The 72,089-nt window shown below is 38.3% G+C and overlaps 4 protein-coding genes and 1 pseudogene across 4 annotated transcripts; 4 read left to right on the forward strand and 1 right to left on the reverse strand.

The window, feature by feature from the left end:
* The first annotated feature begins 21,610 nt into the window (after positions 1 to 21,610).
* On the forward strand, positions 21,611 to 22,555 carry LOC116907395 (olfactory receptor 145-like). Its single transcript, XM_032910348.1, has one exon. The coding sequence runs from the start codon at positions 21,611 to 21,613 to the stop codon at positions 22,553 to 22,555; it is 945 nt and encodes a 314-aa protein (XP_032766239.1).
* Positions 22,556 to 36,199: 13,644 nt separating this feature from the next.
* On the forward strand, positions 36,200 to 37,144 carry LOC116907740 (olfactory receptor 145-like). Its single transcript, XM_032910877.1, is given in 1 exon segment — positions 36,200 to 37,144. A coding segment is annotated over 1 exon segment (945 nt).
* A 12,056-nt stretch (positions 37,145 to 49,200) lies between these two features.
* On the forward strand, positions 49,201 to 50,136 carry LOC116907673 (olfactory receptor 147-like). The gene has a single exon (XM_032910767.1). The coding sequence runs from the start codon at positions 49,210 to 49,212 to the stop codon at positions 50,134 to 50,136; it is 927 nt and encodes a 308-aa protein (XP_032766658.1). The 5' UTR covers positions 49,201 to 49,209.
* Positions 50,137 to 59,940: 9,804 nt separating this feature from the next.
* LOC116906851 lies at positions 59,941 to 62,113 on the reverse strand (annotated as a pseudogene).
* A 6,074-nt stretch (positions 62,114 to 68,187) lies between these two features.
* LOC116907745 (olfactory receptor 145-like) lies at positions 68,188 to 69,129 on the forward strand. The gene is given in 1 exon segment (XM_032910881.1): positions 68,188 to 69,129. A coding segment is annotated over 1 exon segment (942 nt).
* The last annotated feature ends 2,960 nt before the right edge of the window (positions 69,130 to 72,089 follow it).

Consider the following 72,089-nt stretch of genomic DNA (forward strand, 5'->3'; position numbering starts at 1 on the left):
TAACAACTCAAGGCCTTCCTGAGTCACAAACTGGTTAGAAACCAGCATGTGACATATAAGGAAACCATGTCTTTCAAAACCAATCCACATACCAACCAACCAACCAACCAACCAGCCAACCAGCCAACCAGCTAACCAACAAATAAACCAACCAGTTAAGAATCAACAAAACCAACCAACCAACCATCAAACCAATAAACCAAGAAAGCAACTAAATCATAAACAAAACAAAACAACAACAAATAATAATAAAAAAGAGAAAAATAAAGTGAAATAAATTCTGAAACTTAGGAAAGAAGGAATTTTAAGTAAAAAATATACTTTTATAAATAAGGCTGCTATGAACATAGTGGAGCATGCGTCTTTGTTATATGTTGGGGCATCTTTTGGGTATATGCCCAAGAGAGGTATAGCTGGGTCCTCAGGTAGTTCAATGTCCAATTTTCTGAGGAACCTCCAGATTGATTTCCAGAATGGTTGTACCAGTCTGCAATCCCACCAACAATGGAGGAGTGTTCCTCTTTCTCTGCATCCTCGCCAGCATTTGCTGTCACCTGAGTTTTTGATCTTAGCCATTCTCACTGGTGTGAGGTGAAATCTCAGGGTTGTTTTGATTTGCATTTCCCTTATGACTAAAGATGTTGAACATTTCTTTAGGTGTTTCTCAGCCATTCGGCGTTCCTCAGCTGTGAATTCTTTATTTAGCTCTGAACCCCATTTTTTAATAGGGTTATTTGTCTCCCTGTGGTCTAACTTCTTGAGTTCTTTGTATATTTTAAATATAAGCCCTCTATCAGTTGTAGGATTGGTAAATATCTTTTCCCAATCTGTTGGTTGACGTTTTGCCCTAACCACAGTGTTCTTTACCTTACAGAAGCTTTGCAGTTTTATGAGATCCCATTTGTCGATTCTTGATCTTAGAGCATAAGCCATTGCTGGATGATCAAAATGCAAATGCTTCACTCCTTCTTTAAAAGGGGAACAAGAATACCCTTGGCAGGGAATAAGGAGGCAAAGATTAAAACAGAGGCAGAAGGAACACCCATTCAGAGCCTACCCCACATGTGGCCCATACATATACAGCCACCCAATTAGACAAGATGGATGAAGCAAAGAAGTGCAGGCCAACAGGAGCCGGATGTAGATCTCTCCTGAGAGACACAGCCAGAATACAGCAAATACATAGGCGAATGCCAGCAGAAAACCACTGAGAATGGGACCCCCGTTGAAGGAATCAGAGAAAGAACTGGAAGAGCTTGAAAGGGCTTGAGACCCCATATGAACAACAATGCCAATCAACCAGAGCTTCCAGGGACTAAGCCACTACCCAAAGACTATAAATGGACTGACCCTGGTATGACTCCAACTGCATAGGTAGCAATGAATAGCCTAGTAAGAGCACCAGTGGAAGGGGGAAGCCCTTGGTCCTGCTAAGACTGAACCCCAGTGAACGTGATTGTTGGGGGAGGGCGGTAATGAGGGGAGGATGGGGAGGGAACACCCATATAGAAGGAAAGGGGAGGGGCTTGGGGGATGTTGGCTGGAAACCTTGGGAAGCAGAATAACACTTGAAATGTAAATAAGAAATACTCAGGTTAATAAAGAAAAAAAAGAAAAAAAAAAAGAAAAAATATACTTTAAGTTGATGAATAATAATTGTATATATTTAAGTGACAATGCCTTCAAAAGTGACTTTTATTGTTCATCTGAAAGACAAATCTCACAAATAACTGTGAGAACAAGGACCATAACCATTTGGGAAGAGAACATAAATCTATGCTCACAGAAAAGAAGCAATACTATCCAAACTGTCTTCTGAACACTGAGTTTGAAGATGAAAAAAGAATAAAAAGGAGGATAGAAAGAGAAGGAAGAGAAGGTGGAAGAGGAGGAGGAGGAGGAGGAGGAGGAGGAGGAAAAGGAGGAGAAAAAGCAGCAGTAGCACCACCACCACCACCACCACTATCACTACCACCACCATCACCAACCACCACCATCACCAACCACCACACTTTTAGCACACACAGTGTCCATTACCTCCCAGTTGAGAGCTGAAACAGCACTGCATGCTGATCTCTCATTGGTCAGTTGTGATGTCTACACCAGGTATGAGCTGTGAGGAGTATGAAAAGGCCAGAATGACTTTGGTGGCTGAAGTCTCATGCCTCATTTTCCCTGAATAATTTTGCCTTCACATTATTGTGACATTCTAAGTTTTAATCAACATATTAAATCAGTCTATTGACCAAAATTTTCTGTTTCTTGCTAATGTATTATTTCTTTGTGTAGAAGACATTTGAACACACCTCTTTTAATAAGATTTTGGTGAAAAGATGAAAAGGACCATCCTATGTTGGAGGGATGGGGTTATTCAAAACCTTCCAAAGTCTCGAAAATAGAATAAAAGCCTAAGGAATTTGTTCTATTTTAAAATTTCAAACATTCTTTGTGGAGATGTGATGTGCTAATAATTTATTTTTATAGTTTACATAAAAGAAATGATTAAAACATTAATGAAATTGATTCTTTTTTTGTTAATTTTGGAAAAATCTTATTTTATTAAGTAGACTTAAAATAGTTGTAATTTAGAATTTAAAAATAAAACTTCATATATGATAGAAACATCTTATTTAGTATGTTAAATATGATATATATCACTCTAATGGTAAAAAGAAGTATATACCAAATTTACTTTCTTTTTCTGAATATCTATTTTTGTTCACAGGATCAAAGTTCATATAAATTGGCTATTGAGAAAGGAGACCAGGGTATCAAGGGTGGGATATTGGAATGAAAAGTACATGTTTAGAGAGTCAGTCAAGCAAGAAGGTGGCTAGTGTCCAGAAATGAGGATTTTAACTCAGCACTAATTTAAGTTCCATTTGGCTTTGCAAGGGTTAAACACAGGTTTATGTTAGGGAATTGCTGGTGAGTAGAGCCTTGTAGACAGTGCTCTGCAGGTGTGAAAGCTGGTAGTTGTCAACCTGTAGGTCATCATGCCTTTGTGAATCTTGAAGCTATGTTAGTTACACAATGTAAATTTATTTAGCCTTTGGACATGGGAGATGATGAAGTTTCACATATATGAATCTTCTACTGCCATTCTCTGAATGTCTAGTCTGTGTGTGTGAAAAAATAATTTGACCCAAAGGCAAGGTAACAGAGGACACACATCCTGTATGAAGGCTGAGATGTCGGAATTCTCTCCTAGTTTGTCAAATCCTCAAGTCCAATTGAAGAGTCTGTGCTTTCAGCAAAAGTCTATGAAAAAGTTACTCAGGCAACCATCATTATCATAACCCAGAAACCAGCAAGATATTTACAGCAAAGCAAAGGGAGGGGATATATATCAGATTGTTCACCGGCATGGTAACCAAGACTAGTGATTTTTTGTTAACTAAAAGCAGGAGAGGCTACAGTACAAAAATTATATTCATTAAAACATCAGGAAATGTACAGAGAATCTCTTATAAGCATCAACTGTCAATTAAAAAAGCTGATAATCAATGAAGTGAGGCAGAAAATAGGACATATGAGGGGGGAGGGAGGGAAAGAAGGAGGAAGAGAGAATTACATATATATATATATATATATATATATATATATATATGTGTGTGTGTGTGTGTGGTGGAGAGAGAGAGAGAGAGAGAGAGAGAGAGAGAGAGAGAGAGAGAGAGAGAGAGAGAGAGAATATATATTACAGGAAAGAGTCAGATAGAGATTTAACCTGGAACTCTGAGAAAGGATTGAAGACAAACCAGTCAAAGGTCTGACCTCAGCTTAGAATAAGGAGCGATCAGGATAATTATGGCCTCATAGAATGAGTTTGGCAATGTTCCTTCTGTTTTATTTTGTAGAACAGTTTGAAGAATATTGGCATTAGCTCTTCTTTGAATATCCGGTAGAATTCTGCACTAAAACTTTCTGGACCTGAATTTTTTTTGGTTGGGAAATTTTAATGAGCGCTTCTATGTTCTTAGGGGATTTTGAACTTCATAGATGGGTTATCTGATCTCAGTTCAACTTTGGTAATGGTATTTGTCTAGAAAACCATCCATTTTGTTTAGTCTTTTATTTTTGAGGAGTACAGACTTTTGTAAGACCCAATGATTCCTTGAATTTCCTCAGTGTCTGTTATGCCTCCCTTTTCATTCTTGATTTGTTAATTTGGATACTGTCTCTCTGCTTTTTAATTATTTTGGCTAAGGGCTTGTCTGTCTTGTTGATTTTCTCAAAGAACCAATTCTTGGTTTCATTGATTCTTTGCATTGCTCTCTTTGCTTCTAATTCACTGATTTCATTCCTGAGTTTGATTATTACCTGCCTTCTACTTCTCTTGGGTATGTTTGCTTCTTCTTTTTTTCCCTAGAGCTTTCAGGTGTACTCTCAAATTTCTAGTTTGACAACTTTTCAATTTCTGTATGGATACACTTAGTATCCATAGCTATGCTCTTAGCACTGCTTCCATTGTGTCCCAAAATTTGGATATATAGAGGGGGTGTTGATTCCCATTTTTATATTCTATTTATTTATTTATTTGCACTTTCTCATTATCTTTATTTTTTATTGATTTAAAAAAATACATTTCAAATGTTATTCCCTTTCCCAGTTTCCCTTCCAGAAACCAGATATCTCCACGGCTTCTATGAATTTGCTTCCCCCTTCCACTCCCTCCCTCTTCCCTGCCCTGACATTACCTTACACTGGGGCATGGAGTCCCCTCTCATTGTTGATTGACAAGGCTATCCTCTGCTACATATGCGGCTGGAAACGTAGGTCCATCCCTATGTACTCTTGGGATGGTGGTTTAGTCCCTGGGAGCTCTGGGGGTGCTGGTTGGTTGGTATTGTTCTTCCTATGGGTTGCAAACCTCTTCAGCTCCTTTAGTCCTTTCTCTAACTCCTTCATTGCCCCATTCTCAGTTCAATGGTTGGCTGCAAGCATTGTGTCAATAAAGGAGGCAGAAACTATTTGCTCAGCGAAGGGAAAAAGGTGGGACTTCCAGATTCCAGGAGGAAGGTAAGGGACACAGAGAAGAGGAATTTGGACCAGGTTTAGGAATGGGAGGACACAACGGTCATGTAAGATCTTGCGGGGCTGGAGATGGCGGCCTCCACCACCAGAGGTTAGCTGGAACAGGTTAGCTCATAAGAACCCAGCAATTGTGCTACTGACTAGTTTTAAAATATTAAAACTGTCTAGTGTTTTCCATTCACGGAGCAAAGATGGGCAGAGAAAATGCGCAGCCGCAGCCTGGATGGCTTTCAGAGGCTTGTTGAAGCTAGGCATGAGGGGCTGGGGAAGTGATCATAACTCACAGGAAAAAAAGCCATTGGCAGAGCTGATCTGGGAGCCTAGCTGGGATCATGGGCAGAAGTCCCTAGGAGGTGGAAGCGTATTTTTAAAACTTACATCCTTCCCGAGAGACACATCCAGAGCATGTCCAATACAGAGGTCAATGCTAGCGCAAACCACCGAACTGAGAATAGGACCCCCTTGAGGGGAATTAGAGAAAGTATTGAAAGAGTTGAAGGAGCTTGCAACCCCATAAGAACAATGCCAACCAACCAGAGCTTCCGGAGACTAAACCACTACTGAAAGTCTATATATGGACTGACCCAGGGCTCCAACTGCATATGTAGCAGAGAATAGTCATGTTGGGGTACCAGGGGAAGGGAAAGCCCTTGGTCCTGCCAAGGTTGAACCCCCAGTGCAGGGGAATATGGGGGGCAATATGGGAGATGTATAGGGGGAATACCCGTATGGGGGAGGGGGAAGGGAGGGAATGGAAGCTTATGGACAGGAAACTAGGAAGGTGAATAACCTTTGAAATGTAAGTAATTATTTATCTAATAAAAATATAAGAAAACTTACATGCAAAACATAGATATGTTGTGCTTTCATTTTCATTAAATTTTAGAAAGTTTTGAATTTATTTTTTCCCAGACCCAGTGATCATCGAGTAGAAAGTTGTTCAGTTGCTACCAGTTTTTAGGCTTTCTGTTGTCTACGTTGTTGTTGAAGTCCAGCGTTAATCCATGATGGTCTGATGAGATACAAGGAGTTATTTCAGTTTTCTTCTATGTGTTGAGGCTTGCTTTGTGACCAACTATATGCTCAGTTTTGGAGAAAGTTCTGTGAGGGGCTCAGAGGAAGATATATTCTTTTGTAAGTGGGTTAAATATTCTGTAGCTATCTGTTAGGTTCATTTGATTCATAACTTTGAGCTAGAAGAGTCAAGGACACCAAAAAAGACTTACTGAGTCAATTAACTTGGACCTGTGGTGCCTCAGAGAATTTGAACCACCAACAAAAGATTATGCAGGGCCTGGATCTAGGCCTCCTACACATTTATAGCAAACTTTATAGCACTTAGTCTTTATGTGGATCCCCTAACAATTTGAGCAAGGGCTGTCTCTAACTCTGATGTCTGCAATTTGAACTTCTTCCCCTAACTGGACTGCCTGATTGGGCCTCAGTGGGAGAGGATGTGCTTGGTCCTGCTGAGACTGGATGTCCCAGGGTGGGGTGGTACCAAACGGGGAATTCCACTTCTCTGAGAAGTGGGGGAAGGAAGTAATGGGGGCAGAGATATTTTAAGTGTGGGGCTGGGAAGGGAGGAGAGAGGGTAGTTGCAATCAAGATATAAAATGAATTAAAAAAACCAATGAAAAGAAAACAAAAAGATTCACCCTGGAATGGTGAGGAGATGGATGTAAGAAGACAAGAAGAGAAAACCTGCCATGTGGCAAAACTCAGGTTAGAAGAAAAGGGATAATAAATTAAGAGCTAGTTGGTAAAATAACTGACACTTATTGCCTAAGCACTTATTAAAAAATAATTAGTTTCAGAGTCTTTTTTTTCTCTTCTTTTCTTTCTGGGAATTAAGTAGCCAGGGAACAGAAAAGTCCCTGGTGGAAAAGCTACAGATTAACAAGGAAGTCTGAAATTATTTACATCTTGTCCACTTGGGGACTGAGTTATTTAAAACAAAACAAAATAAAGCAAAACAAACAAAACAACCTAACAAAGAAAACAAACAAACAAACAACAACAACAACAAAAATCAACCAAACAAAAATAATCTAAGTTATAGGACAAGTCTTGGAATTTAAATGATTACTGATATCAATGCAAAAGAGACTGTTTATTCTGTATTGAAAATATCTCTGAGATATGGATTCAGGTTGCTGTAATTATCATATTGCAATGTGGTAACAATTTTTTGAAGGCTTTCATATTAACAGAACAAAAGAAAGTAAGACAATCAATGAACTTTTAAAATACTAGCAGGGTTATCAAGTAGGAGATTAGAGCAGAGTGAGAATGCCTTTGTTATGGTCCTCAGATTCTGTCTGCTGACATTTTAAGGCTTTGTGCGGTGGAAACTAGTGGTTAGTTAGTATATTCCAAAAGGATTTTGCTTGATGGTTATGAGGATGGGAGAGTAGGGTGAAAGAGTAGTGAGTGAGAGACAGCTAACACTAAGCTGTGATTAGGACATCACATTTCCTCACACCAAGGTGCAGGCAACTCTTGTAAGACAGGGCAGAAAGTACCAAGTCCTGAATGGTCATAGTAGAGATGGAATGACACTGTTCCCATTCATGGGACAGAGGCAGGAAGGTGTGGGTTTCACACACACACACACACACACACACACACACATTTTTATTTTATTTCATGTTCCTCTTTCAGGGAATGCTCTCCTTGGTAAATGTTAATGACTCCATGATAATTAGAAACAACATAAGGCCAGGAAATGAGGGTGTGTCTATGTCTCAGCAAAATGGTGAGACCATTAAGACAGCCATTAAGGTTGTAGGAAAGAACTTTGAAAACACGAGTTCAAAAATATATAATTTCCCCACTATGCAAAATACAAAGGTACAATATAGATTGCATAAGGAGTTTCACAGTTCTAAAGGAAGAAAGGCAGAAGCACTATGAGCCAGGTTTTCAGAAAGATACCAAGGAAGGAGATAGAGATTTAGGAATAGTGATCGCAGGGCCAGATGCCACCCAGCAAAGTTTTTGCTTATGCTTACCAAGGCAGGCTGATTCTTGATTTCAAGATCATCTTAGGACAGATGGAATTTAGGTCCAGGCTAAGGAGTGGGAGGAACAGTAATTTCAGGGTGGGGTCCCATCCAGCTTATTGTCTGTGCTAAACAAAGGCTGGAGGGTGTCTGAATTCTTTTGTAATGTTTAAAAAAATATGCTTGCTGTCTCCTAAGAATCAAGAGGCTATGTTCATGTGATGCTGATTCATGGGATAATCAAAGGGGGATCTGGGGTGAATGACTTAAATGACATGCAAATAAAAGATTGGGCCTTTGATCTGCAAGAGATGAGCTATCCAGAGAATTTTTAGAATAGCATGAAAAAGCTGTCTTGCGCAGAACATAGAGCAGTCTGGAAAGCTGTCTGGATTGTCAGCTTGTAACACAGGATATGACTTCCAGTTGTTTGCTTTGACACATACAGACACCCTGTCTCTCAGAACCCCTCTTTAATCTGAGGATCATCCTTGGCAGAAAAGATTGTTTAAGCCATAGGGAGAGGACATCAGCAGGGAAACTGGATCCTTTGGATGTGACAATGAAATACAACAGGGTGCTTTACCAATGGCCTCTATTCCAATGTACAGATTTGATTTTAACCTTTTGAATCCAAAGAAATATTTATTTGTCAGAGTAAGAAAATCTAAATATATTTTTAAAGAATTATTATTTTTATCACACAGTGTTTTTGTTTAGAAACCAAAATCCAGCTTTTTTCTCATAGTTCTTAAATATGCACATTTGGTTACTTAAATAGAGAATCAAAATGTAAACAACATTATAAATAGTACATGATACCTATATTTATAGTAGCAATAATACAATACTGAGAAGTTCAATTATTCAACTCTAATGACATTAATTACATTTGTTTCTCTATAAATGATTGCAGAAGGTTCTGTCACCTATATTTAAGGGACTGCATAGTTCCCATTGGGCCTTTTATATCAATTATCATGAATAGGATGCAAACACAGGCACTGTTATTTCTTTCCGTCCTAATTTATTACCATAGGTCAGTCCTAAGGGACACCCACTGTACATGATGAATTAAGCCACACAAACTTTATAAGTCTCAAGCAAATGGCGTCTGCTCCATAACATGGTGATCCTGCTATCTGCTCTGTAACTTTCTTTCACATCCTCTTTACAAATATTAACTAGCAGTCTGGATCTCTCAGAATATGTCTGTGTGTGAAATATTGATTTTTTTCTGGTAAATGGAAAAGAATCCATGCCTTCCACTCATCAGTTCCGATATGTCCAGAGCTAAAGCCTCCTAAAGGAATGTGGAGACACACACAGGGGTTCAGCATCAAGTTGTCTAAGGGAAGAGAGGCAGGGGGAATTCATCAAGTCTCTATTCATCTCATTCATGTGTCTGCGACAGTACAACTAGTTTACAGACTAGCAAGACACTCAGCAACATGGTCTCCGACTTAGTGTTTCTATTTCTTGCATTTGAATCTTTGCTGTGTAGGCTGTATTCTTAGTCTGGTAGCAAAACAGATTTAGCAGCTCCAGGTGATATTTCAGGAACACAATAGCATCGTTTGTCCCATTCACAGGAACTGATGTGTGCTGTAGGTATAAGAACATTTTGTGTAATATTACTGGGGGCATTTAATATTTAACTTATAATGTAAGCAGCACTCAAATTAACTGTTCCTGTCTCACACATAAAATAATCATTTACAATTTTTGGGAACACACTTTTGTCCTTTACTCATACTCTGTATAGCTCAAAAGGAGTAGAGGAGACTATATAGAGACACTAGAGTATAGTATATGCATATGCTTATGGTACCAATGATCTCTTCTTACCCCATGAATTCTTCTGTATGACATCTAAAAATCCTGCATATGAGCCTAATGACTGTATGGTTTCTTCCTTAGAGGAATTTTCTTTCTTGCTAATCATTATAGGGAAATTGAGATATCTAACAGGACAACAGAAGTATGAATGACAACTAGGAATTACGGAAAGGACATATTCTTTGTATACTAACTCAGTGGGCATTGTTATACAATCACATAGCATATGCCAGGCTACATCAAATCTACTGAAGAACAGTAAAACCCTTGGGCACCTATGGCTCTCACATAATTTCTATTTATGTTTTCTTCAAGTTTGCATCATTTATATATTTTAAATATGTACCTAGTATGCATCAGGGATTTTTTTCTATTTTCTATACTAATCTGTTCCCAATTTGCAATACTCTACAGTCTGTGGAACAATCATGTAACAATTGCACTGATGGATGTCCTGATGAAATTCTAGAAACATCTATTTTATTTAGATGAAGAAACGGAAAGAATCTGAAGGACCTTAACTTTTCTGTGATGTTGTACATGGAGAACTGTTTTTTCACTCATGTATGATGTACACATTTGTCATAACTTCACTTCAAGTTGTTTTATTGCATTTTTCTTGGATAATCTTGTCTCAGTTATTTTCTGTATTTCTGTCACTTTTTATAAATTTTAAAATGAGTGAATTGTGTATCCTTCGGGCAGTAATACATTGATGTTTTATATTATGGCTCATTCGGAAAAAAAAATCAGTAGTTACTATATTAACAAATGTTCAAGTAACAGATTTATCTCCTAAATACTGAGGTGTTTTATGAGAGCATCTTTACTACTGTCAGGATTGTCGGTTGCTCTAGGCATAAGCACAAGGAAATCTGTTTGAGATGAACTGTGTAAAGCTTACAGCAGAACCACAGCTGCCTAATCCTGTCCTTCTGTCTTACTGTTTTGATTTTTCTGGTTGTCAATAAATGACAAGCTCTACAGCATATGCTATCATCTACCTCTGAGAACCCCAGTGATCCTAGAATCAGTATCATAAAAGAGAGCATATGTGACTCCATGTTTTCTTATCTAATCAAGAGTGACAGGATTGCACAGAAACACACAAACACACACACACACACACACACACACGCACACGCGCGCACGCGCACATGTACATATACACACACATGTGCACACAGTTTACTGTGTATTGTAGTAAATAGAAGAGGGCTCTTTATACTATAAAAGTTATACAAATTGCCATACAAAATGAGTGAAATACTTTGAAATATAGTATGCAGTTCTTACTGTACAAAACCAACCCAAAATATTACAATTAATAGTTAGTGAAACATGGTAAATTCTACTCTACTAATTATAAACAACTTTAGGGTTTATTTTATCATTTGGACATTGGCCTCAGGCAGTCCTGCTCTTTTGTCAAGCATAGCACACAGTTGATGTTAACCTGTGGCTGGCAAGTCTTTGTGTATTGTCTTGCTCAGGCAAAGGTTCGATTATCCTAAGGAGCACCAGGTAAAGACTAAGCATCACCACTGATTCCCACGTCCTCTTACTGTATCTTCATAGTCATTTGCCATAATAAATATTTTCCAAGTCCTATTATATCTTGATATCATGTTCTAAGGGAATCATAAAGGGCAAAGGAAAATTATAAGTATTTTTCAGAACTGGCATAAAGCAATGGAAATTAAATAAATCTCTTGCTATCAAAACAGGTTGTTGGATTTAGAAACAGATCCTTAATTATGTATCCAAATATGTTTTGAGCAGAACCAAAATGATTCTTTTGGGAAAGTAAACCTTCATGCTCAGATGTAGTTGGATAACCAAAGTGAACTCCATTTTTTGTTCATTTTAAATGTTGTTTTGTTTGAGGGAGAGAAAGAATATAAAATTGGGTGGTTAAGGCATAAGGGAAGAACTGGGAAGATTTAGGGAAAAGAATGAATATAATCAAAATATATTTATGAAAGTCTTTAAGTAAAACTATAAAATGATTGTTAGTGAAAAGAAATAACTAAGAAAAACAATTAATGAGAACTTATCTTTTTTTTGACAATTCTTTTTTTTTTAAAGATTTATTTATTTTGTATACAGCATTCTGCCTGCATATACACCTATGTATCAGAAGAGGGCACCAGATCCCATTACAGATGGTTGTGAGCCACCGTGTGGTTGCTGGGAATTGAACTCAGGACCTCTGGAAGAGCAGCCAATGCTCTTAACCTCTGAGCCATCTCTCCAGCCTGAGAACTTATCTTAATTGGGCTATGACTGCCTTAGGGAGTCCTACTCAGCTGTATGTCATGATAAGCAGCTTTTAGGAACCCAGCTGGTTGATTATCTGTAGGTCATGTTCCTCTTGTCATAGTATAATTTTCGGAAGGGGTTCTGGTTTCTCTAACATGAGCCAGACAATGATTCAGTAAGGTGGTTGGATTTTATTAACCCTTACTATTTCAGCCTAGCCTAAGTGTCTCCTGATAGGGAGTCTTTGTAAAGACTTCCTGCCATCCTGCACAACATGGTCTTGAACTGCTGACTCAATCTAAGATATCTACTACACTCTTTTATTTCTTAGCTGGAACTTCATAGTAGTACAAAGCCTTCATCACTTACTCTTCTTTCCTTCCATTTCATTCTTTTTTCTTATTACTTTATTTATTCATTCATTCATTGATTGTGGCCTTTTTATCCTCACATTTCTCTCCCTCACAAGTCCCTCTCCCAACCCCACCTCCTCTTCTCCTGTGAGAGGGAGGACCCATTCTGGCATTTCAAGTCACTGCAGAACTAGGCACAACCTCCCCCACTGAGGCCGGACAAGGCAGCCCCGTTAGCAGAATAGGATCTACAGTCAGGCAAGAGAGCTGGTTTTGGGGGGACTCTCGCGAAATCCAAGCTGCAATTTGCTCCATATGTGCAGGCAGCCTAGGTCCAGGTTATGTGTGCTCTTTGGCTGGTGGTCTCTGGGAGCCCCCAAAAGTCCAAGTTAGTTGACCCTGTTGGTCTTCTTGTGGAGTCCCCATCCTCTCTGGGTCCTTCAATTCTTCCCCAAACGCTCCCACAAGACTTCTAATGTTTGGCTGTGGGTGTCTTCATCTGGTTCAGTCAGCTGCTAGGTGGAGTTTCTCTGAGGACAGTTATGTTAGGCTCCTGTTTGCAAAGCATAATAATGTATCATTAATAATGTCAGGAATTGGCTCTTGCCCGTGACTTGTGTCTCAAGTTGGGCAGGCATTGGTTGGCCATTCCTTCAGTTTTTACTTCATCTCTGTCCCTTTATTTCTTGTAGGCAGGAGAAATATTGAGTTAAGGTTTTGTGGGTGGGTTGGTGCCTTCATCCCTCCACTGGGAGTCCTGCCTCTCTACAAGAGGTGGCCACTTTAAGCTGCATATGCCCTACTGCTAGGAGTCTCAGCTGGAGACACCAGCATAGACTCCCTGAAGCCTCCTCTATCCCAGGTCTCAGGCACATCCGAGAGATTCCCACCCTCTGATGAATGCCATTGATTTCTGTACTCCACACACTTGATCATCATCTCTGTTCCCCTCCTAATCCCCTCTCCTACCCAGGCCCCTCCTCTCTCACCCTCTGATGATTATTTTATTTCTTCTTCTGATGGGATTCAACGATCATCCTTTGAGTCCTCATTGTTATTTAGCTTCATTGGGGAATGTGGATTGTAGTGTGGGTATCTTGTACTTTGTGGCTAATATCCACTGATAAGTGGGTACATACTGAGTATGTCACTTCGTATCTTGGTTTTCTCACTCTGCATGATGTTTTCCAGTTCTGTCCACTTGCCTGCCTATTTCATGATGTCCTTGGTTTTTTTTTTTTTTTTTTTTTATTATTAACTTGAGTATTTCTTATATACATTTCGAGTGTTATTCCCTTTCCCGGTTTCCGGGCAAACATCCCCCTCCCCCCCCTCTTTATGGGGGTGTTCCCCCCCCCCCCCATCCTCCCCCCCACAATCTAGTTCACTGGGGGGTCAGTCTTAGCAGGACCCAGGGCTTCCCCTTCCACTGGTGCTCTTACTAGGCTATTCGTTGCTACCTATGAGGTCAGAGTCCAGGGGTCAGTCCATGTATAGTCTTTGGGTAGTGGTTTAGTCCTGAAGCTCTGTTTGGTTGGCATTGCTGTACATATGGGGTCTCGAAGCTCCTTCAAGCTCTTCCAGTTCTTTCTCTGATTCCTTCAACGGGGTCCTGTTCTCAGTTCAGTGGTTTCCTGCTGGCATACGCCTCTGTATTTGCTGTATTCTAGCTGTGTCTCTCAGGAGCGATATGCATTCATATTTTGATCATCCGTCTTGAGTTTCATTTGTTCTAGGCATCTAGGGTAATTCAAGCATTTGGGCTAATAGCCACTTATCAATGAGTACATACCATGTATTTCTTTCTGTGATTGGGTTAGCTCACTCAGGATGATATTTTCCAGTTCCAACCATTTGCCTACGAATTTCATAAAGTCATTGTTTTTGATAGCTGAGTAATATTCCATTGTGTAGATGTACCACATTTTCTGTATCCATTCTTCTATTGAAGGGCATCTGGGTTCTTTCCAGCTTCTGGCTATTATAAATAAGGCTGCTATGAACATAGTGGAGCACGTGTCTTTTTTATATGTTGGGGCATCTTTTGGGTATATGCCCAGGAGAGGTATAGCTGGATCCTCAGGCAGTTCAATGTCCAATTTTCTGAGGAACCTCCAGACTGATTTCCAGAATGGTGGTAGCAGTCTGCAACCCCACCAACAATGGAGGAGTGTTCCCCTTTCTCCACATCCTCGCCAGCATTTGCTGTCACCTGAGTTTTTGATCTTAGCCATTCTCACTGGTGTGAGGTGAAATCTCAGGGTTGTTTTGATTTGCATTTCCCTTATGGATGTCCTTGTTTTTTAATAGCCGAGTAAATATTCTATTGTGTGAATGAAGCACATGCTCTTTATCCATTATTCATCTGCTGAGGAACATCTGGGTTGTTTCTGATTGCTGGTTATTGTGAATAAACTTGCTTTGATCATAGTTGAGCAAGTGTCCTTTAGGTATGGTGTAACATCTTATGGATATATGCTCAGGAGTATTATAGCTGGCCCTTGAAGTACAACTATTCCCAATTATCTGAGGAATCATCAAATTGATTTCCAGAGTGCTTGTAGAAGTTTGCAGTCCCACTAGCAATGGAGGAACGTTCGCCTTGCTTCACATCCTCACTAGCACGTGTTGTCTTTTGAGCTTTTGGTTTTAGCCATTTTGATGGGTAGAAGGTGGAATCTCTGGAGTAGTTTTGCTTTGCATTTTTCTGATGACTAAGGGCTTGAACATTTCATTGAGTGCTTCTTGGCCATTGGCTATTTCTCTGTTGAGAATTCTTTGTTTAGCTCTGTACCCCATTTTTAATGGCTTACTTGCTGTGTTGGTCTCTAACTTATTTAGTTCTTTATGTATTTTGGATATTAGTCCTCTGCTGGATGTAGTGTTGGTGAAGATCCTTTTCCATCCCATAGTCTGCAGTATTTCCTGTTCTTTCACAGTTTCTCATTTCCAGAATTGCCTCAGTTTGTCTTTTCTTTATTGCTTCTATTTCCACTTTTGGTGCTTAAACAGTTTTATTCTTTTATTTTTACCAGTTTGATTGTATTTTTCTATATTTCTTTATATTTTTTTGTTTTCTCTTTAAGGACCTCTACCTATTTGGTTGTATTTTCCTGTATTGCTTTGCAGGATTTATGTATTTTCTCTTTAAAAGCCTGTATCATTTTCATAAGATTAGATTCAAGGTCATTTTCTTGTGATTCAGCAGGTGCGTTAGCACATCCAGGGCTTGCTGAAGTAGAATAGCTGGTTCTGGTAGTGCCATATTGCCCTGGCTTTTGTTGATTGTTTTCTTACACTGGCCTTTAGCTATTGGAATTGCCTGAGTATTGGCAGGCCTGACAGTCTCTGATGGGAGCAGACTACTGTGTTTACAGGTAGCACAGGTAGTCTAGCATGTCACTAGACCTCTAGGATTTCAGGTTGGTAAAAACCAAGTGTGACAAAATAAAATATAATAAGATGAAACAAAACTTTCATATCAAAGTTAGACACAGAAACCCAAGATGAGGAAAAGAGTTCCAAGAGCAGGCAAAAGACTCAGAAATCCTCTCGTTCTCATAGTTCTCAGAAGTCCAATAAAAATACTAAACCAGTAGCTATAATCTACACTCAGAGGACTTGGTGTGGACCCACGTAGGTTCTGTGCTTGCTGCTTCATTTTCTGGAAGCTCATATGCACCTTGCTTAGTTGATTCAGAAGGCTGTGTTCTTCAGGCGAACTCCAACCCTGTGACTCTTACTATCCTTTTGCCTTTGCTTTCATAGGATTTTATATATTCTGAGGGGAAGGATTTGATGGAGACATCCAATTTAGACTTCTGTATAAAATCTGGTTGTGGGTCTCTGCATCCACTCTCATATGCTACTGGAAGAAACCTCTTTGATTAAGACTAGACAAAGCACCAACCTACGAGCATAGCAAAATATTAACAGGAATATTTATTTATTCATTTATTTATTTTAGACCAGTTTTTCATTTCTTTTCATTATTATTATTATTCTAATTATAATAAATAATTAGGTTTTTACTCTAAGCCTTTGGGCTATGCAGTGTCTGGTTCTTGGTCACCCAAACAGTGTTGAGAATGGGCTCCTTTTTGTGGAGCATGCCTTAAGTCAAATCAAACATTGGTTGGTTATTCCTACAAGTTCTCTGTCACCACTGCCGTAGCATATTTTGAAGGCAGGGCAGGTTGCAGGTCAAATGTTCTGTGGCTAGGTTTGTGTCCATATTTTTCTTCTGGTAACATGCCAAGTATCTTCCCTCATCAAAGGGACCATGAGATTTAGGTTACTCTAAGCACCAGTTCGAATTCTCCATGTTCAATGAGTTGTATGAGTGTCAACCTTAGCAATGGGGACCTGATATCAGTTTGCAAAGAGCAAGCTTCTGACCTAGCATCAGCCTCTGTTGTTTGGGAATCTCCATGGAAACTATTTGGCCAACAACTTAACTGAATACAATGCAGTTTTGTCACTGAAAGCCTTGTCTGGCTACAAGGCATGGCCAGTTGAGATTCCATATACTCCATGACTAGGAGTCCTCACTAGAATCACCCTCATAGATTCCAGAAAGTTTCTACTGAGCTAGATTTCCATACCATCACAGGTGCTCCCCAATTACAGCCAAGTCTCCCTGCCCTTTCTTCCTCTATCCTATCGCTCATGCTCCAGTCCTTAATTACATCCAGTCAAATCACAAAATCTATTCTATTTCCCCTTCCCAAGGATATCCATGTCTCCATCCTAGATCCCTTGCTCTTTGCCTAACCCATCTAATGAGTATAGTTTGCTTATCATTTACTTAATGATTAATAACCACTTAAAAGTGAGTAAATATAATATTTCTCTGGTATGGTCTGGTTGACTCAGGTTTATTTATTTTTAGTTAGTGCCATCATTTACCTACAAATTTCATGATGTCATTTTTATCAGCTATGTAATACTCCATTGTGTAAATATGCTACATCTTCTTTAACCATTCCTGTGTTGAGGGACATATAGGTTGTTTACAGTTTCTGACTTTATGAATAAAGATACAAAGAACACTTTGACTCTAGATTGCTTTTGGTAAGATGATCATTTTTACTATGTTAAGCATACTGATCCATGAGGGTGGGAGGTCTTTCTATCTTCTGATATTTTCTTCAATTTATTTCTTCAAAACTTGAAAATTTTAAAAAGAATTTACTAATGACACAAATGCTTGCTCACACAAAAATAATTTAGAAAACCTTAGCTTACTTTCTGACATAGCTATCCAAAGATCTAGTCCAAAATTCAGTTTGTAGCAGAAATTGAACTTAGTCATTTCCTCACTTCTAAGAGTTAATCAATAGTTTCATATTCATATAAAGAGCCAGAAAGTTGTGAACCATTATTTTTATTAAAGCAACCCATACTTATCTCATTTCTATTTTAGATGACTCTTTTAAATACACAGCCAAACGAAACTGTACAAAAGACTTTTATTATAGTTCTCAACAGAAGCATTCAGATGATGCAACATGTGACTTCACCTTCCCATGCACACATCAATTACTAAACACTACCAGGAAGTGTTGAAAAAAAAAGTTTAGTGAGGGCTACAAGGATGATCATTGTGCATTGTAGAACTCTCACACTTTACTCAAGATATCTCATAGAGTATAAGTGATAAATACTAGGTGGGGCAATCACTGACCTTATGCACACTGTGTGTTAGTAAACATTAATATTTTTTGTTTGTTTGTCTGATACAGGGCTTTTCTTCCTAGTTAGCCCTGGCTCAAATGGAGCTCCCTATGGCTAGCCTTGGACTTAAAGATATGCTTACTCCACCTTCTGAGTGTTAGAATTACAGGCATGCATCTCCATATTAAGCTTTTAATATTATTTCAGTTTTAATATTTATGTAGGAAGGCTGGCATGCCTCCTACTATTGGAGCTCCCATGAGTCATTGCACATATTGTCTGAGGAAGTCGACCTCATTTTGGATCCTGGAGAACAATGGGACTCCTCAAGATCATTGAAAGCTACTAAGATATATGGAGAGTTTCCTATTTAGAACAATGCTATTTGACCCCTACTAAGAGTTAGCACATGTAGCGTATAAGACCTAGAAGGGCCCAGAAAGGATTCCCTCCCTCCCTCTCTCCCTCCCTCCTCCCTTCCTCCCTCCCTCCCTCACTCTCTTCTTTCTTTTACCCTCCCTTCCTCTTTCTTTTACCCTCCCTTCCATCCTCTCCCAGGAAAGGGAGACTTGATTTTCTTTTTTTTTTTTTTTAATCATTCAAGCTTTCTACTTGATTGATTAGAGTTACTCCAAGAAATTTTATATTATTTGAGGTTATTGTAAAAGGTGTTTTTTTATAATTTATAGCTTAGACCATTTGTCACTTGTATATAGGAGAGCCACTGATTTTTTTTTTTTTGAGTTAATCTTGTACCTAGCCATTTTGCTAGTGTTTATCAACTGTAGAAATTCCCTAAGCAGATCTTTTTAGGGTCACTTATGCTTACTCTCATATCATCTGCAAATAAGAATACTTTGACTCTTTTCTTTTGTAACTCCTTGACATTCTTTTTTTTTAATCTTTATTAACTTGAGTATTTCTTATTTACATTTCGATTGCTATTCCCTTTCCAGGTTTCCGGGCCAACATCCCCCTAATCCCTCTCCCTCCCCTTCTCTATGGGTGTTCCCCTCCCCATCCTCCCCCCATTACTGCCCTCCCCCCAACAATCACGTTCACTGGGGGTTCAGTCTTGGCAGGACCAAGGGCTTCCCCTTGCTTTTTCTAGGCTATTCATTGCTACCTATGAGGTTGGAGCCCGGGGTCAGTCCATGTATAGTCTTTGGGTAGTGGCTTAGTCCCTGGAAGCTCTGGTTGCTTGGCATTGTTGTTCATATGGGGTCTCGAGCCTCTTCAAGCTCTTCCAGTCCTTTCTCTGATTCCTTCAACGGGGGTCCTGTTCTCAGTTCATTGGTTGCTGCTGGCATTCGCCTATGTATTTGCTGTATTCTGGCTGTGTCTCTCAGGAGAGATCTACATCCAGTTCCTGTCGGCCTGCACTTCTTTGCTTCATCCATCTTATCTAATTGGGTGGCTGTATATGTATGGGTCACATGTGGGGCAGGCTCTGAATGGGTGTTCCTTCTGCCTCTGTTTTAATCTTTGCCTTCTTATTCCCTCCCAAGGGTATTCTTGTTCCCCTTTTAAAGGAGTGAAGCATTGGCATTTTGGTCATCCGTCTTGAGTTTCATGTGTTCTGTGCATCTACTCCTTGACATTCTTTAGTTGCCTTATTGCTCTAGCTAGAACTTTAAGTAATGTATTGAAAAAATATGGAGAGAGTGGACAACCTGGTCTTCTTTCTGATTTTAGTGGGATTGCTTTGAGTTTGTCTCCATGTAATTTGGTGATTATTATTGGTTTGTTTTAATTTTCCTTTATTTTGTTTAGGAGTGTCCTTAGTATCCCTAATTTTTCAGAATTTTTATCAAGTATTCAGAATTTTTATCAAGAAGGGGTGTTGGATTTTTCTGCATCTAATTAGGGAATCTGCTTTTTTCCTATTTCAGTTTGTTTATATGATGAATTATATTTATTGGCTTATGCATACTGGAGCATCATAGCATTCCTGAGATGAAGCCTACTAGATCACGGTAGATAATATTTTTAATGTTCTTAGATTTGGTTTGGAGTACTTTTGCATCAATATTCATGAGGTAAATTGGACTCTAATTCTTTCTTTGTTGAGTCTTTGTATGGTCTGTTTATCAGAGTGATTGTGGCCTCATGAAATGAACTGTCAATGCTCTTTCATCTGTTTCTATTTTTGGGATAATTTGAGGAGTATTGGTATTAGCTCTTTGAAAGTCTGGTAGAATTAATTCTGCCTCCCCTAGCCCAAACTTTTGGTAGGAAGATGTTGAATGACTGTTTCTATTGCATCTATTTCACTAGGGGTATAGGCTTATTTTAAACTGTTTATCTGATCATGATTTAAGTCAGTACATGGTATTGATCAAGAAGATTGTCCCTGAGGGGCTACTTATACTCACATAGATGTCCCTAAACTCTCCTACTTACTGGAAGTGTTGACATTATTCATTTATAAAAAGAGAGAGAGAGAAGGAAAAAATGTGATGAGGGGATAGTGGAAGATAGAGGAGGAATGGAGGTGAAATCAGGGATGAACGTGACCAAAACACACTGAACACATCTGTAAAATTTTTTAAACAATAAAACAAAACAATACTTGCTACTTCCAATAAGCCAATGTCATCATTATTGAACAAATCTGTAAGAACCATAACAACAAAGCCTGATCTCTTGGGAAACACCAGGGAAACACAGTTTTTTCCAATTTTAATTAGATTTCTATAATTGCAGACTCATAAAACTCTCTTGGGTCAATTACCAGACATCTATTATGACATTAATAAATGTACTTACCAACTTCTGATCTTGAGAAGACATTCTGGGCAATACCCCCATCAAAGGTCATGATCTATAACCCATGGCTTTTCTTAATTAGGAAGAATGAGGGCTCTGGATCTCCAGTCCAAAACTAATTTTTCTTATCACTAGAAAGCCAAATGTAGTAACAGTAGAAAAAAACATTATTTTTTTTTCTGGTCTATACACTGTACAGCTCATCAATTCCATATGCATTTGTTCCTCTGTGAGGACAGAGGAGAAAGGTCAATAGGTCACTTCTGTGGTCTGTGTACACAAAGGTAAGTATTGAATGCATGCACGTGGTTATTTTATTATGTTTTTCAAAACCACTTCTGACAGAGTCAGTGAAACTCTGATGTGCCTGTAGTTTTTCTTTTGATTTTATCCTTGTACCTGTAGTGGGAGGTGAAATTTCAAGGTAGAAGAAGAACAGAGATGCTACAGACAAGAATGGCCATTGGTGCACTGAATATTATTCCTAAAGAAAGGGCTTTCCATAAATTTATGGTTATTTCTGTACCTTAGCCCCCCCATAGAATGTAGAAAACAGAGTCAAGAGCTTGATTTTTATCTTTCTTTTCTTTATCTTATTTTCATTTTAAAAGGGTAGGTTGGAGAGGGCTTGGATTTTGTTGTAATGTTATTTCTTTTACTCTTCTCACAGATATGACCCGGGAAAGAATGGCTTTAGGAAATGATTCTTCAGTGAAAGAATTTATCCTGCTGGGCTTGACACAGCAGCCAGAGCTTCAGCTACCTCTTTTTTTCCTCTTCTTGGGGATCTATGTATGTTCTGTGGTGGGGAACTTGGGCTTGCTTGTTCTGATTGTTTTGAATCCTCACCTGCACACCCCCATGTACTACTTTCTCTTCAATCTTTCCTTTGTTGATTTCTGTTACTCCACTGTCATAACCCCCAAAATGCTAGTGAGTTTTGTGAAGCAGAACATCATCTCTCATGCTGAGTGCATGACTCAGCTCTTTTTCTTCTGCTTCTTTGTTATTAATGAATGCTACATTTTGACAGCAATGGCCTATGACAGATATGCTGCCATCTGTAAGCCCCTGCTTTACCAGGTCACCATGTCCCATCAGGTCTGCCTGTTGATGACAGTAGGTGTGTATGTATTGGGGTTTGTGGAAGCCATAGCGCATACTGGCAGCATGGTACACCTGACCTTCTGTGATGGCAACATCATTGATCATTACATGTGTGAAATAAATGCTCTTCTAAAGCTCTCCTGCACAAGTACTTCCATCAATGAGCTGGTGGTTTTTATTGTTGTGGGTTTTAATGTAACAATGCCCACCCTGACTATCTTTATTTCTTACACCTTGATCCTTTCCAATATCCATAGCATCCATTCTGCAGAAGGTAGGTCAAAAGCCTTCAGTACGTGTGGCTCCCATATAATAGCTGTTTCTCTTTTCTTTGGAGCTGCAGCGTTCATGTATCTTAAGCCTTCTAGTGCATCTGAGGATGAAGATAAAGTATCTACCATTTTTTATACCATTATGGGCCCAATGCTGAATCCTTTTATCTATAGTATAAGGAATAAGGATGTCCACATTGCTCTGAGAAAAACGTTGAAGAAAAGTATGTTTATTTAAGTAGAATCTGTATTTGTTATGATAGTAAAAATCTGAGTTTGATTTTTAACTAGAGAGAGGACTGGAGAGATAGCTTAATGACTGTGGATTTGCTTATAAGCACAAGACCCTGGATTTATATCATAGCCTTTCTAATCAGCAATAGCAAAAAAAAAAAAATTAAAATAAGATCAGAACTTAAAAAGTATAATGAGAACAATTTCGATTCAAATATAGCTAATGTTATGCAAAATTAAGTTAATTATCTGGGAAAATTCAGATAAAGCATGATTAATCCATTACCCTTTCCAGTACAGAGAATAGTTTATCCTGTAATTTCCCAAAGCCATTTATATCTTTTCTCAGTATTGAAAACTGAATAAACATTTTTTTTGTGGCTAGCCTTAGAAATGACAAGGATTTAAGTACAAAACTCTGGATGATATTAAACTCAGAATTGGTAAGATTCTGAGATTTTTTTAAAATGGACACATTTACTTTCTATTTTTGTCAGTGTGTCTTTGGAGAGTCAGCTTCTGTTTCATGCTAGGATCTTCCACCAAGCTACATCATAAGCACAATTGTGAAGTCTTTGATTAGAATACTCTAGAAGTTTTATGTTGCTGTGTCACTGAGATACTGATTTCAGAAGTCTTTGAAAAAGTAACTCAATAATTCAGTTAATAATATTCTGGGAAGAGCTTTAGGAAATTTCATTTTAAAGGTTTATAGTTTTTTCAAAGACTGAAGTAAGGATAGGAAATGCCCTTTTCACTGTCTTTTCTCTATATCCTTAAGTCAGTTTGGTAAAGAGAAGTTGATGAGTTGTGATTTCAGGAGGGCTGGCCCCAGTTATAGGGGTGCAGGAAAGCCCGAGTGTTGACTAGCTGAGAGATCTCTCAGGCTTACATCCAAGGCTTTTAATTGGCCCACCTAACAACTACTTGCTGGAGTGCATGAAGGGACCAGTTCTACAGATCTAAAACAACAGGACTTCCCTGATACAGGGCAACAATATTATATCTAAGAGGAATTTCCCAAAGGTTCCTGTATTGATAGAATAGCAGAAGCCAGAGGCCTGGTAACAGACTAATGAGTTACTGCAATGTATGTCTGCAAGCAAAGAAGTGTGGACGAAAATGATATACTCACTTTTTTTTCTCTTGAGAAAGGATTGTATTGTGTAGCCCAGTATGGCCATGAAATTATAATCCTCTTGACTTTGTCTCTTAAGTATCTTAAGATTATGGCTTGTACCAGTACTTCATGTTTACAGTTTTTGTGTTGATGATTGCCTGCTGAAAGTTCCAAGAGAACTGCCATTGTTAGTATCTGTATAAGCAACTGATCATAGCTGTTGGTGTCGCTGTCACTGCAATTGATTTGGGGGAGAATCTGTGTTAATATGCACTTGGAGTTAATGCAGGATCACTTCAGGTTAACATATTTGTATGAAAAATATATTTAACATTATAGTTGTTAGATCAATTTAAACTAATATAGAATGCAAATATAATTTGTCACATATAACATATATGAATAAGCATATGGAGAAAATAACCAAGACCATATTTAAAAGTAGCTAAGGAAATGATTTGTTCTATTGGGAATGAATGTAGTATCCTCCCATGACAGAGAAGCACAAACACTCACGAATAACCATCCAGTTTGAGAGGATTTTGTTGGAGAAATAGTATCATAATTACATATTTATTTATTCATTTAATGCAAAGCAATACCCAGGAAATGAAGTCATTATATCTGAGACTCATTCACAATATAGTGTGATATTAAAAGCTTTATTTCTGAAGACAGGATACATTGTTAAGCCATCTGTAAAACAGGAATGTACATGTACATGTATAAATGGATTCTCCTAATAAGAATAAAGTAGAAATTCTAGGCAATAGGCGATTTCGTGCCAGTGTACGTTGACAGCCTCTTTTTGTCTCTTAGAGACATAAAACACAGCATCAGACCTTACTAATCTTGATGGTTCTGTCTCAGTGCAGTTCCCCACTGTCTTAAATTTCTTTGTAGACTAGTGGTTGTCATGAAGAAGCTTTTGCTGATGTCCCATTCCCCATGACAAGGGAATGATTGTAACAGTACTAGGCTCTAAATAATGTGGTTAGTTTAAATAAATTTTCAATGATAAGGTTATCCCTAAACCAATCTGTCTAGTGTCCTTATACAAAAAGAAAGTGGGGACACATATGCATTAAGAATGGACATACACATAGGAAGAACCAGATGAAAACAGCAAAAGCAGTTATCTGTAATCCAAAGAAAGAAGAAACCTCAGAAGACTAGACACAGATGCCACTCTTGATGATGAACTTCTGGAAGCCAGAACTGCAAGAAAATTATCTCCTTTTGTTTAAACCATCAGTATATTGTACTGTTTAAGTTTTTATTTTTTTATGGCAGACAAAAGGAAGTGGCACAGTGGTAAACTTACCAAATTTCTAATCGTTTTTGTATCAGGTATTAAACATACAACTTTACACATGCCACAAGGTGGTTTATTGTTGTGCTATATATAGCCATTCCTCCTTTTAATTTTGTGTATGATACAATTTCTCAATGAGTTACCCATAAAGACCATGATCCCTGCCTGTGGTCCAGGTAGGCCTTGAATGCAGCATGCAGAATTGTTAGGATTATTGGCATGAATCATCAGCTCCAGCTACATTATATTGGTAAGAGTCTATGGTTGTAAGAAAAAAAAAGAAAGTGGAACAAAGGAACAAACAAAACTACCAGTTGTGGTGTATACATTGTATTACATACTGTAGCCCCACAAACGGGAGTCTGAAGCAGAAAGATGATCAGTTCAAGTCCTTTCTTAAAACCACAAACTGAGTTACAAACTAGCACACGATATATAAGGAAACTGTGTCTTTCAAAACCAACAAACCAACCAACCAACCAACAAGTCAACAAAACCACACAAGCAGTCATCAAACCAATAAATCATGTAAACAAATAAATTAGATAAAACAAACAAACAAAAAAACCCCAAAAATCATAAAGAAGAAAAAAGTAAAACTGTCATACAGTCTGAAACCTTGGAAAGATGCAATTTTATTTAAGAAATATAGTTTTAAGTTGATGAATAATAATTGCACATACGTAAGTGTAAGACTTCTAAAGTGACTTGTATTGATTGCCTGAAAGACAAATGGGGAACTGTGACTGGGAGAAGAAGGGAGATAGTCATTTGAGTTGAGAACACAAATCTAGGCTCCCAGAGAAAGAAATGATAGTTTCCAAAAATGGCTTCTGAACAAACATACAGTACAAAGGCTGATGTGTCAAGCTTAGGCTCCACTTTATTACCATGTAACAATCCACAGGCCTGACTGAAGAGTCTGTGCTTTTAGCAAAAGTCTATGAAAAGTTACCAGGCCACTATCATCACTATAATGCACAAACCAGGAAGATATTTAAAGAAAAGCTAAATGAGGGAATACACATTACATTGTTCACCTGTATGAAAGCCAAGATTAGTGATTTTTAAGTTAACTCAAAGCAAGAGAAGCTACAGGGTTTACTTAGAATTCAAAACAATGTAACAATCAGATTCTTTAAAACCCCAGGAAGTGTAGAGAGAATATTTTATAAGCATCATCTGTCAATAAAAAAGTTGATGGCCAATGAACTTAGGCAGGAAATAGGTGGAACATTTATGGGACAGTGGGGAGAATTAAGGGAGTCAGACGCAGGATTTAACATGGAGCTCTGAGAAGGAGATGAAGGTACACCAATCATGAGGCTGAACTTAGGTTAGAATAAGGAAAGATCAGGCTGACCGTGTGGCATCATAGAGTGAGTTTGGCAGTGTTCCTTCTCTTTCTATTTTGTGAAATAGTTTGCGTCGTATTGTTGTAGCTCTTCTTTGAAACTATGTGCTAAAACCATCTGGCCTTGGCTTTCTTGTTGTTGTTGGGAAACTTTTTATTTATTTATTTATTTATTTATTTATTTATTTATTTATTTATTTATTTATTTTTTAAACTTGAGTATTTCTTATTTACATTTCGAGTGTTATTCCCTTTCCCGGTTTATGGGCCAATATCCCCCTAACCCCTCCCCCTCCTCTTCTGTATGGGTGTTCCGCTCCCCATCCTCCCCTCATTGCCGCCCTCCCCCCAACAATCACGTTCAGTCTTAGCAGGACCCAGGGCTTCCCCTTACACTGATGATCTTACTAGGATATTCAATGCTACCTATGAGGTCAGAGTCCAGGGTCAGTCCATGTATAGTCTTTAGGTAGTGGCTTAGTCCCTGGAAGCTCTGGTTGGTTGGCATTATTGTTCATATGGGGTCTCGAGCCCCTTCAAGCTCTTCCAGTTCTTTCTCTGATTCCTTCAACGGGGGTCCTGTTCTCAGTTCAGTGGTTTGCTGCTGGCATTCGCCTCTGTATTTGTTGTATTCTTGCTGTGTCTCTCAGGAGAGATCTACATCCGTCTCCTGTCTGCCTGCACTTCTTTGCTTCATCCATCTTGTCTAATTGGGTGGCTGTATATGTATGGGCCACATGTGGGGCAGGCTCTGAATGGGTGTTCCTTCAGTCTCTGTTTTAATCTTTGCCTCTCTATTCCCTGCCAAGGGTATTCTTGTTCCCCTTTTAAAGAAGGAGTGAAGCATTCACATTTTGATCATCCGTCTTGAGTTTCATGTGTTCTAGGCATCTAGGGTAATTCAAGCATTTGGGCTAATAGCCACTTATCAATGAGTGCATACCATGTGCGTTTCTCTGTGATTGGGTTAGCTCACTCAGGATGATATTTTCCAGTTCCAACCATTTGCCTACAAATTTCCTCCATGTGTACTCATTGGTTGGTGGTTCAGTCCCTAGGAGCTCTGGGGGGATTTGGTTGGGTGACATTGTTCTTCCTATGGTGTTGCAAACTCCTTCAGTATTTTCTTTAACTCCTCCATTGGAGTAACCTTGTTCAGTCCAATTGTTAGCTGCAAGCATCCTCGTCTGTATCAGTAGGGCTCTGGCAGAGCCTCTCAGAAGACATCTATATCTGGCTCCTGTCAGCAAGCACTTCTTGGTATCAGCAATAGTGACTGGGTTTGGTGGATGCTTTTGTGATGCATCCCCAGGTGGGGCAGTCTCTGGATGACTTTCTTTCAGTCTCTGCTCCACTCTTTGTCTCTGTATTTTCTCCTGTGAGTACTTTGCTCTCCATTCTAAGAAGGAATGAAGCATCCACATTTTGGTCTTCCTTTCTTCTTGGGCTTCATATTATCTGTGATTCTTTTCTTAGGTATTCAGAGGTTTTGGGCCAATATTTATTTATCAGTGAGTGAATACCGTGTGCGTTCTTTTGTGACTTGGTTACCTCCCTCAGGATTATATTTTCTAGTTCCATCCATTTGCCTAGGAATTTCATGTAGTCACTGTTTCTAATAGCCAAGTAATACTCCATTGTGTATATGTACCATATTTTCTGTATCCACTCCTCTGTTGAAGGATATCTAGGTTCTTTCCAACTTCTGGCTATTATAAATAAGGCTGCTATGCACATAGTGGGGCATATGTCCTTGTTATATGTTGGAGCATCTTTTGGGTGAATGCCCAAGAGTGGTATAGCTGGGTTCTCAGGTAGTACTATGTCCAATTTTTTTGAGGAACCTCCAGACTGACTTCCAGAGTGGTTGTTACCAGCTTGCATTCCCCACAACAATAGAGGAGTGTTTATATTTCTCTATATCCTTGTCAGCATTTACTGTCACCTGAGTTTTTGATCTTAGCCATTCTTAATGGTATGAGTTGGTATCTCAGGGTTGTTTTGATTTGCATTTCCTTGATGACCAAGGATGTTGGACATTTCTTCATGTGCTTTCCAGACATTTGGTATTCCTCTGTTGAGAACTCTTTTTTTTAGTTCTGTACCCCATTTTTAAATAGGATTGTTTGATTCTCTGGAGTCTAACTTCTTGAGTTCTTTGCATATATTAGATATTAGCCTCTATTGAATGTAGGATTGGTAAAGACCTTTCACCAATTTGTTGGTTGCCATTTTATCCTATTGGCAGTGTCCTTTGCCTTATAGAAGCTTTGCAATTTTATGAGGTCCCATTTGTTGATCTTAGATCTTTGAGCATAAGCCGTTGGTGTTCTGTTCAGAAAGTTTTCCCCTGTGCTTAGGTATTCAAGGCTCTTCTCCACTTTCTCTTCTACTAGTTTCAGTGTATCTGGTTTTATGCAGAGGTCTTTGATCCGCTTAGACTTGAACTTTGTACAAGGAGATAAGAATGGGTCAATTTGCATTCTTCTACATGCTAATCTCCAGTTGAACTAGCACCATTTGTTGAAAATACTGTCTTTTTTCCATTGGATAATTTTAGCTCCTTTGTCAAAGATTAAGTGACCATAAATATATGGGTTCATTTCTGGGTCTTCAATTCTATTCCATTGATATACCTGCCTGTCTCTGTACCAATACCATACAGTTTTTTATCACTGTTGCTCTATAACACTGCTTGAAGTCAAGGATGTTGATTCCCTAAGATGTTCTTTTATTGTTGAGTTAGTTTGACTATCCTGGATTTTTTGTTATTCCAAATGAATTTGCAAATTTCTCTTTCTAACTCTATATAAAGAATTGAGTTGGAATTTTGATGGGGATTGCATTGAATCTGTAGATTGCTTTTGACAAAATGGCTATTTTTATTAGATTAGCATGGAGAACTATGAACTCTATATTACATGACCAATTGCCATGGTCTTTACAGTGGTGGTGTTATGGCCACTTGCTTCAGGACAGGAACCAGGTCCAGAGCAGAATCAAACACCTACCATTCTCAACTATGAGAATTGCCAGGGTTTCTTATTCTGCTCAACATTTCCAGTTTTTCTGTTTTGTGAAATGGCTCTACTTGCCCCACATTGGGTTATCTCCAGGAAACTCACTTGCTTGCCAAAGGCTTTTCTAGATGGCTTCTGCCATGGCAGATAGGCTATAAGAAGAGTTGGAGATAGAATGAGGGTTAATACAACCAAAGCACATTGAAGTTATCAGAAATATGGGGGGGGGGCAACAAACAATAAAGGTTTGTAAGAGCTGAGGTTGTGGTGGATAACTTCAAGCAAAGAGGCAACTAACACTAAAGGTTTTTTGAAAAGCCCTGTAGAAGTCTACTACTGCAGATGTTTCCTAGTACCTCTGTCTTAATTAAAGACATCACTGCCAAGGTGCCTTACTTAGGCTTTACTGCTGTGAACAGACACCATGACCAAGGCAACTCTTATGAGGATAACATTTAATTGTGTGTCTTAGTTAGGATTATACTGCTGTGGACGAATTCCATGACAAAGGCAAGTCTTATAAATGACATTTAATTAAGGCTGGTTTAGAGATTCAGAGGTTCAGTCCATTGTCATCAAGGCGGGGAGCATGTTAGTATCCAGGCAGGCATGATATACGAGGAACTGAGAGTTCTACATCTTGGTCTGAAGGCTAACAAGAGAAGACTGGCTATCAGACAGATAGGACAAGGGTATTCAAAAGCCCATGCCCACAGGGAGGCACCTACTCCAACAAGGCCGCTCCTTCTAATAGTGCCAGTACCTAGGCCAATCATACACTAACCATAACACAAGGCAACTCTCAAAAAGAAAAACATTTAATTGGACTTGACTTACAGTTTCAGAGATTTGGTCCATTGCCATCATGGCAGCAAGCAGGTAGACAGGGTGCTAGAGGAGCCAGAGCCCCATATCTTGATTCATAGGTAACAAGGAGACTGGAATTGGTTCATGCTAGTGTAGTTTGAACATTTAAGACTTCAAAGTTCCACCCAACAGTGAGAAACTTCTAACAAGGTCAAACCTCCTCCAATAAGCCCACAGTTCCTAATTGTGCCACTTCCTATTTGGCTAAGCATTCAAATACATGAGTCTATGGGGGACAAATATGTTTAAACCACCACAGCATATAACAGGATTTTAAAAGAGGTCACCATATCATCGAGGAGACTACATCAAGTAGACATTTTATATAACCAAATAAAACCTCTTGTACCAGGAATGGGTTACAGCTTACATTGTTGGCCAAAAGGGTCCAATAGGTGCCTCACCCCAACATAAGAGGCTATTGCCAAGGCTATGGCTTCCCTCAACAACCTGATATGAAGACCTTATTGATGACACTGCTTATGCCATTGAACATGAAGGATCCAGCTAGTACCTAGCTAGAAGCTTCACTCTACTGACTACTTTTGGGAGCGATGCCCTTGAAGCCCTCCATTGTTGATGTTATTATTATGGTTAGAATTAAGTATGACTGGGTTCATGGAAAATCCCCAGCCAGCTGCAGAAGACTAATACAAATCTGGTGGTCAAGAAAAATAATAATATGATAAAGTCCTGCTGACTAATAGATATGACAAACCTGTGACCTCTCTGACAACCTGTCAACATCAGCCTACTCCCTGACCACACGAATATTGTGTCCTTGGCCTGCGTAAATGTTCCTTACTTCCCCCCTCCCTCTGTTACCCATGTTATGGTATAAATTCAGCCTTGGGGAAAAATAAAGTTGTTGCCTTGATCAGACTCTTGTCTTGGCGTCCCTCTTCACATCCCTTGTCCCCCATTCTCTTCCAGGTACCCCCGGGACCCTTCACTTACAGACTACCATTCATAGTCCTAGAAGATACTTTGTATGTTACTGGAGGAGAAAAATGACTAAAAATGAAAATCAAAAGAGAATTAATAAAACAAAGAGGTTCTTTATCATTTATATGGATCATATATTCATGAATCACCAAGTCCCAATCACTATGGGACTTCAGTGAGTGTTCTGAAGGGCACATTTCAAAATTTCCCTAAAGAATTTTTGGTCCCTTAGTAATTTTAAAGAGTCAGGAATACTTGGGATTCATTTTAGTAGTTTCTGTATTTCTTTATCTAAATAGAAAAATAGAAAAATCAGCAATTTTGAGGACTTCTGTTTTTCTTTATTCTTTTTTCTATGTTTATCTATAGACTTCATTAATCCTGTGCTTTGTTATCTAGAAAATGACCTGTGCTTTTGATATTTTTGACATTTGTTTATGGATTTATTTAGACTTGTTGATACATTTCTCTACTTCAAACCAAGTACTGGACTTTCATGTCCAGTTTTTCAAGATTAAATTTAAAAACCTGAACAAAATTTTACTGTTTCTCACTTCTGCTTGTGGCAACACCACAAGTCAGTTCTCAGGCTAGTAGTATCTTGGAGGCTTTGTTGCTTTTGTTTTCTTGTATTCTTTTTTATGAGAAATCTTACTGATCCTTCCATGCAGTGTCTCATTTAATCACTTATGTATTTATTTTATCATAACGTCTTACATCATAACCTTTTATTCTGGGATCTTCCTTTCTTTTTCTTATTTTTTCTTTGCTACTTTTCTATACTTTCTTCCTTGCTTCCTGACTCTCACCTTGTTCTCTGCTCTGACTTATTGCATCTGCAACTCACACTACTTCCCTCTCTATTGCTAGTAATTTTCACAGTACTTCCTGGCCATATCAGTTTTTCTAACTACTGTAGATATTTTAATTTTGTGCCTCAAAAATACAAACTTTTAATGAGTCACAATGATATTATAAAAGGAAGAGAATTTTGACTATGGAATTTCAGACCTTATTACACTTCACTCTTATAAATTTTCCTGTGAGCACTGTCTGTGCTACATGTATATGAAAACAAACTGAGTACTCTCAGCAATTTTTCAGAAAATCAGTATGACATTCAGGGATGAAAGCTATAATTTTTTCCTAAGCTTAGTAGCTCTGATATGGAGTTCACTTTCGTGGCCCAGGAGATACCCATGGCTCTGCATTCCATAAGAATGTCATCTCTATTCACATTTTGATTTGTAAAGGAAAACATTGCCACGGTATAATCTTTTTCCTGTGAGGCAAATATTCTGTGTAGTATGTATTGTTAGAAACTGGAAAAGGATCCTCGTTTATTGATTCTTTTATACATATTCATAGAGTATCCCTACCTATGCCACATTTAATTGCTTTAGGTGCTTCAGAAGTAGCTCAGAAGAAAATAGCCAAAATCAGTTTGACATTATGGGCGTATTTTAAGATGTGTGAGATCTGTGAAAGAAGACAGCACATAAAAAAGCACATAAGATTTCATCTAGTAATGGAAAGTATGGAGAATCCATAGTATATGAGACATCTTTTTCATACTTTTCATTTGGAGAGTGCCTAATGTGGCAGTAATAAAATGTATGTAGAACTGGAGCACATGTGATTTGGAGGAAGAACATAGAATAATGGAGGAGTCCATGGGGGCGAGAACAGGAGATGGGAAGGAAGACTAGATGGGGAGTTGGTAAAGGAATAACTTACACTAAAGACCTTTTAAAAAGTCATGTGCAAACCTACTATTGTGCAAGATTCCTAAAATATATCCATATATAAATAGAGTTCAAATGAGGTTGCTTTGTAATTGAAAGAGTGTCTTACTCTTAGATACCAGAGGCTAACAAATAAAAACCTAGTACCAATAATGAGCTATCACTTTTAGAGTTGATTTCCAGCAGTCCTCCACAGAGGACTCCTCAATATTACAGTTAATTTTTAATCCCCTTGATTACTCTCAAATGAATAATTAGACCCTAATGCAGAAGACACCACATATTTAAGGCATAACAGAGAAATATATTCAGATCTATATAGAGTTGACTTGTCTAATGTCTCACTCTTTTAAAAATATTCTGCGTCTATGTGCTTTTATGGTCTTATTTTCTTATATTCGTTGGTAACTTCATACAAGAAAAAATGGATTACCTATATATAATCCCAAAGTAATTCTATCATGTAGACTTGAAAAGAAGTTATGAAAATTCTACTTGCATTATATAACCTTATCATAAGCACTCATTTTCCCCAACATGATTTAGACTGGTGAGAAAGTAATTCTTTCCTGATAGTTCTCTTTAACCCTCCTGTGTAATTAAAGAGTTAGCAGTATGTATTATTACTTGACAATCATTCATGTCAAGTAATAAGAAGTTGGGGGATGAATCTGGCATTACCCAGATTTTATACTACTAAAGTTCTATACATGCTATCAAGGGAGAAAAGTAATAATCCCCTTTACCCAGTTGTCAATCATGAGAATTACGTTAACAGCTGATCTGGAAGGACATATGCATAAGTGTTTAGGGAATTACTGCTTTTTGATTGGATTTCATGTGTGCTCCATAGACAGCATTTATTCTTAATATGTTTCTTGGGGCTTTAGACTAGATATGCCCTTTGGAATTACCTATAACTATTTCTTTGCTGCAGATATAGCATTAAACTGACTCCTAATGACTTTCTATTACACCCATAGATTATTGTATTTCTGAAACCTTCCTCAGAGATGCCTCTTTTAGCAGTAAATGGTGATTAATAGAGATATCTACAGCTGGTCAACAGGTAGAGAATAGAAGACTGTGAGTGCCCAGTCCTTTTTTTTTTTTTTCCGGAGCTGGGGACCGAACCCAGGGCCTTGCGCTTGCTAGGCAAGCACTCTACCACTGAGCCAAATCCCCAACCCCGAGTGCCCAGTCCTAAATGGGACCTCCATATCATACCCTGTCTCTCAAGTCTCAGGGATCATTAGACGTAGGCCTGGAAAGACTGTAAGAGCCACAAGTAAAAGATTAGTATATTATAACAATATTTTCAGAACTCAACTGGCTTCATGTTCAAATTAACTCACAGATGTTGCCATGGTACGAATGAGAGCTGGGTAATGTCAAGCCTGTCACAATCCAAGGAGGTGGGGAAAATATGGTCGTGAAGTTCTATCTCTGACTGAGGAAATATTTATAATGGTTACTGGTATAAACATAGCAATCTTTCTTCAAGTATGCACTACCTGAGATGCTATCTACACTAAGTAGTTGGCCTTACACTTACATACATATCAGCAGTGCTTGTGGACTCAGTGGAAGAAAAGAGAAAGGAACAGATAGGTAGATTGATGTTTATATGCAAGTGAGGGCTGGCACAAGTGAAGCGGAGGCCTGTAATTGGACAGTGAAAAAGTGGGTTGGGCACAGAGTTTTGGTAAGTGGAGAGAGAGGAAAAAGAAAGAAGGAGATGCAAGATGGAGACAGAGAAGAATGACCCATGTTCATGTGGCCTTAAATGGCCATAGGTAGTTATGAATATTACTTAAGAGACTGATTTCTATAGGTCAATTTATCTAGGTGGCAGTTTATATCTTTATCAATTGGCTGTGAGTTTATGGATTGAGAATTTAACATATAAATTACATATATTTAACATATAAATGATTGCTAAATTACAGCTTATTGAGTCTTGATTTTAACAGGTTGCTGGGAGTTTAAACTATAACTACCACGGGACGGTTGCTGTGAGTGAGGGCAAAGTCCAGGACAGGGAGCTATGATAGGTCAGCCATTGCTGGACCCTAGTGTGCTGATTTTACCAGGTAGCTTGGACCAGAGAGTGCCTTGCTGGCAGAGAGACAACCAGGAGAGGGCAGCTAGCAATGGGAGCCGAGAGACTGCTGGGGCTAGAGGATAACTAGAGATAACGCGAAGTGGTGCCACAGTAGAATCGGCTGCCACTGAGATGAGAATACCCCGCAGATGCCATATGGCCCTACGGTGCCAGCACTAGTACAGGATAAAAGAAATCATTTTTTAATAATTACCAAAACACAGATAATGTGGTGGGGAGGCAATGATAGGAGAATGGAGGAGGAACTGGACTGGGAGACATCAGGATGAACTTTAGCAAAACATATTGTATAAATACATACAATTCTCAATTAATGAAACAAAATGATATTATATACCCCTAATGAGCAATGTTGTTACTATTGAGCTAACTCATACCATAGCAACAAAACCTGTTCTCTTGGGAAAATACCTTGGAAACATATAAACCTTACAATTTTTAATCAGGTCCCTAAGATTGCAGACTCATAAAACCCTCTTGGGAAGTCATTAGCAGGTGACTTTTAGGACATTAGTAGATGCTATTCACCAACCTTTGTAGTACATAAGGCATTCTGAAAAAGCCATCATCAAAAATCATGTTTCAGAATTCATGATATCTTAGAACCTGGAGGAATGAGGGCTCTGAATTTTGCAGTCTAAAATTAATTTCCCTTCCCATCTAGAACCAAGTCTAGTAAAAATAGAAGATATTTTTCTTTCTATATAGGTAGGATATTAACCCTTACTACTATCCATGCAAACTGTACTTGCCCTTCTATGAGAGTAAGAAGAGTCAGTAAGGTCACTTGTGGCTGCTTATGTACAAAGGTAAGTATTGGATTGGATGCCTGATTTACTTCCCCACAAATTACCTCTGAGCAACATAGTGAGACTTTCATGTACCTTGTCTTTTCTCTTTGGAGATTACCACTGAATCTCAAGTAGGAGGTGGAATTTCAAGGTATAAGTGGCACCAAGATGCTACAGAGGCAGTAGTGGTCATATTTATGGTTATTTCTGTACCACAACTCCTGTAAAATGTAGTAAACAAAGGCACAGAGAATTGTGAACTTGAATTTGTTCTTCTATTTTGGTTCTTAGTCTCATTTTAAGGTGGTAGACTGAAGAGTTATAGGATTTCATTTTAATGTTATAATTTTTACTGTTCTTACAGATATGACCTAGGGAAGAATGGCTTTTGGAAATGGCTCTTTAGTGAAAGAATTTATCCTGCTGGGCTTGACACAGCAGCCGGAGCTCCAGCTGCCTCTCTTCTTCCTCTTCTTGGGAATCTATGTGGTCTCTGTGGTGGGGAACCTGGGCTTGATTGTTCTGATTGTTTTGAATCCTCACCTGCACACCCCCATGTACTACATTCTCTTCAACCTTTCCTTCACAGATTTCTGCTACTCCACTGTCATAACTCCCAGAATGCTGGTGGGTTTTGTGAAGCAGAACATCATCTCTCATGCTGAGTGCCTGACTCAGCTCTTTTTCTTCTGCTTCTTTGTTCTTGATGAATGTTACATTCTGACAGCAATGGCCTATGACAGATATGCTGCCATATGTAAGCCCCTGCTTTACCAGGTCACCATGTCCCATCAGGTCTGCATCTTGATGGCAGTGGGTGTGTATATGATGGGGTTTTTGGAAGCCATTGTGCTTACTGGTAGCATGCTAAACCTGACCTTTTGTGACGGCAACATTCTCAATCACTATGTGTGTGACATACTTCCTCTCCTGAAGCTCTCCTGCACAAGCACTACAATCAATGAGCTGGAAGTTTTTGTTGTTGTCGGTATCAATGTTATAATGCCCACACTGACAATCTTTATTTCTTACACCTTGATCCTTTCCAACATCCTCAGCATCCATTCTGCAGAAGGTAGGTCAAAAGCCTTCAGTACCTGTGGCTCCCATGTCATAGCTGTTTCTCTTTTCTTTGGAGCTTCAGCGTTCATGTATCTTAAACCTTCTAGTACATCTGTGGATAAAGATAAAATATCTACCATCTTTTATACCATTGTGGGCCCAATGCTAAATCCTTTTATTTACAGCATAAGGAATAAAGATGTTCACACTGCCCTACGAAAAACTTTGATGAAAAGGAGTTTTACCTAAGTAGAATCTATATTTGTTATGAAGCTAACATCTTATGGTCTGTGAGGTTTACACTTTCAGAGGACTGATTGGAGTAGCAAGTAATAGGCATAAGATTTGCTTACATTCAGGAGTTTGACCCACAGTGTTTTAAACCAACAATGAGAGGAACTAAAATAAGAAACATTTTATAAAACAACTGTGAAAATAGTGTAGAATCAAAATTATTTCACAAAACAATTAACATGCAAAATTAAGTTAATTATGGATGAAATGTCAGAAGTAAAGACAGTGAAGGATAATTAATCTATCATCCCTTTAGGGTAGAGAGAATAGTTTACTTATAATCGTCCCAAACATCCATATCCTTTTCAGTATTGAAAACTGAACAAACAACTACCAATCAGCCTTGAAAATCATGACGATTTAAGTACAAAAGACTGGAGTGTATTATGTTTAGGAATGGAAAAATCAGGAGAGTTTTTAATGTACATATTTATTTTATTATATTTTAGTTTGTGTATGGGGACATCATATCCCCTACTCTCTTTCATGCTAAGCAAGTGTTCAACCACCGAGCTAAATCTTTTTTTTTTTTTTTGGTTCTTTTTTTTTTTTTTTCGGAGCTGGGGGTCGAACCCAGGGCCTTGCGCTTCCTAGGCAAGCGCTCTACCCCTGAGCTAAATCCCCAACCCCCCCCGAGCTAAATCTTAATTACCACTAAGAGTAGGTACATTTACAAGTTTTATGTGGCTATCTCAGACAATGTCCCCCTACTTCAGTTAGTCAACCTTTGGGAGGATTTATAGAAGATTTCATTTTAAAGGCTCTTTTGCTTCTCAAAATGCTGAAATTAAGAAGGGAAATGAAAGCCCTTTTCTCTGTGGTCTTTTCTTATTGACTTAAAGCAGTTTGGTAAAGAGGAATTAATGAGTCTGTTGTAATTTCAGTGCTCTGAAACAGCAATTTATATCATTAAAGATAATAGATTTTTGGCTCATGGACTTGAGGGCAGGCATGTTAATATAAGGCACTACTTTATCCCCATTGGAAAGAATTTGACTAAATAAGTTTACTATGTGATGGATAAGTTTATGCTTTAAGTTTTACTTACTGTGATCAAGAAATCTATGAAAAAAATGGCCTCTAGCCTACAAGTCCCAATGACTCCAGGACAGATGGAAAGTTCTGTGACATTAAGGGCCATTATTGTACAGTTTTAAGGGGACTGCTGTTTATGACAATAATGGTCACAATGTGAACCACTGCTTCTGCTTCTGTAAATAAATCTTGTTCAAGACAGCCAGGAAACCTGCCAGACACGTTTGCTAAAAGCCGTGATTACATGTATACATCTCTGCACTTAGGCAAAGATATGTACGTACACAAGAAAAATGTAACCTCCTGTTTGCAGTATGTGACAGGACACACATAAATGGGATATAATCATATGTTTTTCTGCCTTTATAAACCCCTGTCTTTTGTGGCTTGCCACTACATCGTGGAAATCCCAAGTCCCAGAAATAGCTCTGCCCAACCAGTGTCTGTCAGACTGGTAACACCCCAGGCCCATAACATTTTGAGGTCCCAATGAGATTTGGCATTCAGCTAGAGCTGCCAGTTTTTCTGATGTGCCTTGGGGGCTAAAATTGAAATCAGAAAGGCCCAGTGCATATGGAAAAACACATTCATGCCTAGAATGTGGAAAAGAGGTATCTAAAATCCTTCAGCTGTGTAGATAAGAATTCTGTTTGTAGCACACATTGGGTGGAATTGAGGAAAAACTTGATCTAGACTTAATTTTTAAGTCAGGGGTTCACCCTGGACACTGCTCACCCTTATTGTTTGGTTCCCTTAGGGCTCCTGGCATGGGGGCCAAGAAAGTGGGGCTTCTGTACTTGAGGGGACCACAGAAAAGCTGAGATGAAACTTGGCTGCTATGTATATGAATAAAGGTGGCCACCAATTTTTTTTTTAATGTTCTCCTCTGACTTCCCGTCTTTGTAAGCTTCTGTTCGGCGGACATATGTTTTTGTTTTTTTTCTCTCATGCTCATAAACTTGTTGCAGTGTTGAGTGGATTGCTTGTTATATTGCTCATGGTTCTGGAGAAAATTAAAATGATGGATCAAAATCTTTGATTCATAAAATATGGATAATTGGATGATTTTTCTTTGTTGTCCCTGCCTCTTGTATGTGTTTCTGTGTTCTTGTTCTTTTCTAGTTACAGGCAGACATGGGCAACTGAACCTTGATGATGCTCTCTCCCAGACCTCCCAGCTCTCTCAGCTTTCTGCACCTTTGTCTGCTGTATACTATTGTAGCAGCCCCACCCAGAGTCTCTTATCTCTGAGCCTACCCTTTTCTCTGATTCCTGGTTCCTGCCTCTGGTCACTGGATTTAATTTTGCAGGGATTCAGGTGTATTTTAGGTATGGATAATGCTAAAATATTGTTTTATGCTGATCTACTTTATTGAAAAGCTGGCTCTGGGGGACTACCCCTATGCAGTCCCAATCATGTTTGTTTAAAAGTTTCCTCTAAAACTCAGTCCTGTGTCAGGTGGGTTACTTAACTTTGTGGCAGGCAGAGAAAAACAAAACGTCACAGGAGAAGATACCGTGTGCTTTAAAACACAGTAGACCATTCCCAAAGGGGATAGTTGCTACTCATCACATACTTTTTCTATTTTGGTTTCGTTTAACTCAGTGAGACTGTTGCTGAAGTATGAGCTGTGTCTTAAGATTTTGAAGAGTATTGTGTAAACTATTTTTAAATTCATTGGGTATGATTAAAATTTTGTAAAATCTGTTATAGGAAGTTAACTTAAACTTTTAACAAAAGTGCTGATAATTAAAAATTTATACATAGGTAATAACCATTTACTACAGCATTTTATATGTAGCATGCATTCGACTCTTGTTTTTGTTAAAAGATATTTTTAAATAACATTTATGCAACCTTACCACATTTTGATAAGGTGACTATGTAGTTAAAACCAATAAGGCAGCAAGAACAGTGCTCTATTTTACATATAATTGGACACAAAACAACCCTTAACCAATACAAGAAGATTGAAATAATCCCATGCACCCTACCAGAACACCATGGCCTAAAGCTGGTCTTCAATAACAGCAAAAGCTACAGAAAATCCACATACATGTGGAAACTGAACATTTCTCTTAAATCAAGAGCAGATAAACTTTCTAAACAGGCTCATATCCCATAAGGAAATAGAAGAAGTCATTAAAAATCTCCCAACCAATAAAAGCCCAGGGACAGATGGATTTAGTTCAGAATTCTACTAGACCTTCAAAGGAGACCTGATACCAGTATTCCTCAAACTATTCTGTACAATAAAAACAGATGGAACACTACTTAATTCATTCTACGAAGCCACAATTACTCTGATACCTAAACCCCACAAGAACCCTACCAAAAAAGAAAACTCCAGGCCAATCTTGCTTATGAATATGGATGCAAAAATACTCGATAAAATTCTCGCAAACCAAGAACACATGAAAACCATCATTCATCACAATCAAGTAGGCTTCATCCCAGGGATGCAAGGTTGGTTCAATATATGAAAATCCAATAACACAATACACCATATAAACAAACTCAAAAAAATTTACATGACCATCTCCTTAGATGCAGAAAGAGCATTTGACAAAATACAAAACCCCTTCATGTTAAAAGAGAGATTGGGAATTCAAGACCCGTATGTAAACATAATAAAAGCAATTTACTGCAAACCAAGAGCCAATATCAAATTAAATGGAGAGATACTTGAAGCAATCCCCCTAAAATCTAGGACAAGACAAGAATGCCCACTCTCCCCATATCTATTTAATATATTACTTGAAGTGCTAATTAGAACAATAAGCCAACAAAAAGAGATAAAGGGGATACAAATTGGCAAAGAAGAATTAAAGGTGTTACTATTTGCAGATGATATGATAGTATACATAAGTGACCCCAAAAATTCTACCAGAGAACTTCTCCAGCTGATAAATAACTTCAGCAAAATGGCTGATATAAAATTAACTCAAATAAATAAGTAGTCTTCCTTTATACAAATGATAAACAGGCTGAGAAAGAAATTAAGGGAAATAATTCTATAGATAGCCACAATAGCCACAGATAATGTAACTATCTTGGGGTAACTGTGACCAAACAAGTGAAAGACCTTTATGGTAAGAACTCCAAGTCTGTCAGGAAAGAAATTGAAAAAGATCTTAGAAAGTGGAGAGATCTCTCATATTCATGGATTGGCAGAATTAACATAATAAAAATGGTCATCCTACCAAAAGCAATCTACAGATTCAATGCTATTCCCATCAAAATCTCAACACAATTCTTAAATGACATGGAAAGAGCAATTCTCAAATTCATCTGGAAAGGTAAAAAAACATAGAATAGCAAAAACAATTCTTAACAATAAAAGAATGGCCGGTGGAATCACCATCCCTGACATCAAGCCCTACTACAGAGCAATAGTGATAAAAACTGAATGATATTGGTACAGAGACAGACAGGTTGATCAATGGAATAGAATGGAAGGTCCAGAAATAAAACCACACACACATGCACACTTCATCTTTGACAAAGAAGCCAAAAATATACAGTGGAAAAAAGAAAGCATCTTCAGTAAATGGTACTGGTCTAACTGGATGTCTGTATATCCAAAATATATAAAGAACTCAGGAAGCTAACCAACAACAAAAAAAAACCCAAACCAAAACAAAACCAAAAAAACCAACCAATCAAAAAATGGGGTATGGAACTAAACTGAGAATCCACAACAGAGGAATACTAAATGGCCGAGAAGCACCTAAAGAAATGTTCAAAGTCCTTTGTGATCAGAGAAATGCAAATCAAAACAACCCTGAGATTCTACCTTATACCAGTCAGAATGGCTAAGATCAAAACCTTGGGTGACAACACATGTTGGCAAGGAAGTAGAGAAAGAAGAACACTTGACCATTGCTTGTGGGATTGCAAACTGGTACAACCACTCTGGAAATCAATTTGGGGGCTCGTCAGAAAATTGGAAATAGATCTACCTAAAGATCCAGAAATACCAATCTTGGCCATATAACCCAAAGATGCCCCTCCATTCCACAGGGGCACATGTTTCACTATGTTCATAGTGGCCTTATTTGTGATAGCCAGAAGCTGGAAACAACCAAGATGTCCCAAGATAGAAGAATGGATACAGAAAATGTGGCTCATTTACACAATGGAATTTTACTAAGCTATGAAGAATGAGGACATCCTGAGTTTTGCAGGCAAATGGATGGAACTAGAAAATGTCATCCTGATTGAGGTAATTCAGACCCAAAGGACATGCATGATACATTCTCTCTAATAAGTGGATATTAGCCAAAAACAAAAGTACATAATACCCAAGATACTATAGTCTATAGAACTCAAAAAGGTCAACAAGCTGAAGGGCCCAAGTGAAAATGCCTCAGTTCCACTTGGGTAGGAGAAGAAAGCAACCACAAGAGGGGAGGGTGGGAGAAACAGGGGAGAGGAAGGGGAATTAGGAAAAAACTGGAGGAGGCTAAGTAGGAGGGCGACCCTACAATCTCAATTAACTTGGACCCCTGAGATCTCTTAGACCTCGGATTACCAACCAGGCAGCATACACCAGCTGAGGTGAGGCCTCCAACACATATACAGCAGAGGACTCCTGGGACTGGGTTCAGTCAGAGAAGTTGAACCTAACCGTAAAGAGACTGGAGGCCTCAGGAAGTTTAGAGGTCTGGGGGGGTGGGTGGGGTGGGGACATCTTTGTGGAGGGCAGGTGTGGGAGGAAGTATGGGATGTGGAACCTTCTATGGGGGGCGGATCAGGAGGGGAATAAAACCTGGAGTGTAAAAATAAATAAATAAACAAACAAATAAATAAAATTAAAAAGTGAAAAGCAAAAAAGAGAAACGATCAAACTTAATAATAATTGGAATACAAGAAGGTGAATGTCCCAGCTCTAAGAACCAGAAAATATTTTCAACAAAATCATAGAAGAAAATTTACACAACCTAAAGAAAGAGATACCTATAAATATATGAGGAGTTTATGGATCACCAATTAGATTGGACCAGAAAAGAAAATCCTCCTGCCACATAATAAAACACAGCATCTAGGGAACAAAGAAAGGATATTAAAGGTGGCAAAGGAAAAATGCCAAGTGGCAAACAAAGGCAGGCTTCTTATAATTAGACTAAACTTCTCAATACAGACTCTAAAACTAGAAGGGACAACTTAGACTACTGTACCCAGCAAAAACTCTCAATCAGCATTGATGGAGAAAACAAAATATTTTAAGGTAAAACAAAATTTAAGCAATATTTATAGATAAACCCAGCCTGACAGAAAATACTAGAAGGAAAATTCCAACCTATGGATGTTAACCAAACCCAAGAAACCACAGGAAATAAGTAATTCTCTGCCAACAGAAGCAAAATAAAAAAGCACATACACCACCACTACTACCACCTTCAAAGTCACAGGAATTACATGTCTTTAGTCTTTAAAATCTCTGAACATCAATGGACTCAACTTCCCCAAACAAAAAGACATAAGACTCACCCTTCTGTTATATAAAAGAAACACACCTCTGCAAAAAAGTAGATATTACTTCAGAGTAAAGAGCTCAAAAACAGTTTTTCAAGGGAATGGATTCCAAGAAGCAAGCTGGAGTCGCCATTCTTATGCGTAATAAAATTGACTTTGAACCAAAATTAATCAAAAGGGATTGGGACAGACACTTTATACACAACAGAGGAAAATCCACCAAGATAACACTGTAATTCTGAACAACTATGCCCCAAATGGCAACCATATTAGTTAAGGAAACATTCTTGAGGCTTAAATTACACATGGAAACCCAAATATTAATAGTGGAAGACTTTAACACCCTACTCTCACCAGTGGACATATTATACAAAAGCTAAACAGAGAAATGATGAAGCTAACCAACATTATGTATCAAATAGATGTAATAGGTATCTACAGAGTCTTTCACCCAAACCTAAACAGTAGCTTCTTTTCAGTACTTCATGGAACCTTCCGCAAATTTGATCAAAAAGTTGGTCACAACACAAGCCCCAACAGATCCAAGAAAATTGAAAATAACTCCTTGTTTATCAGACCACCACGGATTAAATCTGGACTTCAACAACAACAGAAACAACAGAAAGTCTACAAACTCATGGAAACTGACCAACTCTGTACTCAATGATCTGTGGGTCAGGGAAAAATTAAAGAAAGAAATTAAAGACTTTCTAGAATTAAATGAAAGTTAAGGCACAACATAATGAAACTTATGGGACACAATGAAACAGTGTTAAAGTATAGTTTATAGCACTAAGTGGTTTCATCAAGACATCAAAAAGTTCTAGGAATTTAAAAGCACACATGAAATTTCCAGAAAAAGAAGTAAACACATCCAAGGGCTGAAAAAAATCAATTAAAAAGAAAGACAATAATACAATGAATCAATCAAACGAAAAGCTGGTTCTTTGAGAAAATCTACAAGATAGACAAATCCTTAGCTAAAATAATTAAAAGGCAGAGAGACAGTACAGAAATTAACACAATCAGAAATGAGATGGGGAACATAGCAATGAACAATGAGGAAATTCAAAGAATCATGCAGTCTTATTTCAAAAGCCTGAACTCTACAAAATTGGAATATGAAATGGATGATTTTTCTAGATAGATGCAACTTTTCAAAGTTAAATCAAGATCAGAAAAGTTATTTAAATAGTCCTATAATGGGTAAGAAAATAGAAGCAGTCATTAAATGTCTTGCAATCAACAAAAGCCCAGGGACAGATGGTTTTAGCACATAATTCTATCAGACTTTCAAAAAAGTGATAATGCCAACACTCTTCAAACTATTCCACAAAACAGAAACTGAAGAAACATGTCCAAACTCATTGTATAATGCACCAGTCATTCTGATATGTAAACCACATAAAGAGTCAACAAAGAAAGAAAATTTCAAACCCATTTCTCTTATGAACATTGATGTAAAAGTACTCAATAAAATATTCACAGACAGAATCCAAGAACACACCAAAAATCATGATCAATGGGGTTTATCTCAGGGATGCAGGGATGGTTAAATATATGAAAATTCATCAATGTAATACAGCATATAAACAAACTGAAGGAAACGAATCACATAATCATCTCATTAGATGCTGATGAAGCCTTTGACAATATCCAACACACCACCATATTGAAAGTCCTTGGAGAATTTTATATTATAAAAGTAATTTACAGCATCACAGAAGCAAATATAAAATTAAATGGAGAGAAACTTAAGCAATCTATTAAATTCAGAGAAAAGAGAATGGTGCCCACTCTAATACTCTAATACTCAATACTCTTTATTGAGTATTTCTTATTTACATTTCGATTGTTATTCACTTTCCTGGTTTCTGGGCCAACATCCCCCTTTAATGAGAAATCTTGCTGGACACTTTAATGCAATGCCTCCGTTATGTGTTTATCAGAACGTCTCACAACATTACTCTTAATTCAGGAACCTTCTTTTTTTTCATTGTTTCTTCCCCCTTTTTCATGATCTTCTTTCCCTCTCTCCCTTTTCCCCCAGGTTTTCTCCTATTCCCACGCAGTGTCTGTTGTAATTCACCCTTGTCCCCTCTCTCTAGTGTTAGTCATTTTTTTCTGTTCTCCCACGCCATATTAATCTAAGTCCTGAAATGGTTTTGATTATGCATGACAAAAGAGTAAAAAAAAAACACCTCCCAATGCATTACAAAAGGAATAGAAAATTCATTTTGGCATTTGAGTTTTTACTATAATCCACTATTACAAATTTTCCTGTGATCTGAGTCTATGTAACATGTGTGTCAAAGAAAAGCATTGGGATTCTCAGTATTTTCAGAAAATGAGGACGGCATTTGGGGATTTAAGCTATTGCTTCCCTCTTTCCTTCCTTCTTTCCTTTCTGTCTGTATGTCTGTCCTACCTTCTGAGCTCAGGAACTCTGATCTGAAGTCCAATTTGATGAACTTTGAAAATAAGCATTGGCTCTACATGTCTTATGAATGTGATACTTGTACACATTCTTGCCTATAAATAAAAGCATTGACACTCTATAAATATTTTCCTATGAGGAAATGTTCTGTGTTATATTCAGTATGATTTCATAGAGGGCTGGGACGAGATAGTCATTTATCCATTCTTCTCTACATATTTATAGATCATCCCATGGATATGTGAAATTTGATTGCTTTCAGTGCTTTATTAGCTAATTAGCACTGAAGAAAACAGCTAAGGTCCATGTTATGGACCTGGAGAAGAAGTATGTGTGATATCTATGAAAGAAGACATTGTAAAGAAGCACATAAGATTTCATCTTGTGATAGAAAGTATGGAGAATCCATAGTATATTAGATAGGTTTTCATGCTTTTCTTTTTGGAGAGTGCCTAAAGTGGCAGTAATAAAATGTATGTGAAACTGGAACCCCAGAGATGTGAAGGAAGAATGAAGAATAAGGGAGCAGGAAGGGCTAGGTGTGACAGTAGACAGAATGTCCGATTAGAGGTGCGAGTGTGAGGAGGGTTAACTAATGCTAACCTGTGAGGAAAGTCATTTTACTATACAAGCTTCCTGAAATATATTTATGTATAAAAAGAGTTTAAATGGAGTTGCCCTATCATTGGTAGAGAATGTGTTTCTCTTCAACATCATAGGCCAGAAAAACCCAGAACCAGGAATGAGCTATCTTTTGGGACTTGTTTGCTAGTAGTGTCCCATCATCCCCAAACTTGCTGATTAGGTCCTTTTGAAGACGACACCATATAATCCAGTCATAACATTGGCACAATAAGCTTGTATCTACCTACTAGTCTATTGTCTAGAATGTTAAAGAAAAAAATTTCTATGCCCACATATGCTTTGTTCTTGGATTTATATCTTTTGTTAATTTCAAATGAAAACAAATTATGTCCATCTATACATAATTCCAGAGTCCAGACGATCAATTCAAACATGCAGACCCAAAAAGAAGTTAGGATAATTCTACTTGTATTACTTAAACTCATCATAAGCACTCATTGCCCTCAGCATGCTTTGAAGGTTAGTGAGAAACTAAACCTTTTATTGTACCTGTTTCTCAATGATTCTGAATGATTAACAGAGATAGCAGTGTGTCATTTTTTTGAAAGTTGTTCTTAGCTTATGTACAGAGTTGAGAGACTAACCTGGTATTGTTCAAACTTATAATGCTAAAAGTCTATACTTGCTATCAAAGGAGAAACATAATGCTCAGTTTTACTCAAATGTGAGTCATGAAAGCTACAGTAGTGACTGACCTGGAAGGACATACTCACTGTACACTGTTGACTTTAGTGTTATAGGAGTAACCAACAACATTTGGATTGGATTTCAGGCTTGCTCCACAGACAAAATTTACTTCTAGCCTGCTTATTGGAGCCAACTGCTCAGGCTAGATGAGTTTCATAGGTCATAGGAAAATATCTAAGGCTGTTACCTGATATGGATATAGTATTTGATTCCTAATGCTTTTCCATTATACTGATAGACTGGTGCATCTCTCAGGCTTCTTTAGAGATGTCTCTTTTAGCAATAAATTGAAATATACCCAGATATCTATAGATAGTCAAGAGAAGAGTATAAGAGAAGGTCAGTGTCTAGTCCTACAATGGAACTCCACATCAATCACCTTCACTCACATCTCAGGAATCATTTGGGAAGTAGGGGTGGAAAGGTTGTAAGCGCTAGAGATAAAATATCACTACATGAAAACAATGTTTTCAGGATATTCTCATGGAACTCACAGCTGTAACAATTGTAAGCGTTAAGAGCTGGGTAACACCAAGCCTGATAAGATCCAAGAATGGAGGGAGGTCAGATATGGTTATGAATTCAACCTCTAGATGAGGAACTAAGGGCAGTTGATTCATACTTTGAAAACATGGTCAATTTCAGATGCAGTCCTCATCAGCTACTTAAGATATACACATACATAAAGGTAGTAGTTAATAGACTCCGAGTGGTAAAAAATTGAAAAGAACGCATGAATTGGGGAATAAATAATGACAGGAGAATGGGGGAGGAAGTGGGGGGAAGGACATCAGGGATGAACTTCATCAAAATACATTGTATAAGTGTATAAAATTTTAAACTATGAAACAAAACAAAGTTACATACATCTATCTAGATAAGCCAATGTCATTACTATTGAACTAATTTGAAAGTACCATAGCGAAAAATCCTAATCTCTTGGGAAAATACCTGGGAAACATAAGCCTCTCAATTTTTAATCAGGTCCCTAGGAATACAAAAATTGTAAAATCCTCTTGAGTCCTTACCAGGTGGCTCTTGTGACATCAATAGATGACATTTATCAACCTATTATAAAGAGGGCATTGAAGGAAAAGCTGCTACCAAAAATCATGATCCAGAATTCATGACACCTTAGTACCTGGACGAATAAAAGCTCTGGTTTCCTTGGTTCAAAATTAATTTCTCTCACATCCAAAAAGCTAAATCTAGTAACAACAGAAAATATAATTCTGTACTAGTCACCTTCATAGCTCTTCCATACCACTTGTACTTTCCCTCCTGTGAGAGAACAGGAGGGTTATTATAGACAGTCCTCAGGTATAAAAGTACAAAGGTGTGCATTAGATTGGATAGATGCATGATTTTCTTGTCTCTAACTACAACTGAGCAATGCAGTAAGCCTTTGATGTGCCTTATCTTTTCTCTTTTGAGATTAACACTAAGCATGCAGTAGAAGGATGTTCAAGGTAGAAGTAGAATCAGGATGCTATAGAGGCAATGATAATCATTGTTTGTCTTAATATTATTCCTGAGTAAATGGCTTCAATGCATTTATAGTTAGTTCTGTACTATAACTCCTATATAATGTAGTAAAGAAAGGAACAGAGAATTGTGAGCTTGAATTTATCCTTCTATTCTGGTTCTTAGTCTCATATTAATGTAGGTTGAAGGATGCTGGAATTCCATTTTAATGTTACAACTATTACTGTTCCTACAGATATCACCTAGGGAAGAATGGCTTTAGGAAATACATCTTCAGTGAAAGAATTCATCCTGCTGGGCTTGACACAGCAACCTGAACTCCAGCTGCCTATCTTCTTCCTCTTCTTGGGAATCTATGTGGTCTCTGTGGTGGGGAACCTGGGCTTGATTTTTCTGATTGTTTTGAGTCCTCATCTGCAAACCCCCATGTACTACTTTCTTTTCAACCTTTCCTTCACAGATCTCTGCTACTCCACTGTCATAACCCCCAGAATGCTGGTGAGTTTTGTGAAGCAGAACATCATCTCTCATGCTGAGTGCATGACTCAACTCTTTTTCTTTGCCTTTTTTGTTATTGATGAATGCTACATTTTGACAGCAATGGCCTATGACAGATATGCTGCCATTTGTAAGCCCCTGCTTTACCAGGTCACCATGTCTCGCCAGGTCTGCCTCCTGATGACGATGGGTGTATATGTGATGGGCTTTCTGGGTTCCATGGCTCACATAGTTTGCATGCTGAGACTCGACTTCTGTGATGGCAACATCATCAATCACTATGTATGTGATGTACTTCCTCTCCTTAAACTCTCCTGCACAAGCACCTCCATCAATGAGCTGGTAGTTTTTATTGTTGTGGGTGTCAATGTGATAGTGCCTAGCCTGACTCTCTTTGTTTCTTATACCTTGATCCTTTCCAACATCCTCAGCATCCATTCTGCAGAAGGTAGGTCAAAAGCCTTCAGTACCTGTGGCTCCCATGTCATAGCTGTTTCTTTTTTCTTTGGAGCTGCAGCGTTCATGTATCTTAAGCCTTCTAGTGCATCTGTGGATGATGATAAAGTATCTACCATCTTTTATACCATTGTTGGTCCAATGCTGAATCCTTTTATCTACAGTATAAGGAATAAGGATGTCCACCTTGCAATGAGAAAAACGATGAAAAGGAGTTTTACATAAGTAGAATCTATTTGCTATGGAACTAAAGTCTTATGGTCTTTGAGGTTTACATTTTCAAAGGATTGATTGGAGTAGTAGGTAATTGGGTGATAATATATTCAGAAACTGGAAATTCAAAAGATTTATTTAATTATGCATGTCTATTTTATTATTTTGTCATGTGATTTAGGGACATCATAACCCTACTTTCTTTCATGCTGGGCAAGTGTCCTATCACTGAGGAACATCTCAATCACCACTGTAAACAAGTTACATTTACAAGTTTCATGTGTCTCTCTCAGAGACAGTGTCTCAGTAATTTGTAAAGTAAACTAATTTGAAGTAAACTTCTGGGATGAATTGAAGGAGATTTCATTATAAAGGCTCCTTTTGTTTTTCAAAAGACTAAGATAAAGAAGAGAAATGAATGCCTTTTTCTCTCTAGCCTTTTCTCATTGTCTTAAAGCTGTTTGCTAAAAAGTTGAGTGTGTTTTGATTCCAGTCCTCTCCTATAGTAGGTTTTCCCCTCATTGACCTAAGGGCGGGTATGTGAATATAAGGACCTAGTATGTCTTCATTGGAAAGAATTTGACTAACCAAGTTTCCTATGTGATGGATAAGTTTATGTTTTAAGTTTGACTTATGGTGATCAAGAGATCTATGAAACAAAATTGTCTTTAGCCTGAAAGCCACAATAGAGCCAAGACAGATGGAAACCTACTGAATGTTAAGGGATCATTCTTTTACAATTTTAAAGAAACTGCTGTTTATCACAAATATGGGCACAATGTGAATCATTGCTTCTGCTTTTGTAAACAAAGTTTTCTCCAGAAAACCAGGAAAACTGCTGACATAAGTTTTCTAAATTGACTAAGACATGGTTGTACTTAGGCAAAGACACACGTGTGTAAACTAATGCAATCTCCTGATTTCCGGATGTATGTCTGCACATAGATGGGATGCAACTGTATGTTTTAAACTGCCTTTAGAAACCCCTGTCTTTTGTGCCTTTGTGCTACATCACTGAAATCCTGAGTCCCAAAAATAGCCCTGGCCAAACACTATCTGAATAAAAGCTTTCTTCTCTTTGTCAGACTGATGAGAACCCCAGGCCTATAATATTCTGATGTCCCAATGATATATGGGTGTTCAGCCGGAACTGCCAGTTTTTTTGTAATATGCCTTGGGGCACTACCTGCTTCCACTTTGGGGCCTGAGATAGGTTAATGTGTCCCAGTGCTTGTGCAAACCATTAGTAGTTTCTCTATGCCTAGATTATGTGTACTTAACAGCCTTCAGCTGTGTAGTTAAGAACCCTGTTTGTAGCATACCTTTAGTGGATTTGAGGGAAAAGTGGATCTGGACTTAATTTTCAAGTAGGAGGTTCAGCCTGGAGACTGCTTACCTTCATTGCTTTGTTCCATGAGGGCTCCTGCCATGGCTTCTGATAAATTGGGAGGTTCTGTTCTGGAGGGAACCACAGAAAAGATGGGATGAAACTCGGCTACTGTGTATACGAAAGAAGGTGGCCACCAAATATTTGTTCTTTTATGGTGTCCTCTGACTTCACGAATGTTCTGTCTTTATAAGCTTCTGCTTGGTAGACCTGCATTTTCCTGCATACTCATGAATGTGTAGTGTTGGGTGGATTGCTTCTTATGTTGCTTATTGCTCTTGAGATTATTAAAACATCATGAAAATCTTTGACTGCAGGAATCCAGGGATATGTTAGATATGGATAATATTAAAGTGTTGTTTTATGCTACTCTACTTTATTGAAATGCTAGTGTAGTGGCACCATCTCTACCCAGTTCCAATAATGATTATTTAAGTGATTCCTCCCAAACTCTGTCCTGTGTCAGTTGTGCCACATGGCTTCATTACAATGAGAGAAAAACACAAAAGCACAGCAGAATACACTGTGTGCTTTAAAATAGGTAAAAGGTAGAACAATTTCAATTAGGATTATTGCTACTCCTCATATCTATTTCTATCTATCTTTCTATCTATCTATCTATCTATCTATCTATCTATCTATCTATCTATCTATCTATCTATCTATCTATCACGTATACCTATCTGCCTATATATGTATTTATGTATCTATCTATGTACCTATGAATGTAACTATCTTTCTATCTATCTCTTTATTGGTTTCATTTAATTTAGTAAGACTTTTGCTGACATATGAACTTTATCTCAAGATTTTTAAGAGTATTGTGTTAACTCCTTTTTAAGTTCATTGTCTATGGGTAAAATTTGCAAAATTTGTTACAAAAAGTTAACTGAGACTTATAATAAAAGTGTTGATAATTGAAAATTTATACTTAGGTAACAATCATTTACTACAACACCATATATGTAAATTGGATTTAACTCTTGTTTTTCTTAAATAGATGTTTTGAAATAACACTTATGTGACCTCACCACCATCTTGATTAAGGCAACTATGTGGTATAAACCAATAAGTTGGCAACAACAGTTCTCTAAGGTATTTAACTTTGGGATGGGTATTTGTTTGATAAATTTTGTCCTATAAATAAAAATAATAGATGAGCACAAAATCATAAAACCTGAGTTAATGGAAGAGAGAGTTTTAAAGCAATGCATTTTATGAAGATATAAAACTGTATCTACATGCACTTATATACAAGTATTAAAAATGAAAGCTTTACAAGTGGTAAACTTCTCTTTTACCTTTGCAATGTTCTTTACTGTACTACCTGAGCCAGCAGTAAAATTTGAGAAATAACATTAAAGAGGCAATGACAATCAAAGATGTCAATAAAAGACTAATAATTTTATTTCTCAATCCAGGCTCTATAAATCAGGTTTCATTTATTATATTCAGTAACTTTTTGCTCTATTTTAAAAAGGCTAAATAACAGGTCTTTTGGGTGTTAGATTTTTCTCAAACAGCAACATCATGAATGAAGCAAAAATGTTCGTTCTTGAATATCCTCCAATTTACTGGGTCTGAGCTCTTCACTGGGTTGATATATGCAGACATTCTTCTAGTAATATTACTAATTCTATTTCTCACTTCAAATAGAGGGCTATGGGCAGATACAACCTGCCTACAACCCAGAGCACTAGACCTAATGAATACATTTAAAAATGGTCAAGACAGAAGATACCACTAGAAGAAAAACCAAGTAGGGAAGAAAATGAGAGAATCTGTCTCCTTGAAGAAATCAGCCCAGGTAACCTCCTAGCTTCAGGCTGCTTGTCTCTGGTCAGGTTTTTGATGTCATACTGAGTGTCATCAACAGGGTCTGACATCTCTAGTTGGGTCTTATAAATGAAATTACAATTTGGGTTTAGTGTGGAGCATCCTAGTTATCTGGCCCTGCCAGTGAAGTGGGGATTGGGATAACACCCTCTTCTCCCTTGACCCTTGCCACGTGGGCAGTTGGGAGAGCTGTATGGAAGTCATAGGAACAGGAGAGCTAGCCTTGCCACTCACTGGCTGTAGCATGTGGGAAAGTAAGGCATGGTCTTAAACTGTGTAAAATAATGGAGCTTATAATGAAGGCACAGGTGAGCCAATCACAGATTTGTGAAAGCAGGAAAACTGGCTCACCCCCTTTCCAGCTATAGCACTTGTGAGAGTGAACCCCATGTCTGGAATGGACAGAAAGTATAGCTGGCTCTAGATGCCTCAGTGAAGGTCAGCAGGCCCCAAGTCCATGAAAGCAGGATAGCTGTCTTGACCTCTTAGATGTGGCAACACTGGGGAGGGCTAGTCAGAGCTGTGCTGGAGAGATCCTTTAGGTGGTACTGTTGTTGGAGAGGCAGCAGGCTGACCAGCTCAGCTGACACCCAGAAACAGATTCAGGACTTTGAGCAATCCAACCTCAAAAGCTACGCCATATATAAAATGTTGAAGCATGTGGAAGGGCTTGTCTTGCTGATCCAAACTGCCAGAAATGCACCACACAGAGCAACAGCAGGGTAACTGGGAGGAGGCCCAGATTGAAGACAGACTCATTGCAATGAACATTTGTAAGTGAAGATGTGTGTACAAAGGCAAATATTCTGGGGCACATTGTGACATGGCAAGACATTTTACGTGCTTTGTTTTTTTTCATGGTGGGGGGTGTGAAATTACAATGTTAGAGAGGCAGGTATGAATCATACTGGAGCACATGATGTTTGAATCACAAAAAATTTTATTAAAAGTTAAAAAAACAGAAAATATGGCTTAGAAAAGACCAACATAATTTAACGCCATGAGATAGGGTTTAGACAAGGTTTTGAAATAGACTAAGATGGCAGAGATCTGTATCATTCTAGATAAAGGATAATAGAAGTTTGAGAAACAGATGAATGACCTAGATTACAGGGAATAAAAGTGGAGTTAGGAATGTGGAGAAGGATATGAGAAGCTAAAGAGTTAGGGCAATAACTATGAGAACCAAAACCTGAGAGATTCCCATCTTATGATGCACCAGGACAATGGACAAAGCAGTTTGGAAAGAGGACTATATAATGTCAATACTTTCCTAAGGTCTATCTATGAAAACACTACTAAGGCTTAAATCACACATCAAAACTCAAATCTAATAGTGGGAGATGTAAACAGCTAACTCTTACCAATGGGCATGTCATCTGGACAAAAACGGAATCATATGGTCCTAGCAGATATCTACTGAGCCTTTCATGTATAGCCAAAGAATATACCGTCTTTTTAGCACTTCATGGAGCCTTCTGCGAAACTGACCAAAAAGCAATCATGCAAGCCTCAACAGATTGATGAAAACTGAAATAACTTGCTGTATCTCATCATTCCACCATGGATTAAAGCTGGAATTCAAAAACAACAAATATAACAGAAAGCCTACAAACTCATGGAAACTGAACAACTGTATACTCAATGATCAGTCAGTCAGGGAAAAATTAAAGAAAGAAATTAAAGACTTTCTAGAATTCAATGAATATTAAGGCCAAAATAACAAAATTTATGGGACACAATGAAAGCAGTGACAAGAGGACAGTTCATAGCACTAAGTGCCTCCATAAAGATATTGGAAAGATATCATACTAGAAATTTAAAGGGACTCAAATTTTTTTAAAAAAGCAAACACACTGGAGAGGAGTAGACTGTAGGAAACAATCAAACTTAAGGCTGAAAGAAAGCAATTACAAAAAATAGTAAAGTATAAAGAATCAATGAAATCAAGAGCTGGTTCTTTGAGAATATCAACAAGATAGACAAACCCATAACTAAACTAAGTAAAATGCAGAGAGACAGTATATATAGTACCAAAAGCAGAAATGAGAATGGAAATATAACAACGGACAATAAAGAAATTAAAAAAAACTCAAGAGGTCTTTCTTCAAAAGCCTAGAATCACAAAAATAGAATATTTAAATTAAAATGAATGATCTTCCAGACAGATGCCACTTACTAAAGTTAAATCAAGATCAGGCAACCTATTTAAATAGTCTTATAACTGGTAAGGAAATAGAAACTGTTGTTAAAACTCTCCCAATCAAACAAACAAACAAAAATTAACAACAACAACAGCAACAACAACAAAACAAACTAAAAAACTGAAAAAAACAACAACAAAAGCTAAACAAGGGACAGATGGTTTTAGTGCATAATTTGACTAGACTTCCAAAGCAGGCCTAATACCAATATTCTTCAAACTATTCCACAAAATAGAAACAGAAGAAACATTGACAACTCATTCTATGATGCCACAGTGTTCCTGATAGTTAAACCACACAAAAAATCAACATAGGAAGAAATTTCAGACCAATTTCTCTTATGAACACTGATGCAAAAATACTTAATAAAATACTCCCAAACTGGATCTTCAGGTACATCTATTTCCAATTATCTGAGGAACATCCAGATTGATTTCTAGAGTGGTTGAACCAATTTGCAATCCCACCAGCAATGGAGAAGTATTCCTATTTCTCCACATCCTCACCAACATGTGCTATCACCTGAGTTGTTGATATTAGCTATTCTGATGGGTGAACGGTGGAATCTTGGGGTCATTTTGATTTGCATTTCTTTGATCACTAAGGACTTTGAACATTTCTTTAAGTGCTTCTGAGCCATTCAAGATTCCTCTGTTGTGAATCTACTATTTAGTTCTGTTTAGTTTAGTTTTGATTGGGTTGTTTGGTTTCTTGGTGGGTAACTTCTTGAATTCTTTATATATTTTGGATATTAACCCTCTATTGGATGTGGGGTTAGTGAAGATTTTTTCCCCAATCTGTGGGTTGCCAATTTGTCTTATTGATTATAACCTTTGCCTTACAGAAGCTTTCTAGTTTCATGAGGTACCATTTATCATTTTTTTGATCTTAGAGCCTAAGCCATTGGAGTTCTGTTTAGTAAATTTCCCCCTGTGCCATGAGTTAGTTTGAGGTTCTTTCACACTTTATGTTCTATTGGATTCAGTGTATGTTTTATGTTGAGGTCCTTGATCAACTTGGAAATAGATCTACCTGAAGACCTGACTCTTGGGCATATACCCAAAAGGTATTCCATAATGCCATAGGGGCATTCTGTTCATAACAATCTCATTTGTGGTAGCCAGAAGCTGGAAACTACCCAGATGTCCCACAACAGAATAATGGGTACAAAAATGTGTTTCACTTACACAATGAACTGCTACTCAGCTATTAAGAATGAGGACATCATGAGTTTTGCAGGCAAATGGATAGAACTAGAAAATATCATCTGGAGTGAAGTAACACACTAATATGTATGTATGTAGTATGTATGTACTAGTATGTACTCATTAATAAATTGACATTGGACAAAAAAGTACTGAATACCCAGGATATAAACCACAGAACTCAAAAAGGCTACTCAGCCGAAGGGCCCAAGTGAGGATTTCTCAATCCTACTTAGGAGGGAGAAGAGAACAATAACAGGATGGGAGAGGGAAGGAGTGACTTGGGTGGGAAAGGGAACAGGGATGGGATAAGTGAACATGATTAAGAATTGTGGGGGAAGGTCAGGACTGAAGCCCTGAGGGACAGTGGAAAGATTGTAAACAGGCAACCTTGGGAGATAGGAGGTGGGAGTACCGTCTAGAATGTACCAGAGCCCTGGGAGTTGAGAGACTCTAAGGACTCAAAGGAGGGACCTTAAACGAAATGCCCTACAGTGTAGGCAGAGAGAACTTGTAGAGCCTACCTCCAGTAGAAAGACAGAGCATTAAGTGGATAGATGGAGTTGCCATCCCACAGGCATAATCTCTAAACCATAATTGTTCCTGCCTGACAGAACTGCAGGGACAAAAATGGAGAAGAGCCTAAGAAAAAGGAGGTCCTGTGACAAGACCAAATTGGGATCCAGTTCAGGGGAAGGCCCCAAGGTGTGGCATTATTATTGATTATGGTATACTTACAAACGGGACTATCATGACTTCCCTCAGAAAGGCCCATTAAGTAGCTGAAAGAATCAGATGCAGATACTTACACAGAACCAATGGAGAGAAGCCAGGGACCCCTGCTGTTGAAATAGGGAAAAGCTGGAAGAAGCTGAGGTGGAGGGCAACCCTATAGGAAGACCAGCAATCTCAACTAACCTGGAACATCAGGATCAGACAATGAGCCACTAACCAGGCAGCATACATGCATACACCAGCTGATATGAGGTCCCCAACACACATATATAGCAGAGGTCTCTGGGCAGGTGTGTGTGTGTGTGTGTGTGTGTGTGTGTGTGTGTGTGTGTGTGTGTGTGTGTCTGGACTCAGAGAAGATGTTCCTAACCCAGGAGAAACCTGAAGCCCCAAGGTGTAGGGAGGTAGGACAGAGTGGGATGGGGACATCCTCTTTTAAATGGGGGAAGGAGGGATGGAATGTGGAAGAGTCAGAGTATGGACTGGGAGGGGGATAAAGTCTGTGCTGCAAAAAAAAACAAAACAAAACAAAACCAAAACCAAAAAAAAAAAAAAAAAAAAAAAAAAAAAAAAAATAAAAAAAAAAAGAAAACATACATACATACATACATACATACATACATACACACATATATACTTCACAAACTGAATGTAAAATCACTTCAAAATGATCATCCACCATGATCAATGGGGTTCATCTCAAGGGAATGCAGGTATGATTCAATATATGAAAATTCATCCATATAATCTACCATATAAACAAACTGAAACAAAAAAAATCACATGATCTTCTTATTAGATGCTGACAATGCCTTTGACAAAATTGAACATTCCTTCCTATTAAGAGTTTTGGAGAGACCAAGGTTTCTCCAGGGATCCAAGTTGCATACCTAAGCATAATAAAAACAATTTACAGTAATTCAGATGCCAATATCAAATTAAATAGAGAGAAACTTAAGCAATTCTTCTAAAATCAGAGATAAAAGGATGGTACCCATCCTATTCATATCTATTCTATATAGTATTTGAATTTCTAGCTAGAGTAATAAGACCACAAAATAGATCAAGGGAATAAAAAATCGAAATGAAGAAGTCAAATTATTGCTATTTGCAGATGATATAACAGTATTATATAGGTGACTCCAAAATTTCTACCAGAGAAGTTCTACAGCTGATAAAAACTTTCAGAAAAGTGGCTGGATAAAAAAATCAACTAAAGACTGCCTGGACCTGAAGGAAATGGAGCTCTCTGTGAGGGCGGCAACCAGGAGGGCCTGCGCCCCCTTTTCCCTGAGTCCCCGTACACCGGTGTCCCAGATGGCGTTAGGAGTTTTCCTCTGGAGTCAGAAATGTGGGCAGAGTGTAGTCTGTTCTGGCTTCCAAGGCGTGTCTGCCCCTCTGGAGGTTTAGCTCTCCCTCCCACGGGATTTGGGTGCAGAGAACTGTTGATTATGTCTCTTCAGGTCCGGGTGGTGTCTGGAGCGCAAGGGACCTGCCACTCGAGTGTCCCTATCTTCAGGTTCCCAGAGGCCCTATACAGTTTCCTCTTGGGCCAGGGCAGTATTGGTGGTCTCTCTCGCTCTGCAGTCTCAGGAGTGCCCACCTGTCGGGGCAGTGAACTCTCTCTCCAAGGGGTTTGGGAGCAGTGAGCTCTGGGCTGGGATCAGCGAGGTTCAAGTATTTAAATTTTTAATCCCAAATCATTTATTTTTGAATCCTTAACCATTTACTATTCTGGGCTGAGTCTTCCTCAGCAGTTTACTGATCTCTCTCTGTCTCTGTCTCTCTGTCTCTTTATCTCTGTATCTCCCCCCACCTTTTAATTTATAAAAAATTATGTAAGTTTCAGGGAATCTAAACTTGGGTCTACCTGTAACAGTAAAAACATACTCCACATAAATGCTCCTGTCATATCAATCGACAACCTAAGTTCCCTGCCTTTTTTCTCTTCCTGACGTGGAAGTTCCTAATGTAAAATATTACTTCAAATTCCTTAAGTTTAACTTTGTCCCTAGCCTGTGTCTGTTCTTGTAGATTTTCACTCAGGTGATTGACACTACCCAGAAATCAGCTACAGACTACAAACTGCTCCAAAATGATCTATACCACACAAGTTCCAGAAGTCTTACAAAACTAGAAAGCCCTGTCCTTGCTGAAAGCTGATGTGAACCAGTACTATGTGATTGTTTTGCTTCTGATGAATATCTATTGCCTGAATACTTTTTTTTTGCATACTCTTAATTTCAGAACAAAATAAAACAAACACCACAATACCCAACAATCAACCCTGCTATTCTGTGGGAGGGAATCTTCCTGCCTTAAGGCACAAGGGCAGGATAGAAGAGATTCTTGTAGACATGAACAGAGAGCCAGGTGGTTCAGGTCCAGTCAAAGCTATTAGGGGAGCCACAGGAATACTATACAGAGGGCATGGGCTTCCCCGGAGCCTTTAATCTACTTCTTCCATTTGAAAGGCATCCTCATCAACCTCCAGTGGTGGGATCTCATCAGTAACAGCATCCCTGGGCTCTTCTGCAGTGACCTCATCTTCATCAGTGTCCAGGCCTAGTTTAATTATATGGTAGATGCAGTTGGTATGGGTTTGGGGGTCCTCAAGTGAGAAGCCAGAGGAGAGCAGAGCAGTTTCAAATAGCAGCACCACCAGGTCTTTGACAGCTTTGTTGTTTTTGTCTACCTCAGCCTTCTGCCACAGGGTCTCTGCAACGGGGTGGTCAGGGTTGATCTCTAGCTGTTTCTTGGCCATCATGTAGCCCATTGTAGAGTTGTCTCACAGTACCTGAGCCTTCATGATCTGTTCCGTGTTGGCTGTCCAGCCACAGGTGCTCATCACAATGCATCAGGGTGAAGACACAAACCTATAGTAGGTTGTCACTTTCTCAACCTTCTTGTCCAAGATCTCCTTCACGAGCTTGAAGAGGTTCTCAAACTTTGCCTTGCTCTCTTCCATTTCCTTCTTCTCTTCCTCATCCTCTGGTAGCTCCAGGCCTTCCTTAGTCACCGAGACCAGGCTCTTGCCATCAAATTCCTTGAGCTGCTGCATGCAGTACTCATCAATAGGCTCAGTCATGTATATCACCTCAAAGCCTCGTTTCCCCACATGCTCCACAAAGGCAGAGTTGGCCAGTTGCTCTTTGCTCTCACCAGTTATAGTAGATGGAATTCTGTGTCTCCTTCATGCGAGACACATATTCTGACAGGGAAGTCATCTCATCTTCAGACTAAGAGGTGTGATAGCGAAGGAGCTCAGAGAGGTGGCGATGTTTAGTGGAATTCTCATGGATTCCAAACTTTAAATTCTTGGAGAATGCCTCATAAAATTTCTTGTAGCCCCCTTTGTCTTCAGCCAACTCAGAGAAGAGCTCAAGGTGATTCTTTACAATGTTTTTGCAGATGACTTTCAGAATCTTGCTCTGCTGGAGCATTTCTCGGGAGATGTTTAGGGGAAGGTCCTCTGAATTAACCACACCACATATAAAGTGAAGGTACTCAGGTATTAGCTCATCATAGCTGTCCGTTATGAACACACGATGGGCATACAATTTGATATTGTTGTTTTTCTTGTTCTCATAGAGGTCAAAGAGAGCTCCTCGGGGAATGAAGAACAATGCCCTGAATTCCAACTGCCCTTCTACAGAGAAGTGCTTGACTGCCAAGTGGTCTTACCAGTCATTGATGAGACTCTTATAGAATTCACCATATTCTTCTTGAGTGATGTCATCTGGATTTCTGGTCCAGATAGGCTTAGTCTTATTCAGCTCTTCCTGGTCAATGTTCTTCTCCTTGATCTGTGTTTTCTTTTTTTTTTTTTTATCTTTGCTGCTCACATTCTCCTCATCAGCTCCCACATCCTCAATCTTAGGCTTCTCCTCATCCTCCTTATCTTCCTCCTCTTTCTCCTCTTTCTCTTCCTCTGCCTCATCACCACTTATCTCCTTCTCTCATTCCTTCTCCAAGTAGAGGGTGCTGGGATAGCCTATGAACTATGAGTGTTTCTTCGCCACTTCCTTGACCCTCCACTCCTCTAAGTATTCTGTCTGTTCTTCTCTAAGGTAAAGGATCACTTTGGTACCATGGCCAATGGGCTCACCATGGTCTGCATGAATGGTGAAGGATCCACCAACAGAAGACTTCCAGGCATACTGCTCATCATCGTTGTGCTTTGTGATCACAACCACGTTCTCTGCCACTAGATAGCCATAGTAGAATCCAACACCAAACTGACCAATCATGGAGATGTCTGCACCAGTCTGGAGAGCCTCCATGAATGCCATTGTACCAGACTTAGCAATGGTTCCCAAGTTATTTATGAGGTCAGCCTTGGCTATGCCACTGCCTGTGTCCACCAAAATCAGAATACACTCCTGCAGTCTGGGGATGATGTCAATTTTTAGCTTTTTCCTGATGTCCAACTTGGAAGGGTCCATTAGGCTTTCATACCGAATCTTGTCCAGGATGTCAGAAGCATTAGAGATTAACTCCCAGAGGAAAATCTCCTTGTTTGAGTAGAAAGTGTTGATGATGAAGGACATTAGCTGGACAATTTCTGCCTGAAAGTCAAAGGTCTCCACCTCTTTCTCTCCATGGTGCACTTCCTTAGGCATCCTGACGAGAAAGCCAAGTACAGAGCAGGGTGGTTCTGGAACACATCGACTCACACGGTAAACCTAGGCTGTGCAGAGGTGACCAGCTTTTGACTGAATTCTGGCTGTCTTTAACTAACATTCCAATCCTCCAGTGCCCTAACAATGATGTCCTAATTTCAACTGAAAAGCATAAACAGAATAGAATACATCACACCCGATCCTTAACAAAACGCTGGAATGGCAGCCCAAGAGCATTTAGTTTCCCACCATAGAAGGAGTCACTTTCAGTCTCTCTTGCCAAGTGGACAAATGGCTGCCTTTAAGTAACTACTGGAACTGCCATATCAGGATGAATACTGGCCTCTGGCTCCCTTCAATATTAAGAAGATACCTATTTAAATCAAACAGACAAATATCTATCAACAGGTTGATTCAATAGCTTAAGTAATTATATAATATAGTACGATAAGAGACCTGCTCTATGTATAAGAAAGAGGTTATCATATAGCATTAAGAGAAAATTATTGTTTCTATAGAAATCACTCAAGTATCATTAGAGATTATTTGACTGTGCACACATACACACACAAACCCAAACAAACACATAAAAAATGAACAAAAAGTAAAAAGTAAAACAACCAACCTTTCACCCAAAACACTCTAAAACAAAACCAAAAGCCAACAACAATCAAAGCAAGACAAGAGAAAAATAAAAATAAAATGAAAACAAACAAATGTCAACAACAAAAATCCTTCCTAGATTAGGAAAAGACACAAAATGAGGAAAGAAACTGGTTCCTGCTCTTATTTTTAGATCCCTTCTTGCTAACATCTATATTATCTGCTATCCCAGGACCCTCTCATTTCTGCTCCTAGTGTTGACAATTAAGGCATTATAAATGCTTTAAGTAGATATGTAAATTCCCAAATGGGTTCCATAAACTTAGTCCTATCAAATGCCAATACTAACAGGTACTAGTACAGAGTTAAGAATTTGACCCAAGGTAAAACTAAGGGGGAATATGATGGCTAGCATTGTGCTTTAAATTTAAATTACTGTGTTTAATAAGACATTTATAAAATAATTTGCCTCTAGCCTGAAAGTACCACTGGCACAAGGACAGATGGAATGTTAAGGAATGTATAGGGAATTCTTTTCTTGTGTAACTTCTGTTAAATGTACATATATCAAAATGATTCTTAATGAATTATGTTATACTCATAGATCAATGTATCTGTCAACCCACAGCAGAGATTTTTGCACTAGATAAGAATTGATATTGAGACTCTCTTTTGATTAACATGCAAAGACCAGGAGACTTTGTGGTGCTTAACAATAAATGGGACATTCATATAATACCTCTCTTCTCATGTTCATAGATTAGGGGACAGAAAATTTATCAGAGCCCAAAGTACTGATGGATTACTTCATGCAAATAAGCAAAGAATGCTAATGGCTCTTTGAAAAGCTGTGTGGAATATTTGTACTGTAGCACTTTCCTAATACATAAAAGTGAAATTTAAAAGAAGTCACCATATAATGTATCAATGTATCAACTATACATTATATACCACTAACTCTACTCTCAGTGTCAGGAATGCAAACTTGTTGGCCAAAATAATTCAGTAGACCAACCCACCCCAAACATTACAGGCAATTGGCAATGTTATTATTAATTTCAATTAACACCCTGACAGTAAGACATTCAGGGAGTCCTCAGCTAGAAGTTTCACTCCTATTCACTATCATTCACAGTGCAGGGGGCATCTTGTGTGATATTGGAGGAGAAAAAAGAACAAAAAAAACCCCCCAAAACTAACAAAATTTTTTAAATACTTTACATGGAATACATTTTAATGAATCTCCAGGTCCTGATTATCATGGGGCACCAAGGCATACTGGTCCTGTGGGGCACATTTCAAGTTTGCCCTAAGGAATTTTTTGTCCCTTAGTAATTTTCGAGAGTCAAGAACACTTGAGATTCATGTTGGCAATTGTTATATTTCCTTTAATCTGAAATGCAAAAGTCTACAATTGAGGAATATTAATTCTTTTGTACATTTTGTTTACTATTTTTCTTCTTATAGGCTTCATCAATCCTTTGCTTCATTATCTAGAGAATTGACCTGTGATTCTTTTCATGTCCGGACAGTAGTTTCTGAATTTATTGAGTCTTTTGGTATGTTCCCTGATTTCAATCTTGTACTTTCATGCAAGGTTGATCAAAATTGAATACAGAAATTCTGACCAAACTTTCATCTTTTTACCTTCTGTTTGTAGCAACATTTAATTGCTACTTAGTCAACCCCTAGGAGAGTCTCTTAAAGTTTTTTTGTTGCTGCTGTTTCCTTGTTTTCATTTAAAGAGAAATCTTGCTGAATACTCTATTGGAATACCTCCTTTTATATTTTTTGTTTATCAGAACTTCTCACAGCATTACCCTTAATTCAGGGACCTTCTTTTTTATTCATCATTTCTTTACTTTCCTTCTTGCTCTTCTTTCCTCCCCCCACATTTTTTACTGTTCCCATTCACTGCCTTTGTATTTATCTATGAAATTTACCTTTGTCCCCTCTCTCTAGTGCTTGTCATTTTCCCTGTTCTCCCATGCCATATTAAGCTAAGCACTGAAACTTTTGGTTTTGTGTGACAAAAAAACCAAATGTCTCCCAAATGCATTCTAAAAGGAATAGAGCATTGATTTTGGCATACCAGTTTTTATTATAATTCACTATTATAACTTTTCCTGTGATCTGAGTCTGTGTAACATGTGTGTCAAAGAAAAGCATTGGGATTCTCAGCATTTTCAGAAAATTAGGGTGACATTCAGGGATTTAACCTATAGCTTCCTTCCTTCCTTCCTTCCTTCCTTCCTTCCTTCCTTTCTTTCTTCCTTCTTTCCTTCCTTCCTATCTGTCCTGCTTTCTGAGCTCAGGAACTCTGACCTGAAGTCCAGTTTTATGGCCTTTGAAAAATAAGCATTGACTCTACATGACTTATAGATGTGGTCCTTGAACACATTCTTGTCTATATATAAAAACATTGGCATTCTGTATATTGTTTTCTAGGAGGAAATGTTCTGTTATTTTCAGTATGATTTCATAGAGGGTTTGGATATAATAGTCATTTATCCATTCTTCTCTACATATTTATAGAACATCCCATGAATATATGGAATTTGATTGTTTTCAGTGCTTTATTAGCTTATTAGCAGTGAAGAAAACAGCCAATTTCCATGTGATGTTATGGACCTGAGGAAGAAGTATGTGTGATATCTATGAAAGAAGACACTGTAAAGAAGCACATAAGATTTCATTTAGTGATAAAAAGTATGGAGAATCCATAGTATATTAGATAAATTTTCATCCTTTTCTATTTGGAGAGTGCCTAAAGTGGCAGTAATAAAATATATGTGAAACTGGAGCACCAGAGATGTGAAGGAAGAGTGAAGAATAAGGGAACAGGAAGGGTTGGGTGTAACAGTAGATGGAATGGCAGAGTAGAGGAGTGAGTGTGAAGAGTTTTAACTAATGCCAACCAGTGAGGAAAGTCATTTGTCATCCTACTACTATACCAGCTTCCTAAAATATACTCATGTATAAAAAGAGTTTAAATGGAGTTGCCCTATCAATGGTAGAGAATGTTTCTCTTTAACATCATAGGCTATCAAAAAACAAACAAACAAACAAAACAAAAACAAACCCAGAACCAAGAATGAACTATGTTTTTGGGTGTTGTTTGCTAGTAGTGTGCTATAGAACCCCCAAGATTGTAGACTATTGCCACTGCTCTTCATCATCCCCAAACTTGCTGATTAGATCCTTTTGAAGAAGACACAGTATAATCCAGTCATAACATTGACAAAGTAAGCTTGTATTTGCCTACTAGTCCATTGTCTAGAGTGTTAAAGAAAAACATTTCTATATCTACATATGTTTTGTTTTTGCATTTGTATTTTTTATTAATTCCATATATGAAAACAAATTTTATCCATCTATATATATGTCCAGAGTCCAAATAATCAATTCAAACATGTAGACCTGAAAAGATGTTATGGTAATTCTACTTGTATTATTTAAACTCATTATAAGCACTCATTGCCCTCAGCATGCTTGAAGGTTAGTGAGAAACTTTCACAGTAGCCATTTCTCAGTGATTTAAATAGATAGTAATTGCTTTTAGAATTTGGTTTTGTCTTATGCAAAAAAATTGGAGATTAATCTGGTATTGTTCAAACTTATACTGCTGAAAGTCTGTGATGCCATGAAACAAGAAATGTAATGGTCAATTTTACTCAGATGTGGTTCATGAAAGGTACATTAATTGGTGACCTGGTAGGACATACCCACTGTTAAAATGTTGGTACAAGTGTTATTGAAGTAACCAACAACATTTGGATTGGATTTCAGGCTTGCTCCACAGACAAAATTCACTCCTAGCATACTGATTGGGGCCAATTGCTGAAGCTAGATAGGCTAATAGGTTATAGGTAAATATCTGTGGTTGTTACCTGTTTTGGATATAGTATTAAATTGATTCCTAATGCCTTTCCATTATACTGATAGATTGGTGCACCTCCCAGCCTTCATCAGAGATGCTTCTTTTAGCAATAAATTGAGATTAACCCAGATATTAATAGCTGGTCAATAGGGAGAGAATAAAAGAATGTGAGTGTCCAGTCCTAAAAGGGAACTCCACACCATACTCCTTCACCCAAGTCTCAGAGTTCATTCAGGAGGTAGGGTGGAAAGATTGTAAGAGCCAGAAGTGGTACATGACTACATTAATACAATGTTTTTAAGATACACTCAGTGAACTCAGAGTAGTAACAATTGTAGGCACGTGATCTGAGTTAAATGAAGCCTGATAAGATCCGAGGATGGAAAGCTGATATGGTCATTAATTCGACCTCTAGCTGAGTAATTACAGGCAGTTGATAAATACTTGGAAAACATGTTTAATTTTAGATGAAGCCCTCAAAGACTACATACTCTCAAAGAGATGGCCTGCGCGCGCGCACACACACACACACACACACACACACACACACACACACACACACACACACACAGAGGTAACACTGAATAGACTCATTTGTTTAAAAAATTGAAAAGAACAAATGAATTGGAGAGGGAATAATGACAGAAGGATGGGTGGGAAATTGGAGGGAAAGACATCAGGGATGAACTTCATCAAAATACATTATATAAGTGTATAAAAATTTTAACTATAAAACAAAACAAAATTTATACATCTAAATGAGCCAATATCATTACCATTGAACTAATTTGCAAGTACCATATTAACAAATCCTATTCTCTCAGGAAAATACCTGGGAAACATAAGCCTTTCAATAATAATTTGTACCTTAAGGATACAAAATCATAAAACCCTCTTGGGTTATTACCATGTGGCTCTTGCAACATCAGTAGATGATATTTATCAACCTCTGTTTTAAAGAAGGCATTGAAGGAAAAGCCACCACCAAAAACCATGACCCAGAATTCATGGCTCTTCAGAACCTGGAGGAATGAGAACTCTGGTTTCCTCTATTCAAAATTAATTACTCTCTCCTACAAAAACCCAAATCTAATAACAACAGAAAATAGGGTTTTTTTCTGGACATTTACCTTTATAGCTCATCCATACCACTTGTACTTGCCCTCCCATGAGAGAACAGAAGAAGCAGTGAAGATATTTCAGGTATCAGAGAACAAAGGTTTGTATTGAACTGTATAGATGTATGATTTTCTCAACCCTATGTACAACTGAACAATACAGTGAGCCTTTGATACGCCTTGTCTCTTCTCTTTTGAGCATGAAGTGGGAGATAGATGGTTACTGTAAAAGTAGAATCAAGATGCTTCAGAGACAGTAATAGTAACTGCTTCTCTGATTAATATTCCCAAGAAATAATATATTCATGGCTATTTCTTTACTACAATTCTCATAAGATATGGTATATATGGCACCAAGAATTATGAGCTTGAATTTATCTTTCTATTCTGGTTCTTATTCTCATATTAATGTGGTAGGTTGAAATGTGCTGGGATTCCATTTTAATGTTATAATTATTACTATTCATACAGATATGACATAGGGAAAAATGGTTTTAGGAAATGCTTCTTCAGTGAAAGAATTTATCCTGCTGGGCTTGACACAGCAACCAGAGTTCCAAATGCCTCTGTTCTTCCTGTTCTTGGGAATCTACGTTATCTCCATGGTGGGGAATCTGGGCTTGATTATTCTGATTGTTTTGAATCCTCACCTGCACACCCCCATGTACTACTTTCTCTTCAACCTTTCCTTCACAGATCTCTGCTACTCCACTGTCATAATCCCCAGAATGCTGGTGGGTTTTGTGAAGCAGAACATCATCTCTTATGCTGAGTGCATGACTCAACTCTTTTTCTTTGCCTTCTTTGTTATTGATGAATGTTATATTTTGACAGCAATGGCCTATGACAGATATGCTGCCATTTGTAAGCCCCTGCTTTATCAGGTCACCATGTCTCATCGGGTCTGCCTCTTGATGACAGTGGGGGTGTATGTGATGGGGTTTGTGGGTGCCATGGCACATACTGGTAGTATGGTAAGCCTGACTTTCTGTGATGGCAACATCATCAATCACTATGTATGTGACTTACCTCTCCTGAAACTCTCTTGCACAAGCATTGCCATTAATGAGATGGTGATCTTTATTGTTGTGGGTGTCAATGTGATAGTTCCCACACTGACAATCTTTGTTTCCTACACCTTGATCCTTTCCAACATCCTCAGCATCCATTCTGCAGAAGGTAGGTCAAAAGCCTTCAGTACCTGTGGCTCCCATGTCATAGCTGTTTCATTTTTCTTTGGAGCTGCAGCGTTCATGTACCTTAAGCCTTCTGGTGCATCTGAGGACAAAGATAAAATATCCACCATCTTTTATACCATTGCTGGTCCAATGCTGAATCCTTTCATCTACAGTATAAGGAATAAGGATGTCCACCTTGCATTTAGGAAAACTCTGATGAAAAGGAATTTTACCTAAGTTATATTTCTTATGGAACTAAAGTCTTATGACCTTTGAGGTTTACATTTTCAAAGGATTGTTTGGAGCAGTAGGTAATTGACTATGAAATTTCAGAAACTGAAAATTCAAGGGATTTATCTGAGTGTACATGTTTATTTTCTTATTTTGTCATGTGATTTGGGGACATCATAACCCTACTTTCTTTCGTGCTTGGCAAGGAACATCTCAATCACCACTACAAGTTATATTTACAAGTTTTATGTGGCTCTTTCAGAGACAGTGTCTCAGTAATTTGAAAAGTTAACTAATCTGAAGTAAACTTCTGGGGTGAATTGAAGGAGATTTCATTATAAAGTCTCCTTTGTTTTTCAAAAGGCAAGGTAAAGAGGAGAAACGAATGAATGCCTTTTTCTCTCTGTTTCTCATTGTCTTAAACTGTTTGTTAAAAAGAAGTTGAGTCTGTTTTGATTCCAGTCCTCTCCTATAGTAGGTTTTCCCCTCATTTATCTGACAGCAGGTATGTGAATATAAGGACCTCGTATGTCTCCGTTGGAAAGAATTTGACTAACCAAGTTTCCTATGTGATGGATAAGTTTATGTTTTAAGTGTAACTTATGCTGATTAAAAGATGTATGAAACAAAATTGTCTTTAGCCTGAAAGCCGCAATAACTCCAAGACAGATGGAAACCTACTGAATGTTAAGGGATCATTTTTTTATAATTTTAAAGAAACTTCTGTTCACCACAATAATGGGCACAATGTGAATCACCGCTTCTGCTTTTGTAAACAAAGCTTTCTCAAGAAAACCAGGAAAACTGCTGACATAAGTTTTCTAAATTGACTAAGATATGGTTGTACTTAGGCAAAGACACACGTGTGTAAACTAATGCTATCTCCTGATTGCAGGATGTATGTCTGCACATAGATGGGATGCAACCATATGTTTTACCTGCCTTTAGAAACCCCTGTCTTTTGTGCCTTGGTGCTCCATCATTGAAATCCTGTCTTGCAGGAATAGCCCTGGCCAAACACTATCTGAATAAAAGCCTTCTTCTCTTTGTCGGACTGATGAGTACCCCAGGCCTATAGTACTCTGATGTCCCAATGAGATATGGGTGTTCAGCTGGAGCTGCCACTTTTTGTGATATGCCTTGCGTTATGTACTGGCTAGTTTTGTGTGTCAACTTGACACAAGCTGGAGTTATCATTGAAAAAGGAGCTTCAGTTTTGGAAATGACTTCTTGAGATCCAGCTGTAAGGCATTTTCTCAATTAGTGATCAAGGGAAGAGGACCCAGTCCATTGTGGTTGGTGCCATCCTTGGGCTGATGGTCTTGTGTTCTATAAGGAAGCAAGCTGAGAAAGCCAGGGAAAGCAAGCTAATAAGAAAAATCCCTCCATGTCCTCTGCATCAGCTCCTGCTTCCTAACCTGTTTGAGTTCCAGTCCTGACTTCCTATGGTGATGAAACAGCAACATGGAAGTAAACTGAATAAAACTTTTCTTCCCCAACTTGCTTCTTGGTCATGATGTTTGTGCACGAATAACCCTTGCTAAGACAGGGGGTATTCCTGTGACAACCTGATTATGATCTGGGGAGGACTGTGGAAGGACTTTGAAGCTTTAAGTTAGAAGAGCTATTGGGATGTTAAGAGCTTCTGTAGGAGCTTCAAAGATAATGTTGAGAACAATGCAGAAGATGGAGGCCTGGCTTGTGAAATTTCAAAGGGAAGATTAAAGACTCTTGTCAGGGCCATGTTGTTTGGCTTGTGAAGATTCTGTGGTTTTGCTTAGCTGGGGCTGAAGGATCAGCTGTGATTAACACGATACCAAAACTACTAAAGCAAACCTTTGCATTACTGGGAGTATTGATGTTGAGCTAGAAATTAACAGTGATTAAGAAGAGACCAGCATCATTGAGGTGATATCTTCTGGGAAGTATTTCTGAGAGCACAAAGAGGCTGTGTTCCACAGATAGCCACTGTTGTACTTGGTAATGTGTAAGAGTCACCCAGGTGGTACTGGTTTTGAAGTCATGAAGGGGTCATGAAGAACAGCTGAGGTTGGGCACTGTGAGAGGCCATGGAACGCCATTGGTGAAGGTGTACCCTCAGTTGCAATTGATGGCCCAAGACTGAAGGGGTCATGCAAAGGAGTCGAGGCCTGGCACCATGAAGAGAGCCTGTAAGAGGCTATTGGTGAAGCTTAGTTGCAATGGAAGACAGCAGCATTTTGGAGACGCCATTACCATGAGATGACCACCAAGAGCAGCAGCAGCAGTGGAGAAAGGCATCTGGAGCCTAGAAGACAAGGTGTGTGCTACAAAGGGCAGAGCTGGAGAAAGTGACCCAAGCCCTTGGAGGAGCATAAAAGATCATGAGTGGATCCCAGACATTGGACAGTTAATTTGATTTTGCTTTTGAGTGTGACTGTGCCCTGATATTTTTCTCTCTTGAAGTAAGAAAGTATTTTAATGGAGTCCATAGTTAAGAGACTTTGAATTTTAAAAAGACTTTGGATTTTAAAAGAAATTTGACATTTTAAGTGGATTGAACTTTTAATATGTAAAGACTGTGTGACTCTTAAAGTTATTTAGATCTTGGGGATGAATAAGAAAGTAAGGGTTGAGGATTAATAATGATGTGTTTGTGTGTCAAGTTGACAAGGGGTCAATTGTACTGGCTAGTTTTGTGTGTCAATTTGACACAAGCTGGAGTTACCACAGAAAAGGAGCCTCAGTTGTGGAAATGCCTTCATGAGACCCAGCTGTAAGTCATTTTCTCAATTAGTGATCAAGGGGGGATGACCCAGCCCTTTGTGGGTGGTACTGTCCCTGGGCTGGTGCTCTTGGGTTCTATAAGAAAGCAAGCCAGAAAGAAACATCCCTTCATGGTCTCTGCATCAGCTCCTACTTCCTGACCTACTTGAGTTCCAGCCCTGACTTCCTTTGGTGATGTAATAGCAATGTGGAAGTATAAT

The sequence above is a fragment of the Rattus rattus genome, chromosome 8 (genome assembly GCF_011064425.1).
Source record: "Rattus rattus isolate New Zealand chromosome 8, Rrattus_CSIRO_v1, whole genome shotgun sequence".
Lineage (NCBI taxonomy): Eukaryota > Metazoa > Chordata > Mammalia > Rodentia > Muridae > Rattus > Rattus rattus.

Bases quoted from the DNA above. Each gene is read 5' to 3' on its own strand.
- LOC116907395 (XM_032910348.1), top strand. From the start codon at position 21,611: ATGACCCGGGAAAGAATGGCTTTAGGAAATGATTCTTCAGTGAAAGAA.
- LOC116907673 (XM_032910767.1), top strand. From the start codon at position 49,210: ATGGCTTTAGGAAATACATCTTCAGTGAAAGAATTCATCCTGCTGGGC.